This window comes from Canis lupus, chromosome 16, assembly GCF_003254725.2.
Source record: "Canis lupus dingo isolate Sandy chromosome 16, ASM325472v2, whole genome shotgun sequence".
NCBI classification, from domain to species: domain Eukaryota; kingdom Metazoa; phylum Chordata; class Mammalia; order Carnivora; family Canidae; genus Canis; species Canis lupus.
The window spans coordinates 17373295-17441748 of record NC_064258.1 but is presented as its reverse complement, the minus strand read 5'-3'; the positions used below and the strand labels follow the sequence as shown (position 1 = coordinate 17441748).

Below are 68454 nucleotides of genomic sequence, written 5' to 3'. Positions count from 1 at the left end.
TGTGCCTGCATTGGCTACGCATTCAATAAATAGCAATAACCCCTCTGCCCGCCACCCCTACTCTGGTGGCACAAGTCTCAGCTCAGCAGTAAGGACCAAGGATTCTGCCAGAATTGTCAAGTCAGATAATGCCTTCTTGTTCTTCTCTCCATTCTTAGGAAGTTTATCATGACAGGTTACCTAGAATTTCCCCACAAGCAGCACGCAGGCAGACAGGTCACCAGAAGCATTTACACCCCGCCAACAGCAGTAGCCTTCTTCACAATAATTCAGTTGCATCTGCAGCCTTCACTGGGATTACCCACAGTTGGCAAAAGGCAAACACAGTCCATGTTCTCAGGCTAAATCGGTTGGGTCAGAGAAATGAGTTGCTAGGTGGAAAAACAGCTACCCCTTGTATTTGGCTTTGCTATTTGTCTGGGGAATAGAAGGTACAGGACTATAAAGGCAAAAATATAAAAGAGTATGAAATGTTCTAGAAACTGGTATTCAGTCTTACGAAGAATAGAGATTTCTGCAGGTGCCCAAACCAGCTGGCAAAGCTGGGTTTCCAGGCCCCACTCTGCCCCCCTGGCAAACTTTTTGGCTGTAAAATGTGACCTGTTTTTAAGCCTTTATCCTACTTAGTGTAAAAAAATACATGTTCTGCTGCAGAAATATTAGCGTAAATGATTACCGGGTCTGCTCCAGACCCTGCTGCTGTTACATAATGGCCAATATGTGCACCATTTTTATGTCCAAACAGTTCTGAATTCTGAGATACAGCTCCTATGACAGGGTATGGATAAAGGATTGTAGAAAGTTATTAGATATTTTCTCTTTGCAGTGTTTGAAATAAAGGATTAAGAAGGGACAGATAGCATTTATGAATGGAACTAAATTTGCAGAAGTAGTTAACATAGACTATCTTTTCATTTTGTAGAATTAAGGGATTTCTTTGAGCAGGATTGCCTCTTCTAACCCCTTCACTCTGCAAATGAGGAAGCTGAGACCTAAGGAGGCTATGTGCTTTGCTTAACATCTCATATTTTGAAACTGATAAAGGACATTCAAAATTATTTTCTCTTGACTTATTATTATTAGCTTTGTCCAAGTGAAGAACTGAACGTCTCATCAATAGCTTTGTCCAAGTGCAGAATTGAATGTCTGTGACCATTAAATTTGGTCCTGCCTAATCCCTAAATTCATGAGAAAAAAACTAAAAACTATTAGAGTTCCATTCATCCCAGGTGGGTGGGTGAGGAATTTGTTCACTTGCCCTCCCTCCTGGGACCTGGTGCACATTGCATTATGGCTTGGGGCTTGGCAGCCTGCCGAACTACCATCATCATGCTGGGTTACAAAGCCCGAAGCTTGGTGCATGGACCAGCTTGGTGCATGGACCCTTTACAACCTATTGAGTGTTTGACCACCTCCCTTTTACTGGAGCATTGGTCTGATTGTCCCTATTTTTATATAAACAGAAACAAACACAATTTTGCTAATATCTAATAGCTTGGTGGATACAGGCCGATGCCTTAGCTGGCCGTGTGTCCCGGATAGAAAGTGGAAGAAGAGTGGGCATTCGCAGGAGCTGACAGCAGCCCTTGTGAAGTCCCCTGTTTGCATTCATGGGGTCTATGGATGGCACTATTTTAAATTGTGTGATTTGCCACAGAAGTTTTGTGATGAGATGCAGAACGGCCCTGAAAATATTTTGTACTGCACATAGGCCCAGTGGATATTTCATTGTAGAGTACTTCAAAGAATCTTTGAGCTTAAAGACAAGCCATTCATTTCTCCATTTTTGTGAAAAATATCTTTTTCAGCAATGCAGGCAAGTTTCAGTAATGAAAACAAGCACAGAAGGAAACCAAATTTGATGCCAGACTTTGAATAATTAGCATAGTGTTAAATAAAGATCTTGTGAAATAGTGAAGCATAATCGATCACAAAGTAAAATGCTTTTTGTTCATTAATAGATGAATGTAAATAGATGAAAATAAATATGAATTATTTAAAGATATTATTTCAGGGGTACCTGGGTGACTCAGTCAGTTAAGCATCTGCCTTCAGCTCAGGTCATGATCTCAGGGTCCTGGAATCAAGCCCCACATCCGGCTCCCTGCTCCGAGGGGAATCTGCTTCTCCCTCTGCCTCTGCCTGCCACTCCCCCTGCTTGTGTTCTATCTCTCTGTCAAATAAATAAATAAAATATTTTTAAAAATTATTTCATTCTTTTATATTTCTGTTTTTTGTGAATGTTTTACAATAATATTAACACAGTAGCATATATGTGCATGTGTGTATAGGGCAATATATGTGTGTATAGGGCATATACACAAAATAAATCTATAGTACAAGTTCAAAAAATTATTTTTATTTAAATTCAAGTTAGTTAACACATATAATGTACTATTAGTTTCAGGAGTAGAATTTAGTGATTCATCACTTACATGTAACACCCAGTCTCATCCAAATAACTGCCCTCTTTAATGCCCATCTCCTGTTTAACACATCCCCCACCCTCATTCCCTCCAGCAACCCTCAGTTTGTTCTCTAGAGTTAAGTCTCTTATGATTTGCCTCCCTCTCTGTTTTTATCTTATTTTTCCTTCCCTCCATGTTCATCTGTTTTGTTTCTTAAATTCTACATATAAGTGAAATCATATGACATTTGTCTTTCTCTGACAGACTTGTTTCACTTGGCATAATACCATAATAGTTCCATCCACATTGTTGCAATAGCAAGATTTCATTCCTTTTGATGGCTGAGTAACATTCCATTGTCTATATACACCACCTCTTCTTCCTCTATTCATTAATCGGACACTTGGGTTCTTTCTGTAATTTGTCTATTGTTTATAATGCTGCTATAAACACTGGAGCAGGCACCCCTTCAAATCAGCATTTCTGTATCCTTTAGGTAACTAGTAGTGCAATTGCTGGGTCATAGGGTAGTTCTATTTTTAACTTTTTGTTGAACCTCCATACTGTTTCTAGAGTGGCTGCATCAGTTTCCAGTCGCACCAACAGTGCAAAAGGGTTTCCCCTCTCTCCTCATGCTCACCAACACTTATTGTTTCTCAACATTTGAGATTTTTGCAAGTGGCTTTCTGAACATTTTTGGAATTGCAATTCAGTGGACTGGACTGGAATCTGTAATTGTATTCTTTATCCTCACTTTCTAAATCCAGGCGCTGAATTTGTCTATCAGCACCAACTCTTCCTGCTTTGGACTCCTAATAACTGACACCGAGTTAAACCAGAGCTGCCACAGACACTTGCCATATCAATAGCAAGTATGGGCATCTCACTCCAAAGGAATAAAAACAGTCTGGAAAAAATGTGGACAAAGATATTCAAGAAACATCCTATTCTCTTCTCCTGAAGGAAACCTTCCCGTAGTTTCTGATTTCATTACTACCTGTAAACAGTAGACAAGAAATTGCAAGTCTTTGCTCAAATATTCCCTTTTACTCAGAACATGTTCATGTGTATTACAGTTTGCTTTCCATTGTTGACATGAAATGGGGGAGAAACATGTATTTTCACTGACTATTATAACCATCTGTTCTCAGAAATACTAAAAAGCAGCAATGTTAATTTTCGGTTACTTTTATTATCTATTCTCAGCCCACCTTCAAGTGGAAATCCTAATAACTTTAAACTCTCATCCCACTGGCTCTTAAGAGGAAGAGAAACAAGAAGCCTGAATTAGTCTCAAAATCAAGACATGTAACTAGCAAGAAACCATTTGCTCCTCTTACTTTATGACTTACTATCATATCTAGAACAATAGCATGGATCCAAAGGCATTTAAATTTAATATCTGTTTTTTTAATTTATAGTTGCTACTGTGTTATTCAAAATATGGAACTTAAATGCTCCATCAAAATCAAATATTGTGTATCTTTTGCTCATGATACCTAGCAATCAAAACAGTCACTCCATTGGAGAAGAGAATTAAAATCCACTGACAAGCCTTGTTCTCATAATTGTGCTTTATAATTGATTGATTGCTGTCAGCCATTGATATCATTCTACTGTCGGTCAATGTCTTTGATGGATAAATTGAAAATTAGAACATTGAATTAGTTCATATGATTACTTACAAGGAGATAAGTAAAATTCAAGTGAAATAGTACAATATTTCCTTAATCACAAGGTACACCCTCAATTTACAAGAGCTTTTTGTGGGGGAAAAACTGGTTTAAATAACATTTAGAAAATTTATTTTTTTAAATTTTTATTTATTTATGATAGAGAGAGAGAGAGAGAGAGAGAGGCAGAGACACAGGCAGAGGGAGAAGCAGGCTCCATGCACCGGAAGCCCGACGTGGGATTCGATCCCGGGTCTCCAGGATCGCGCCCTGGGCCAAAGGCAGGCGCCAAACCGCTGAGCCACCCAGGGATCCCACATTTAGAAAATTTAATGAGTGAAGAAAAAAACCCTTATAACTGAAGAAAAATTTACAATGCATATTCCTGCAAAGTGCCAAGCACTTACGCTAGAGCCTTATCCTAGAGTACTGAGAAGTAAAGCCTGAGCCAGAGTGCATAGCCCTGGATAAACCCTGGGTGAGCTCTCACACCTTTATGCCTTTGAAAGGACATGCCACTCACTTTTGGATGCTATTTTCAAGTTTTGGATAATTTTTAAATTTTTTAAAAGATTTTTATTTATTTATTCATGAGAGAGAGAGAGAGAGAGGCAGAGACACAGGCAGAGGGAGAAGCAGGATCCATGTGGGGAGCCCGATGTGGGACTCAGTCCAGGGTCTCCAGGATCACGCCCTGGGCTGAAGGCAGGGCCAAACCGCTGAGCCACCGGGGCTGCCCAATTTTTAATTTTTTTAAAATATTTATTTATTTATTTACTTATTTGAGAGAGATAGAGCGTGTAAGCAGGTGGAGGAGGGGCAGAGGGAGAGCAAGAACCTCCAGCAGACTCCCGACTGAGGGTAGAGCCCACTGAGGTCGGGTCCTGAGATCATGACCTGAGCCGAAACCAAGAGTGACACTGAGCCACCCACGCACCCCAGAAAAAATTTTAAATAGTCTCCTCCCCCCTGACAAATAATACTGGCAGATTAGTGTTCTGTTATTTATTTTGGTGACAAGAAAAGGCTGGTCTCCTTATGTTTAGTCTGATTATTACACAGTTGCAGCAGAGGGTTATATTAATCTGTCAAGTGCAACTCCCCAAATATCCATAGGTAGAAAGTAATTATTCTGCTGTTTAAGTTGATTTTAAAATTACTTGGAAGATTCTCCCAGTTATACGAAGCTTGAGGAGCACTCTATTCCAGGGCAGGAAAAATTTCCAATTAGTGCTTGCTTTGTCCTGCCTCTGTGTGCTGCTCATCATGCTCAGTCACTTGTTTAGAGCTTCCAAGTCCAAAATTGCCACTGCCTCACCCCTACTTCTTTCCTCTCCTGTCTGGGTGTCCCAAGGGCAGCTCCAGTTCAAGCACATCCAGAGAGATAAATGATTATCTTTGCCAACAACTCAGTCTTCCCTCTGTGGGAAATTACTACTGTCCGGCTTGCCACTGGAGTCAGAAACCCAAAGTCATGCATCTAGTTCAACTAGTGAACAATTTTCAAAAAAATAAAATCACAACTTGCATGTAACTGTAAAAGGAATCCTTGTCAAACATTTCATTCAACTCACTACCACACATCAACATAAATGACTCTCACAGACACGCTGAGCAAAAGAAGCCAATCATAAAAAAGTACGGTTCCATTCATATGAAGATTAAGAATAGGCAAAGTGATGGTTATAGAATTCTGAACAGCTCCTAACTACAGCTAGAGGAGGTGGGTATGGACTGGGAAGGAACATGAGACAACATTCTCAAGTGCTGGAAATAGTCTAGATCTTGTTCTGGAGGGTGATTACATCACAGTACATATGAACAAATTCACTGAACTGTGTATACTGAATGGATGTCATATCCCAGTAATATAGGATAGATTTAAAAGTGATAAATTTAAACACCACATTTCCAATCCTTAGTTACCATGCTAAGGTACTCTTACTCATTTCTCTTTTAAAAAATTTTTAATTTAAAAAATTTAAAAATTTTTAATTTTTTTCAAGATTTTATTTTTAAGTAAAAATACACCTCTACACCTACAGGGGGTTTGAACTCGCAACCCCAGTATCAAGAGTCACATGCTCCAACTGAGCCAGTCAGATGCCCCTACTCATTTTTTTATTAGCATTTCATATTTACCCTACAAACTTGTCTACAAATTGGGTTAAAGTTTGGTTGCAATTTGTCTTATCTTTCACTCTAAACAAGTCTGTAGCTTCTTCCCTACCTTAAAGAGTCCATGATTAACAAATCAAAACAAAAACAAAAATCACCTTTCACAGTGACACACCCAGACAATGGAAGTCAGTAAAAATAGTCACATCCTGGCATATCTTCATCATTAACTGGCAAATGGAGACATTAGCCAAGTCCCTTCATTCACATGCCGAAAAGAATAATACCTATGATGTCGGCCTATGTCAGTGGTTATGCAATGAAGTTAGAAATAATTATGAACAAGCTTTAGAAATGAGTGATGCACTTGCCACATGTAAGCTTTTACTACTGGTGCCACTAAATAAATGTTCATTGAACAGTTGAATGACTGATCATTATTCACCAGCCAGCCAGGCTGCTTCAGAAATCCCCAAAAAGATGCATATTCAGCATAAATCTTTTTTTTTTTTTAAGTAGTTTCCACAACCAATGTGGGGCTTGAACTCACAACCCTGAGATCAAGAGTTGCATGCTCTACCAACTGAGCCAGCCAGGCACCCCCAGTGCAAGTTATTTTAAAACACATGATTAATGGGCAGCCTGGCAGCTCAGCGGTTTAGCACTGCCTTCGGCCCAGGGCATGATCCTGGAGACCTGGGATCGAGTCCCATGTCCAGCTCCCTGCATGGAGCCTGCTTCTCCCTCTGCCTGTGTCTCTGCCTCTCTGTCTCTGTTTCTCATGAGTAAATAAATAAAATCTTTAAAAAACAAAAACATGTGATTGTCAACACCAATGCCAAATTGTCAATCTTGCTAGGTTTCCAACTCAACCTTACAGTTTTTACGTGAGAGTAACTGGGTAATGGGCCAGCATGGGCAGGGGGAAGTCAGAGGAATAACGAACAGCTATGTGTGGGTGCTCACCACCCGACAGCCAGTTGATAACCTGGAGAAGGAGATGGGAGCCACTGGGGGTACTGCAGTGTGTTCTGCTGGGGCCTTACAGAGTAGAACCCCTCTTCTTCCTTAAAGTCAGCTGGACTCTGGCTGCTGCACAGAAATACTCTCTCCCCATGTTGCATGCTTTTTTCTCATTGAGCTCACAGTTCTTAATTTTTAAAATATCCCCACCATTTAAACTCTAGCTGTTCTCTATGGTAATATTTAAAAAATTCAGAAATTGAGGGGTACCTGCTGGCTCAGTTGGTAGAGCATGCAACATTTGATCTTAGGGTTGTGAGTTCGAGCCCCATGTTGGATGCAGCAATTATACAAGTCTCAAAAAAAAAATAAAGTTAAAAAAATCTAGAACTTTACTGTAACAAGAGGAGGTTGTGAATTTGAAACCACTGATGCTCATTAATTTTGTAAAGCTAATATATTTCTCCACAGGTTTGCACAGTTAAGATTTGATGTCCGTTGACATTCTCCCACGTTACTCTCTCTCCTTCCCTCATCTGTCCTCCTCTTATCTCTTCTAATTTCTGAGGTCACCAGTCCACTGAAAAAAGTTTTAAGGTGTTACTTTATTAATAATTAGAAAAACTTAGTATCCATTTCTTTCTTACATGGACCATAAGACTGAAATTTCTGCCATTACTAGCTAATTGACCCTGGTCAACTCACTCATCCTTGCTGTCAACAAGGGTAGCTAATGATGCCTTCCCCATATACCAGAAAGGACTATGGGAAGGTCAGGTGAGATAATAAATGTGAAAGTGCTCTGATGAATCGAGAAGAGTGATACAAATGTCAGGTGTTATTATTAATAATTCATAAACTGAAATGCTGACTTACACTCCCTAACCAGAGGAAATTGGTTCTTGGAGTTTTTTTTATTCCATTTACTCTTATGGGACCATAGTTTTTACTAAAACTGGATGAGTAAGGGTGGCTCATTCTCAACAAGTTGTTTGTACGTAAGACACCATAAATTAAAGACTTGATATGTCAACAGAGACAATTAACTCAATGCTAAAGCCTATTATACAACATCCAAAAAAAAAAGAGTTGGAGAAGCAGGCTTTTAAGAATCTTCTCCAATAAAGCTTTTGGGAAGGTGCTGATTGCCGTGGGGAAGCAGTAACAGTCATTTAGCGGGATTATATGACATCAGGCTGAGTCATGCTAGTATGTAAAACTAGTATGAGGTCATTTTAAGCTAATCAAATGGGTGGCTGGAGAAAGGTGCCATTCACTCTTTATTACCTCAACCAGAAACAAAAGGACTGGATTCAGTTAATGGAAACCAAGGGCTTAATGAATCAGAGGAAACAAGGAGGGTGGTGGTAATTGTGTCATTAAGGCCTTAATACTGAGAATCTGTCTACTTCTTATATTGGCCCTAGGGCAACTTTTCCAAAGGTGGTTCTTTGGTCATTAAAAAAGCTTTCTGCTTTCAACGAGTAGAGCTTTTCTTTTTGAAAGTCACTGAAAAGTGGTTTCTGGGTTACTGAGAGTTTGTTCTGGGTCATTGGGAATGTTCGTTATTGGTCTGCAAAAATGTTGGTAATGCCCATCAAGTTCTCTTCCAATAGCAGATGTCTAATCAGTCAGTTGATGTGACTAAAAGAAAAAAAAAAAAGCACTAAAGCTGATTATATTGAATGGCTTCTGGAAACCAGTCTCATTTTCTTACTGTGCCATCACATCAGACAGGGACACAAATTATTACGATTCAAAGAAGAGGCCATAAAAGGAGCATAAAGAGCCGGGGGTGGGGGGAGGGGAAGACCAAAGGTCTGACATTTTTTATATCTAATTGGTGGGCTCAGCTCTTTAGAAAGATGACTCTTACAGCCATTCACAGAACAGAGGGGCAGAGGTAGAGGCCTGGAAGTGGTGAGAATCTGCGAGAACTGGGTTAGAGCCAGAAGAGCAGGAGTGGATGAAAGAGAGCTTCTGCACAGCAAAGGGTCTCAGACAACTTTGGCTTCCAGTCTGAGTACACAGGAAAGACTGGAAACAATTCACCCAAACGAAGAAGGGGAACGGCATGGTTGAGGTAGGAAAGGATGATTTGGGTTTGGGATGTGCCAACCTGGAGCAGCACAGATTCTTAGGTAGAGAGAAGACCAGAAGGCAGGGACCTGGAGCCAGGTCAATCCTCCCTCTGTGTGGACACCTGCTGATGGAGCAGGAGGAAAGAGGCCATGATTCAAGGAGGGACCACAAGATGGCCCAAAATCTGGATCACCAGCTCGAGGATGGAGAGAGAGGGGAAGGCAGACTGAGAGGGGGTGCATTGTGGTGTAGGACAGCAGGTCCCACCGGCCTGCGTGAGCACGTCCCCTAAGGACTCTGCCTCAGAGTCCCTGATTCAGCAGGTTTGGACAGGGAGCCTAGAATTCGCATTTCTAATCAGTTCTGACGTGCTGGCCTGCGTCCCATCCTTTGTAAACTGCTGGTGTACAGAAAGCAGTACAGATGGGCTTTGGATTCAGAAAAACATGATGTCAGGTTCCAGCTCGGTTGCCTCACCTAGCTTCTCTGGAAGCTTCCATTTTCTCAGGTGGAAAATGAAGAAATAACCTATTTACCTCAAAGAGTAAAGGGTATGAGTATATAGAGCCTCCTAGGAGAGCCTGGCATATAGTTGGAGCTCCGAGTGTGATCCTCAAGTTGGGTAGGCAGGAAGAGGACAGGATGGCGGGTAGGTAAGATGACAGGTGGCTGGATAGACAGTCACAGAGGCAGACACAAACCCACTAGTCGTGGGCAGGGAGACAAGAGATGACAAGAAGCACAAGGAAATCTGTGATGTAAAGAAGATGGAGCATAATAGCTCCCTGGTCCAAAGAGCAATCAGCCTAAGGTGCTTTTGTACCTGGCAACTGGCTTTGCCAGCAGAGTAACTGTTTAAAGACGTAGCTGGGGAGGGGCACCTGGGTGGCTAAGTGGGTTAAGGGTCTGACTCTTGATTTCAGCTCAGGTCATGGTCTCAGGGCCCTGGGATCAATCCCTGCATCTGGCTCTGTGCTCCGCGCGGAGTGTGCTTGAGATTGTCTCTCTCTCTCCTTCTCCTTCTGCCCGTCCTCCTGCTCATACATGGGCTCTCTCTGTCTCTCAAATAAAATATTTAAAAAAAAAAATACAGCTGGGGAGCAAGAATAAACCTGGTTACTACACAGGATACAGTAAGTGGTGATAAATAAGACAAAGCACGATAATGCTTGAGCCTTGCCACCCAGGTTGTGGGTTGGTGCAATGATGACCACTGGAGACTCTTCTCAAGAGAAGACCCACACTCTTAGTCTCGATGCTGGGGCCTCACATGGCTCCAAGAATACAGAATTGGCCAGGAAATGGGGGGAAGAGGAAAGGCAGGACCAGCTACATAGTTTTCAGATCTCAGTGCAAAATGAAAACATGGGGCCCTGGTTCAAAAAGTATTAGGAATGTCAAGCACATGTCAGTAGTGTCTTACCAAGGCCAGGCCCGTCCTCAGAGTGGAGCCCCGTGTGCACAGGTCATGCGCCAGTGAGACCCACCCAGGTATCACCCATCGTGCCCTGGTACACACACACTGGCCTATATTTGCAAACTCTGTAGCTCAGTTCACAGCTCTGGCAAATCTCTTAGAATAAAAAGGAAAAAATATTCTCTTCTCTCCCATTTAGAATCCTTTCAATGCAAACTGATGCAGCCCTTGGAGGTGTTTTGGGGGCTCCTACAACATTCTAAAACTCAAGGAAAGAGGATGCCTTTATAAGGGATATGCCTTTGCTCCTGTGATCCAACAACAACCTGCCAGGGTCATGGAGGCATATGAGTTTGTGGACCTGGTTTTAATCCTGATCATGAAAAGTCAAAAGTCCCTTGTTTTGGGATCCATTTTTGATGAAGCACTTACCTCCATAGTGTTTATGTTGGCCGGTAAATCCACACTCAGTCCTGCTGGGAAACCTTCCTCTCCAAACTGACCGAGGCCGCCTGTCCACACATCCAGCAGTGCCTGTATTCGACACTAGGAGGCAGTGTTGTCTAGTTGTCTGTAGGCTGCACTATGAGGATTTTTTTTCCCCTTAGTTCCATTTGCTAAAGGACTTTGAATCTTTATCTTAAAGAAGTGAGGGGACTGTCTTAATTGTCTACCTCACAGCAGTGGAAATGTATGAGCTTTATGCAGGAACCCGCAAAAGAAAAATGTAAAGGTAATTTTGGCTGCAGGGTGCCCGGGTTAACTGGAACATAAATCATTCAACCTAACACTACAGGGTCAAATTCTAGTTTCAAGGATTTGAAAGAGATTCTCCTGTGAATAACTGTCCTGGAACTGAAGGAGAGCTTAGATTTTTTTTTTTTTTCTAAACTAAATTTGCTTTGCAATGATGCTCACGACACTGGCTTTGACCAGAGGAATTTCCTGTTTGATTCCTATGCCCCGAGGCTTACCAGCTTTCCTTTGTTGGCAAGACAAAATAGAATTGATACCGACAGAAGATAGCAATACTCACCAGAGCTCCCAGCAGGCCTCCTGGGCCATCCCACCCTCTCCAGGGCCACAGATCCCTCCAATCCTCCTTCCAGAAAAAGCCCACAATCCAAGTCCTCTGGAAATAGTCATTGAGTTCCCAGAATGGGCTTAGAAAGAGCTATATGTTAGCTTCTATCTTCTTACAGGATCTTAAAGAAGGTAGTTCATATGCACAAGTAATTATAGGTGATAGTGTGTTTAAAGAGATGATATGAACAGTACCACCCACAACCAAGGGTTTCCAGGTAGAGTAGGGAGAGATCCCTTCACACAGGAATAATCCAACTTCACGAAAGGATGGCACTTCACAGAGGCCTTTCTCAGAGGAAACAGAACAAAAGTAGGAAAGCACAAGTCGGGTTCAGGTCCAGCGGGTAGTTAAGCTCTGCAGGATAAGTGATGAGTCATTGGTAAGCAAATACGGAGTTTAACAGGTGCCTGTTAAAGAGCCAGTCCAGATTTTTAGAAAAGAGCTTTAAAATGTCTTATGGGAAGATCTATAGAAGAGAATGAATGAAATATGAGCAAAGAAGCACTTAAAAAAAAGTCACCCCAGGGATCCCTGGGTGGCGCAGTGGTTTGGCGCCTGCCTTTGGCCCAGGGCACGATCCTGAAGACCTGGGATCGAATCCCACATCGGGCTCCTGGTGCATGGAGCCTGCTTCTCCCTCTGCCTGTGTCTCTGCCTCTCTCTCTTTCTCTGTGTGTGACTATCATAAATAAATAAAAATTAAAAAAAAAAAAGATTTAAAAAAAGTCACCCCAAAATACAGCTGAGTCAGGTGAGAAGGCCTCAGGCTGTTTGCCCGTGAATTCTCACTCCCTGGCATTGAGCTGTGTGACCTTGGGCAAGCTAGTCAACCCTTCTGAGCCTGTGTCTCATCTGTAACACGGGGTTAATGAGAGCATGAGCCTCATAGGGTTAATATACATATCACATAAATCAGCTACAGAAGGCACCTGTACAGTGGCAGCACTGTGTACTCGTCACTCATGAAGATGATGGCACTCTGAGGAAATTGTGGCTCAACTAGATCAACAACTACCCAGAGGTAAATCTGAACAAACTGTAGTCTTACGACTCTGATCCAGGGTCCTTCTTCCTTACACGTACAAAAAAAATCCAAAGTCCTTCCGTCCTTCCCCCAAATATCTCCTGCAATCTTGTATTTTCACCTTTATGTTAAAGCACCAATAGTTTCAGATATATAGTAGTCTCAGTAGTAGCTCCATTTTCATGACTCTGAGGAAGAAAGCCTAATTTGTGACTACAGTTAATTGATTTCCAATTAATAAAGATTTTATTTAGCTGGGGATTTCAATGCCTTTCCGTCGAATCCATTGTTTTCATTTCAATAAGTAAATTTGATAGTATCTATAAACATGCTATACAATAAAATGTATTTAAACTTTTTTCTGGGCAGCCCGGGTGGCTCAGCGGTTTAGTGCTGCCATCAGGCCAGGGCGTGATCCTGGAGTCCCGGGATTGAGTCCCACGTCAGGCTCCCTGCATGGAGCCTGCTTCTCCCTCTGCCTGTGTCTCTGCCTCTCTCTCTGTGTGTCTCTCATAAATAAATAAAATCTTTAAAAAATAAATATAAATAAATAAATTTTTTTCTACTTTAGGAGACATAGTGTATACATTTTTATTTGTATTATTTTCTTTAAAGATTTATTCATTTATTTTAGGGTAAAACAGAGAGAGAATGAGGACAAGCCAGGGAGGGGCAAAGGGAGAGGGAGAGAAAGAATCTTAAGCAGACTCCCTGCTGAGTGTGGCACCCAACAGGGCGCTAGATCCCAGACCCTGAGATTATGACCTGAGCCAAAATCAAGAGTCAGCTGCTTCATCGACTAAGCCACCCAGCCACCCCGTCTATACATTTTTTTTTTTTTTTAATTATCTTGGGGATGCCTGAGTGGCTCAGCGGTTGAGCAGCTGCCTTTAGCTCAAGGCATGATCCCAGATCTTGGGATTGAGTCCTGCATCGGACCCCCACAGGGAGTCTGCTTCTCCCTCTGCCTAGGTCTCTGCCTCTCTCTCTGTGTCTCTCATGAATAAATAGAATCTTTAAAAAAAAAGTTATCCTGATTTTTAAAGTCTACTTTTGTAGGTGCAAAAAAAACCCAAGTCATAAAATGTCTTATTTAGGCAAGTAAAATTAAGATAATTGAGATGCATAAAGTCTTCGGGACATAACCACATATAACCAAATGCTATAACAGCAATAATGATGCCATATAATGGCATAATAATGCTATAAGAACAGGAACAAACCAATCATCCTTTCACCAGAAGTGATTAACTGGTTTTATTTAACCCAAAGCAAGCTTACTATTCTGGATGTTTTTACTGGCAAGGAATAAGTAAAATTATTTTTAATTCTACGATGCCATAGGAGAAATAAAGATACTCAAAATACTTTGGCGGGTGCTGGGAGAGAGAAGAGCACTGTCTTGAAGCCCTTGCAGAACCATCACTGCATCGAAGAGTTCCACTCATTCCGTGAAGTTCTAGAAACCAAGACAAGGACTAAACAATTTGAAATGATATAAGTTCCAGTTCAATTTAGGCACAACTTTCTGTCCATTAGAGTGCTCAAAATGGAACTTAACATGAAATTATGTTCTTATTCAGATTACATAAAAAGTATATGTGTGGTGCTGTCTGAAGGAAGGGTACAACAATCATATAAATATGTGTACAAAACCCTCCAGGTACAATGGTTGCCACAGTGAGGGGCACTGAACAGACGGAGAATTATCCTCTCAGCATACTCTTTTGTTCTGCATGTGTTTTCATGTGTAATAAAATGAGAATAAAAGGAATGCCTCAGTAATTTTTCTAATTCTGATGGTGGTTGGGCACAATCTTGTCGACCAGTTGATAGGATTGCTTTGAAAAGAATTCTTGCTTTGGGTGAGGACCTGTTCATGACAAAATTCCAAGTTCCATTCCAATTTAGAGATCTATGAACAGGTTAGAGTGGTGGAGGTAGATGAGGCAGGTGAGCCAGAGACAGTGGGGAGGACTTCATGCACTACATTTCTTTCCAGTTTCCATGAAAGAAGGGGTGTTAGCTTTCCAGGTGTGCACCAATGCAGAATCAGTGATGGTTACCAGAAGCAGAGGGATGCTTGCAACATAGTCTTGATTTTTCTCCTTATACTTTTCTGCTTGTATATTTAATCTCTTAGCTTCACATCAGCACAGTGGCAGATAGTATCAACAACTATTATCTCTGCCCTGAGGTAGTTATCAACCTGGGAGAGAAACAGGATCAACTCTGGGGAAATACCACCTGGGCTTTGCTCCTAGAGGCTGTAATTGCCTCTGTCAGGAGAGGTATAAAATTCCACTTCCCTCTGCCACAGAAACCAGAGTGAAATTCTCTTCCCTTGCATTCCTCTGGGCTCCATTGAGAATAAGGCTGGCTCTGGACAAGAAGGAAATGAAAGCAGATTGTCCCAGTTACAATGTCTCACTGGATCCTTCCAGCTGCCACTGCCCTAGCCAGTTCTGCTGACCTCCCTCGGGCACTGTGGCCGGTTGACTGCCAACACCATCTTGCTTCCTCTGCTCGTGTTCACTCTGGCCCAACCTGGCCCAGGCTTTGACATATTTAGTATTGATCACTGACTTAGCTATAACCTTTCTTAAGAGGTCACCTCCTCGCTTGCACCTTTAACCCAGTGTCCCCTACACCCCTGGTATGACATATGGTGTGCACAACCCCAGGTCATTGAGGAAGGAAAAATAAGTTCGGTCCTCTTTGATGAAATACCTGATTGCTTTATGCTTTGCATAAAGAGAAGTTTGCTTCAGGTAACACATAACACATGAAAGCTGAGAATGGGATTGCCTTTTTAAAGGGAGAATGTCTGCTCAACCTAATTTGGGGAATGTTTCTCTTATCTCCATTGTTCAGGCTAACTATACAATTTGGGAACCAACCAGATCTTTTCCTTTTTTTTTTTTTTTTTTTTTAGATCTTTTCCTTTATCTTGTTTAGTCACCTGTCTTGCCTCTCAGTTATTTAGAAAGTGCTTAATAGCATCTTCACTAATGAGTAAAGAAACAGTAAATGACATTTTAAAAAAAATAAAAGCTTTTGTTTTGTTTTTACTATTAACTTATCTGGTAAGGATAAAATTTTAATAAGGATTGAATTCGATACCTTCTGCAAATGGTAGACTGGATAATGAGGAATAACTCCTCCACTGAGAACAATTAGAAAAGCTGCTCAAAATATAGAAATAATTTGTTTGAAGGCATTAGGGGAATTAACAACACAGTAAAAAAATTACAGGGTTGGCATCTAGAGAAGAATTAAACCCAAGGAGTGACATCCAGCATTAGGTCTACTATTCCCCCAAGGCACCTGCCTTACTAAAAAAAGTAACTGAAAGATTGAAAAGCTCAGCAGATATTTTAATAGCTTTGTGAGGGAGATCTCTGAGGGGGAGTGCTAGAGAAACACACACACACACACACACACACACACACACACCACTGTGGGTTGGGAAATTCAAGGAGCAGATCCCAGAAATCAGGATGAACTGAAGCTCAGCTTCCAATTATCTTAAGGCCTCTATTGAATTAATCTGATCTGGAATTCCTGGTATCCCTAGCCACCTGCCAAAAGCAAATACAAATCTTCTCTAGCAAAAGATAACATTATATCAGATTTAAATTATTTCTGTAATAATTGATATACAATGTTCTTGTACACAACAAAAAAGAAATAGGTTTATGAGGAGTCAAGTCAGCTGAAACCTAGAGAAACAAAAAACAATAGAATATACCCATAAGGATCAAAATAGTGGAGTTCTTCTTACTCAGAGGTGTTAAAATAACTATGCTGATTATGTTCCAAGAGACGAAAAACAACTCAAAAGAGCATTGGAAACTATAAGGCAGAACTAAATGAAAGTTATAGAATTAAAAAAGTAATAACTTTGGTTATTATTATAAGAATTCAGTATATGCATTTAACCTCATATTAGACACAGCTAACAAGGGAATAAATTAGGAAGAGGTCAGGAAAAAAAATATCTAGCATGAGCCTTGAGAGACAAAAGGTAAGAAACCATAGAAGAGGAAGTAAGAGGGATCCCTGGGTGGCGCAGCGGTTTAGCGCCTGCCTTTGGCCCAGGGCGTGATCCTGGAGACCCGGGATCGAATCCCACGTTGGGCTCCGGGTGCATGGAGCCTGCTTCTCCCTCTGCCTATGTCTCTGCCTCTCTCTCTCTCTCTCTCTCTCTCTCTCTCTGTGACTATCATAAATAAATAAAAATTAAAAAAAAAAGAAGAGGAAGTAAGAGGAAGAGGCAGAAGGGATTAAAATATGTCTAAATAGAGTACCAAGAGAGAAAAGAGAATGGGGATGAAGCAATATTTGAAGAGATAATGGTAAAGAATGTTCCAAAATTGATGAAAGATATGAAGCTACAGATACCATCATCCCAATGAGCCGCAAGCAAGATAAATACAAAGAAAAATTTCCATGTAGATATATCACAGTAGAACTTCTTGGAAACCAAAAACAAAGAGGAAAATACACAAGTGCAGCCAGAGGAAAAGAAGCTTTCAAAAGAATAACACTAAGACTGGTGGCAGAATTCTCAATAGAAACAACAGAATCCAGAAGATAAGAAATATCTTTGAAGTGGTTAAAAAAAAAAAAAAAAGATTTAGAAACTACTTGATAAAAAGCAACCTTACTAATTCATTCAATCAGTACATATCGTGCATCCATTGTGTGCCAGGGACTCTGTTAGACAATGGGCGTATAGCAATTAAAAGGCACATTGCTTAATTCAAGAAGCTCAATAATGGTACTCAACCCTTTGCTCAACAGCTTTCCACACTTGAGCTACATAACATATTTCCAGCATTAATGGGGGGGGGGGGGTCCTCACAGAGCAACTTGAAGAAGGTGGGGATTCAAGGGTACACATCAGAACTTGAAGGTGTGTGTCATTTTAAAAGCATCTCCCAAATGATATAATACTCTCCCTTACTCCCCTGCAGGACGTTAGATGTATTGAGAGAGAAGGTGTAAATATTTGCACTGTAATAAAGTAAAGCCATGATCAGTTACCTAACCCAATCATTTAACATTGTGCTATGAGTACAATGATAAATAAATCCTATTTCCTGACTTCAAGATGCTTACAGGTCAATGGGAGAGACAGCCAAGAGAAATCACTAATTACAACACAGGGTTTATTATTCAATATTCATTGTGAAACAGAATGGTACGAGCATGATCTCTCTCCGTTTCGCTATGTTCTTATAAAGATTAAGTGAGCATATGCAAAACATTTAGTACCATACAGCCCTTGGAATTTTAAGTAACTGTTAGTAAATATTGGCTATTTGATTAAAAGTGCCAGAATTCAACTTTATGTCGAATAAGCAAAAAAGGTGGGATTTTTCTAAAGACACAGGCATATACCAAGAAACTTAAGGACAACAGGGCCACAGGAAAGGATCCAAATGAAATGAAGAAAATTAGTAGAAATGGGCAAAGTACCATCTCTCCTCTTTCTTCTCTACTTTCTGCATTCATTTGGCTACCCTTCTGAAGCCTGGACTTCTCTTTTCCAGTAAAAAGGCCAACTGTGGCCACTCCCTAACTCCTGAATTTATGGTCTGTGGTCCAGCCGTATACAGGGACTGCTGACAGTTTTACAGATGCCAATTCTAAAACTCCCGATTATGACAGACACTCACTTATGATACAATTAGTTTGGGGGGAGAGGTGAGGCCAGTGATACAAACATGATTGGAGGGACGCTCGGGTGGCTCAGCGATTGAGCATCTGCCTTCAGCCCAGGGTGTGATCCTGGAGTCCCCGGATCGAGTCCCACATCGGGCTGCTTCTCCCTCTGCCTGTGCCTCTGCCTTTCTCTATGTCTCTCATGAATAAATAAATTAAATATTTTTAAAAAGAAACATAATTGGATAAAAAATAAATAATATAGCCCTTTTCATATTCTTTTCTATGCCTTCAATTAAATACTACATATGGTAAGCTAAGTATATTCTTAATAATTGATGAATGCAGCTCAGTGATGTGAGCTAGTCAAGCTTCCCTTCTTCCAGCATATCTAGAAAGTAAGACTTTGCTTTAGAAGTATGTAACAGATCCTTGGTAACTAGAATTTATAATGGATGGTCATGTGCAAGATTCTTCCAGACGCCCTATAGGCATGAGATGATATGAACAGCGGTCTTGGTCTGTGAAGCTAGGAGGGGGATATGGTATGGCGTGCATGGATGCCTGGACAGAATGGGTGAAATGAGATAAAGAGAGAAGATGGCTAGGCCTATGTTCCCAGTTGCTATTGACTGAGGGGTAAGGTCTCAACGTGGAAGAAACATATTTCCAAAAGGCTCTGGCTGGTAGAAGTCTGGATGACAGCTGCATGGCTCTGAGTTCCAGCTGAGAGACTACAACACAAGACTGGTGGGAAGTCTATCCACCATAGTCTGTACATTTGCCCTCTGAGGGTTCAGTGTAAACACCTGCAGAGGACAGCTGGGTCCAGTCAAATCATTGTTCAACCAGGGCACCAGTAGCAAGCCAGGATAAGATCCTCAACAAGAAAACTGCACAGAAGAACCTAACTGGGACCCATTTCTTTTTTTTTAAGACTTTATTTATTTATTCATAGACACACACACAGAGAGAGAGAGAGAGAGAGAGAGAGGCAGAGACACAGGCAGAGGGAGAAGCGGGCTCCATGCAGGGAGCCCAACATAGGACTCGATCCCGGGTCTCCAGGATCATGCCTTGGGCCACAGGCAGTGCTAAACCGCTGCGCCACTGGGGCTGCCCCTGGGACCCATTTCTCAGGATATGACACAAATCGAATGGATCCCAGAAATGCCTTGGGGTGTAGAAGGAAGGGATAAAAGAGGTTAAGCTATTTTCTGAGCATGTGAAAACTGAGGCTCATCCTGGGTTTATGGTATTCACGGTGTTCCTCAGTTACACCCTGAGCTGGGCCTGAGATCTTTGACACTAAATAAAAAGAAACAATTTTATGTATGAAACATTTGCAGACAGAGGTTACCCTTTTATATATGTAAAGTAAATCAAGTTTTAAAAAATCATCCTTTTTAAATTGGGTTATTAACTTTTTTGCTCTTGAGTTTTATGAGTTTTATTTTATTTATTTATTTTTTTTAAGGATTTTTAATTTATTTTTTCATAGAGAGAGGCAGAGACACAGGCAGAGAGAGAGAGAAGCAGGCTCCATGCAGGGAGCCTGACGTGGGCCTTGATCCTGGGTCTCCAGGATTACACCTCGGGCTGCAGGCAGCACTAAACCGCTATGCCACCGGGGCTGCCCAAGTTTTATGAATTTTTTGGAAATTTACCAATTTACCTACTACTTGATGGTATAGATATTTTCTTCCATCTTTAGGTTAACCTTCCATTTCATTGCTTGTTTTCTTTGTGGGGTGGAAAATTTTTAGTTTAATATAATCCTACTTGTCTATTTTTGTTTTTGTTGCCTGTGTTTTTGGTGTCATATCCAAAAATCACTGCCAAGACCAATGTCATGAAGCTTTTAAAAAATGGGCTAAATACTTGAATAGACATTTCTTCAAAGAAGATATACAAAAGGCCAATAGATTCATGAAAAGATGTTCAACATCATTCATCATCAGGGAAATGCATATCAACATCACAATGAGATACCACCTCATACCTGTCAGAATGGCTGTTATCAAAAACTCCAAAGGATGATAAATGTTGGCAGGGATGTGGAGAAAGGGAACTCTTCTACTCTGCTGGTGGGAATGCAAAATAGTGCTGCCACCCTGGAAAACAATATGGAGAGTCCTCAAAAAATGAAAAATGGAACTACCATCTAATCTAGCAATCCCACTCCCAGGTATTTATACAAAGAATTTAAATCAGGATTTCAAAGAGTTATTAGCCCTCCAATGCTCACAGTAGTATTATTCACAGTAGTCAAGATGTAGAAATAATCTCAATGCCTGTTGGTAGATGAGTAAAGAAAACATGGCATGTACATACAATGGAATTTTTTAAAGATTTTATTTAAGAAAAAAAAAGATTTTATTTTTAGGGGCACCTGGGTGGCTCAGTTAAGCATCTGACTCTTGGTTTCAGCTCAGGTCATGATTTCAGAGTCAAGAAATCAAGCTCTACTTCAGTTTAGCACTCAGTGGGGAGTCTGCTTGAGATTCTCTTTCCCTCTTCCTCTGTGCCTCCCCTTACTCCTTCTATAAAATAAGATAAATTAAATTAAATTAAATTAAATTAAATAAATAAAATAAAATAAAATAAAATAAAATAAAATAAAAAACTCAGAGTCAGAGAGTAGAACATTGGTTTCTAGCGGCTACAGGGATTGGGAAATGGGCAGCTTTTAATCAAGGGCCTAAAGTGTCAGTTATGCAAGATGGATAGATTCCTGAGCTCTGCTGTACAACATCATACACGTAAACATTTGTCGAGAGTAGATCTCATGTTGTGTTATAATAAATTTAAAAATGTATATATGATACTTTTTCTTCAATGCATTTTGAAGTTTCTGTTTTCAACAGATTTTGTTAAAATTGGAAGGGAAGATTCTACCCTCAAAGAGGTTATAGTTTTACTGGAGAGACACCGAGGGGAATTTTTTTATGTAGCCAAGTACACTGTTTAAGGAGCAGTGAAACTGACGTCAACTATTCCTCTGGTTGCACTTCACATTTCATGACTCTAATCCATACTGTCACTGAACTTCCCAGTTTCAACTGACATCTTTGTGATGCACATTTTGGGTGAGGCCTAAGGACATTTAGAAATAGCTTAGTGCTGAGCATAAGCTGAATATAGTCCCAGAATTCCTGTGCTAATCAATTATTTATCCCTTACAAATGCTGAGATCAAAAATGAAGAAAAGTTATATATTCGAGCTTGACAGGAGGCTTTGGGAGAGCAGCAGGAACAAAATAGTTTTGAGTCTACAGTGGGTAAAAATGAGCTTCTCAGTTTAGCTTTACTTTATCTAAAACAAGGCAAAGAATTCTCCTTTGCTACCAGGAGTTAAAAATCAATTTATAAATTATAAGCAATATGTAATTTATATGAAACGTTGCAGTCTTTTACCATGACTTACCGGGATTTTCTAATGTAACTATAAATATATTGTGTTATTTCTCACACTTTACCCCTCATTTTTGTTAGTATGGAGGTGATAAGATATACTAAATTGCTACTTCAAAAAGCATCTTTTCATCTATAAAATTCTCATCCTTGTACACATACATTTTTAACTAGGCTTTAGTTTTACTGTTACATTTATAGGAAAATTGATAAGATAGAACAAAATGTACCTGGACCCATGTACCCAGGTACCTGACACCCTGTTTCAGCAATGATTACCATCTGTGGTATATTTGTTACACGTGATAAGCCAATATTAACACTTGTCTCCTGTTTCTTTTGTCTTTGGTTTTCTTCCAGCCTCTCTGTCTTCAGTGGTGCTGGGCTCTCCCCTTGTGCTCACAGCCTCTGACCACACCCAGCTCTGCCTCTTGCTTTTCACCCCAACAGTATTATGCTCCCAATCTTTTCTGTTTCCATATATACAGCTCCCTTCTTCTCTGAGTGCTATGAAATAATCCCTGATGTGAAATACCATAATTATTAAATCAATCACCTATTTATAGACATTGGTATGACTTTACAAGCAAAGCTTCAGCACTTACCTGGCACATATTTCTTTATGTACTTGGGCTCATATTTCCAAGGGATGGCTTCTTGGAGGGGAATTGATAGGTAAGAGGGTATCGGCTGTACTCTTCTAAACCTTTTAGAAATAGAGGTTTCACAGTAGTGAACATTCTATCTGTCCGCTTTTACTTTTCTATGTTATTAATAAACTATTAAATGCTTGATTTAATCAAAATATATCAGGGGTGCCTGGGTGGCTCAGTCAATTAAGCATCTGTCTTTGGCTTAGGTCATGATCCCAGGGTCCTGGGATCAAGCTCCACATCAGGCTACCTGCTGGGGGGAGGGCTACCTGCTGCTTCTCACTCTGCCCCTCCCCCTACTCATGCTACCTCACTTGTGTGCTCTCTTTTAAATAAATAAAAAAAAATAAAAATAAATAAATAAATAAATAAATAAATATATATATATATATTAATGATAATTCCACTCTATAAGAGACTGACTCATTTTTAGAGCCATCTTCCTTTGGCCCTATTCACTTTTCCATTGTCTACCCACAGGTTATAGCTTTTTTTCCCCCCCCTCCACTGGAATTCTACTATTCTTAAGTCTGGGACCTATCTGACTAGACCCATGTTTCCTCTAAAATACAGTCACTTTCCATTGCTGCCTTTCCATGTGGTCAGAGTTAAGTTCTATATAGAGGTTCCTGTCATCTAACATTTAAATCTGAACACTTTAATCTCCAACAAAGGAGGGAAAGGATGTATCTGAGGCTCTGCTTTCAACAGAATGAGGCTTCTATCAGTGAGCAGACGGTTCAATCCTCTTTCTTTTTCTTGTGCTGGTTTTGCATTTCATTTTAGGAAAACATGACTCATTTTTTCTGTGTGGTCTGGTGGTTTGTGGTCTCCTTGCCCTCCGACCAACCTCCAGCACCCTTCCTCCGTCCCTACTTTCCCGAATGCTTCCCGCCATCTTCCCCACTGGTGCGTGTGTCTCCACAGTAGAGGGACATGTTCTGAAGACAGCGCCAGTTCACCTCTGTGTTTTAATATATGTGGTTCTTTAATATATGTGAAAACAGAGTGTAGCCTCTTATTTCCTGGCTCATACCCTAAGTTTTATTTCCCTGATTTTCAGTGGTGTTTATAAGATCATTTTCCAGATCCATCTATTCAAAGTTCATTTTGTTTGGTACCCAGGCTCTGTACGTGGCCATACCAACTGTTGCAGCAATATGGGTTTGTTTAGACCTGTTGTATCATCACCCCCAGAATTACTGAGACCAGTACTACCTCAGTTCTTGCTCCTGTATTACTGACTCTGGCCTGGACTTAAACCTGTTCCCCTCCTGCCTTCTCTCACTTCCTCACACAAAGCTTCACAACCATTAGTGACACATTCTAGCTTCCTTCTGGGCTTTTCAGCAATCGTGATTACCGAAAAATATACCTAAAGTTGAGTAGAAGGGCAATGGGCTCTGCATTTAAAGTCATCAACTGTAAGACTATCATGTCATTGTGAGGGATTTCCTTTTTCTGTTAGCCACTCCTCTTCTGTAATTAAAATGGCTTTTTTTAAAAAAAGATTTTATTTATTTATTTTAGAGGCATGGGGAGAGAGAGAGAGAGAGCAGAAGGAGGAGCAGAGGGAAAGGGACAAGCTCAGAGCCTGACATGGAGCTCAAGCCCACAGCCCTGAGATCATGACCAGAGCTGAAGTCAAGAGTTGGATGCTTTACCAACTGAACCATCCAGGTGACCCTGGTTTCTATATTTTCATAGAACAAAAGTAAATGTTTAGTTGTGAGGCACGTGCTTTGTTACATAATTTTTGTACATATTCCTAGGCATCTGTGCACATATTTTGAAATGTAATTATTAAATAATGATTCTGTTAAAATGAAATGGGAAACCTAGTCAAAGCAACCATTATAAGGAATTTTAGCCCTAAACCAGTGGTCAGTGTGCTATGATCTGAGGCTCCTGCAATCGCCGGACATTTCAGGGGTTCATGAGATCAACACTGTGTTCATAAAAATACTAAGATGTTATCTTCCTTTCTCTTTGTGTTGGCATTTGCACTGTGCCGACATCACAACAGACTGAATTCAGAAGCAGATAGGAGATTCTAGCTGTCATCTGATTAACCATTAAAGAGATTTGCAAAAAATGCAAAATGATGCTATTCTTTTCTCCAATTTTTTATTTAATTTAATTTTTAAAGATTTTATTTTTGTTAAATAATCTCAACACCCAGCATGGGGCTCAAACTCACAACCAGTCCCAGGACCTGGGTTGCATGCTCTACCAACTGAGCTAGCTGGGTGCCTCTCACTAATTTTTGATTTAACAAAATACTTTTTTAAATAAAATGTGTTGGGGACACCTGGGTGGCTCAATGGTTGAGCATTTGCCTTCGGCTGAGGGCATGATCCCAGGTCCTGGGACTGAGTCCCACATTGGGCTTCCTGCATGGAGCCTGCTTCTCCCTCTGCCTGTGACTCTGCCTCTCTCTGTGTTTCTCATGAATAAATAAATAAAATCTTAAAAATGTATATATTACATAAAATATATTGACATGTAACAGGTTAAATAAATAAATATATATATTTAATTTTCTCAACTTATAGTACAGCAATTACCATTAGATATATCCCATATAAATAGAAGTTTTTTTGGGATCCTTAATAATTTTTAAGAGTACAAAGTGTTCCTGAGCCCCAAAATTCTGAGAGCTGCGGCCCAAAAATGATTATTCTAATTCAGTCTGGATAGTTTTCTTGAATTTCCTTTGACTTTTTTTTTTTACCTAAAAAGATGAGAGAATTCTATCTACTATTTCCATCTTCACCTACATAACAGATTTTTATTATAACAACTCTTTTAATATATATCTATATAAATATAGATTCTATAATTTCTATATAATATTTCATTCTATAAATGAAAAGGAAAATAAGAGAGGGCATTGGAAATCCTATTCTCTAAGACCCAAAAGAGATATACAGATGGGTAAAAAAGCAGTCTCTGAGAAATAAAAATTTCTTCTGGAATGAACTGAGGTCTGTGTAATTAATTGTCTGTAAAAATAATAAAACATTGGGGGACCTGGGTGGCTCAGTGGTTGAGTTGGCTTGGGTCCTGATCCCAGGGTCTTGAGATCAAGTCCCATATCAGGCTCACTGTTGGGAGCCTGCTTCTCCCTCTGCCTATGTCTCTGCCTCTCTGTGTGTCTCTCATAAATAAATAAATAAAATCTTTAAAATAGTAAGTTTGTAAATAAAGAAGATAATGTTGTCCTAGTCCATTCCCAACATCCACTTCTCTAAAAGTCTTATCTCATAGTCTTTTTCAACAGCTTTCCTGAAAAACTCACATGCATACAGTTTACCTATTAAAGTGTATAGTTGAGTGGCTCTTAGCTTATTCAATAGTTGTGCCTTCATTATACCATCAATTTTAGAACATTTTCATTATTTCAAAAAGAAACCCAGTACTCATTAGCCATTATTCACCAACACTCCCCCACACCCTCCAACACTAGGCAACCAATAACCTGATTTTTTTATTTTATTTTATTTATTCATGAGAGACACACGGAGAGAGAGGCAGAGACACGGGCAGAGGGAGAAGCAGGCTCCATGCAGGGAGCCCGATGCGGGACTCGATCCAGGGACTCCAGGATCACACCCTGGGCCGAAGGCAGGCGCTCAACCACTGAGCCACCCAGGTGCTCCATCTAAAGCTAATTTTTACACCTACACCCTCCATCTTCTCTAGGGCCTGACTCCATCAAGTAGTCTTCCTCTTTCTTTAACCAGTAGGTTTCCTAGTTCTTTCCTGCCAGCATTTAAAATGCCCCAGGCTTTGCCTTCTTAAAAGACTCTTCCTTGATTTTTCTTGTTACTAAGTTATCTCCTTCCCTCACAACCATGTTTCTTTGAAGAACTGTTTGTATTCATGCTCTTTCCTATTTCTCATTAATGCGCTGATTCACTACACTATGGTCATCAGAGTAACGTGCACCACGGTTGTGCCTCGGTTTCCTCATCTGTAAAATGGGGATAATAGTATCTACTTCATAGGACTGTGGGATTAAGTTAATTATTATATGCAAAGCACTAAGGACACATACTAACCACTCTTAGTGTTAACTGTAATTACTATTATTATAATACTTATTTCTTAATTACATAGATTCTTGCAAACTTACTGTGATTCCTGGTTTTCAGAATTAACCATGAATCCCATGTACAGCCAGCCACAGACTTTTAACCCACAACTGGACAAAAAACCCTACGTGCTCAGTAACTGCTTTGTTTATAATTAAAAAAAAAAAAAGGTACATAATGCTAGTCTTGCCTAATAAAAACGAATTGTAGTTTATGAGAGAAGACAAAAAAAATCACCAGCGGTCTCCGGGTCTCCTAGGAGACGGGGTCTGACGTCACCTGAGCGAGGGACGCCCGTCAGCCCTGCTGCGCATGCCCGCTGCCTCCCTGGCTGAGGAAGGGCGCAGTGCGCATGCTCCCTTCCGGGTCAGCGGGTCAGCGAGTCTGTCACGGTAAATGGCGCTGGTGGCGGGAAAGTTGAGTGCTTGGTGCGCCCAGCCTTCGGGGCGATGTGTAGTGACTTCCACAGGGCCGAGTCTGGGACGGAGGTGAGAGCTGCCGGGACGGACGCGAGGGAGATGGGAACGGGGCGGTGGGCGGGCGTGGGACCCGGGAGGGCGGGGGAAGGGGGGCGGGGCGCCCTGGCCTGGAGCGCGCGGCGCCCTCGGCGGAGGGAAGGCGAGCGGGGCGGGACTCTTAGCCTCCCCTCCGGCCGCCCGCTCCCGCCTTTGCCCCCCGGGGCGGGCTCCCAAGACCGGAAGTCCCCTGAGGTGGGAGGGCTGACGAGCGCGCTCCGAGGCGGAGATGGGCACTCCAGCTGCGCGCACGGATAGGTGTGCCATTCCTGATCTCTCGCTGCGCGCACGGATAGGTGTGCAGTTCCTCATCTCCCATCCCACTGCGCACACGGATAGGTGTGCCATTCCTCATATCCCATCCCACTGCACGAATGGATAGGTGTGCCATTCCTGATCTCTCGTTGCACGCACGGATAGGTAGGTGTGCAGTTCCTCGTCTCCCATGCCACTGCGCGCATGGATAGGCGTGCCATTCCTGATCTCCCGCTGTGCGCACGAATAGACGTGCTATTCCTGATCTGCTGCGCGAACGGATAGGTGTGCCATTCCTCCTCTTCCATCCCACTGCGCGCACGGATAGGTGTACCATTCCTCATCTCCCGCTGCGCACACGGATAGGTGTGCCATTCCTCATCTCTGCTTGCAAGGTGCACGATCCAGAGCTGTCACATGTTAACTGCTTTAGAAATAGTAAACCCGCAACAGAACCGAGGAAAAGGGGGGATTGCCAGTTGGAGAATTTATAGCCGTCATCCAGGACAGGAGGTACTTGAGTAGGTTGCCTCCCCTTCGCCCTCTAGTTCCTATGTCTCTGCTTATGGCATCTGGGTTTAACCTGGCTGGCCTGGTTTGCATTTCCAGCTTAAGTTCCTCCCAAACCATGCCAGTTCTTTGACGTCCTGCAAGAATTTATTCAGGAATTGAACCAAGAAGTGTCAAGTGCTTATTACTATGTGTCAACCACTGGTTAAGGAACTTGGGAGTAAGAAGCAAAAGCAACAATTTCTGCCATCAAACTAGGAAGGGAGGGTGACTTTAAAGAAATGCAGCCTGTGTGGTAGAGCATGCTGTCTAGTAGAAGGGCAGGTATCACAAGCTAGTTAGGAGGAGGCAATGACTGAAGTCTTAAGAACCTTGTGAAATATGTTAGGTAAGGAGGGGGTGGCAGTCAAAGCAGAGAGTAGCATTTAATGTGGGTTCTGCCTCAAGAGCAGAGGACTTATTTAGGGGAACTGTAGGTAGATCTGTAGTTGGAACAAAGCTAGTGAGGGAGAGTGGGGTTGGGCAGGGAGACCTGAGAAATAGGTAGAGGTGGATTAGGAAGGATCTCTTATCCAGGTTGGGGAGAGAAGCAGTATTCTTAAGAGGAGTGAACAGACTCTTCCTGTGAAGGGCCAGAGGGTATTTAGGCCTTGCAGGCTAAGGTGTTTCTGTCAGAACTACTCAGTCCTGCAGTGCTAATGTGAAGGCATCCATAGGGAGGTGAGCAAGTTAGTATGGCTGTGTTCAATAAAATTTACTTTTAAACTTTTGGATTTGACCTGCTGGCCATAGTTTAGAGCCACTGCAGTTAAAACTTTACTTATTTAAATGATTATTTGAAACCAAGGTTAAACCCAGATGACTTTTGCAGTCAAAACAAGCCTAGTATCAGGGATCCCTGGGTGGCTCAGCGGTTTGGCGCCTGCCTTCGTCCCAGGGCGTGATCCTGGAGTCCTGGGATTGAGTCCCACATTGGACTTCCTGCGTGGAGCCTGCTGCTCCCTCTGCCTGTGTCTCTGCCTCTCTCATGAATAAATAAATCTTTAAAACAAACAAACAAGCCTAGTATCTTAAAAATGGGAGCCCAGCACAGCCCAGTCATTGAACAAAGAATTTAGCGACACATCCTTGACCTGCCAGGTCTGCATGGAGACTCTAAGCCGATTGCCTGGCTCATATTACCAGGACAGAGGGGTGAAGGGGAGGATAAGGCGCTGGGCCATAGGTGCTACTTTATTCTTTTTCCTTTTTGTTAAGAAAACCAGCTAAGTGAATCTCTCTTCCTTTAAGAGTTCTTGGATACTTGATGGCTAGCACTTAATTCGTTTGGACACAGTTATCTTCCTTTGCACATTACTGCAGTACCTTATGGGTTCTACTTTGAGGCATCATGTTGAGGAAGATACTTGAAGTCACAAGCTAGCCCAAGAAACTGAAGTAAACTACTTTAAAATTTTAATTCACTAGAATTACAACTTTAAAAAACAGTAAATAATTCCCACATTTTGTGAGTATTAGGGAAAAGACATTGTATACAGGGTCTTCTAAGAAATTAAAGTTGCAAAAAAATATTTTAACAGATTCTAGAGATGGAATTATGGTAGAGCAGGTAGCGAGTGGAAAACTTAATAATCCCTTGATTTAAAGATCTGCATTTGACTACAATTTATAATAAAATAACCAATTTTTTACCTTTTCTACTGTTAATCTTTATTTTTTACCCTGTTTATTTTTTTATTTTATTTATTTATTTATTTATTTATTTATTTATTTATTTATTTATTTATGATAGAGAGAGAGGGGGGCAGAGACACAGGCAGAGGGAGAAACAGGCTCCATGTCGGGAGCCTGACGCGGGACTCGATCCCGGGACTCCAGGATCGTGCCCTGGGCCAATGGCAGGCGCGAAACCGCTGAGCCACCCAGGGATCCCCTACCCTGTTTATTCTTCTTAACACTTAGCACACCTGACATTTTATGTTGATTTAAGGGTCATAGAGCAGACTTTTCGCTGTCTGTTGAGTTTACTCCTTTACTCCCAGTGTTTAGAACAATATTTAGCCCATAGTAGGCATTCAGTAATTGTTTATTTAGTGGATAAATTTCGTATCTTTCTCTTCCCTCTCCCCTTGTTCTACCTTGCTTCATGTGTCATATAGAAAACAAAAAATTTCACAGAAACTCCCTTAATTTTTCCTGTCTTTCTGTTACTGATTTGTAGTCTGTGCCCATCATTGTTAAAAACATACTTTATATGATTTCAGTTCTTTTAAATTTGTTGAGGTTTGTTTTATGGCATAGAATGTGATCTGTCTTCTTAGAAGCAACTTCAGAGTACTTTGAGGTGCCTGAGTGGATCGGTTGGTTAAGCATCTGACTCTTGGTTTTGGCTCACGTCATAATGTCAGGGTCCTAAGAATGAACTGCCCCCACACCCCCCACCCTCACCAGTCTCCATGCACAACTGGGAATCTGCTTGAGATTCTTTCCCCTTCCCTCTCCTGCTCCTCCCTATAGCATGCAGCATGTGTGCCTCAGTGCACACACAGTCTCCTTCTCAAATAAATCTTTTATTTATTTATTTATTCACAAGCGACAGAGAGAGAGGCAGAGACAGGCAGAGGGAGAAGCAGGCTCCATGCAGGGAGCCCAATGCAGGACTCGATCCTGGGACTCCCTGATCAGGCCCTGAGCTGAAGGCATATGCCCAACCACTGAGCCACCCAGGCGTCTGAAATAATATCTTTTAAAAAAGAAAGTGCAACTTCTCCACTTAAATAGGATTTCTTCCATTCCATTCCTCCTTAAGGATCTTACTACTACAGGTGTTCCCACTCCTCTGGTCATTTTTCTGTCTTTTGTACTTTTAATCTTCTTTTCCACCAATCATTTCCATTGGTATCCTAACATAAAATAACTCCTTAGATGTCTATGCCCCATCCAGCCCCATTCTTTTACTCGGCACAGCAAAGTGTTTGTACTTTGTGTCTGCACATCTTTATCTCCCAGTCACTCTTTAACCCATGGTGATCAGGATTCTGTCTCCCACTGTACCACTAAAAATTCTCTTGTCAAGGTTATCAGCCAACTTTATGTTGCCAGATGCTCATTTCTGAGTGAGCATTTCTCATTTCTTTTAGACTCAAATATAGGAACACAACAGAATGTGTACTTCCTGTAGGCAAGCCGTTAGGAGGGAGGGAGGGAAGGAGGGAAGGGATGATCCATGCATGTCTAGTACCTGCTCTTGAAATAACACATTAGAAAATCTTCCCTGAGGAAGAGAATGAGAGAATAGGAGAATATGCCAAGAGTGTTTCTCCAGCAGAGTTCCTCACATGCAAAGTGAGAATAAGTGTTCAGCCAACATTAAGCTCCTATAATTTTGATTTTGTGCTTTACTGTTTTTTTCTGGGACTGCATATATTTGATTTTTTTTTATCTAAATGAAAATTTGAAGCAGTTTGGTATAAATTCTTGATGAAATCTGAAGAATGCATTTAATGGGATTATTAATTTGTGGGATAGCATATATTTAAAATTTAATCCTTACAAATTCTGCTAGAAATTATAATGCTTCTTACACACCTTCAGAATGGCTAAAATCAACAACACAAGAAACAATGGTTGTTGGCCAGTATGTGGAGAAAAAGAAATACTCGTGCACTGTGGTTGGGAATGCAACTGGTGCAGCCACTGTGGAGAACAGTATGGAGGGTCATCAAAAGTTAAAAAAAGAACTATTGATGATCCAGCAATCGAACTTCTGAGTATTTACCCAAGGAATACAAGAACACTAATTCAAAGGGATACTGTACCCCAGTGTTTATAGCAGCATTATTTACGGTAGCCAAAATATGTAAGCAACCAAGATGTCCATCAATTGATGAATAGATAAAGAAGTGGTACAGGGATGCCTGGGTGGCTCAGCGTTTGGGCATCTGCCTTCAACTCAGGTTGTGATCCCAGAATTTGCTTCTCCCTCTGCCTGTGTCTCTGCCTTTGTCTCTCTCATGAATAAATAAATCTTAAAAAAAAAAAAAAAAGAGGAAGTGGTTATATACATACACTAGAATATTAATTCAGCCACAAAACAATGAAATCTTACCATTTGCAGCGACATGGATGGAGCTAGAGAATATTATGCTAAGTGAAATAAGTCAGAGAAAGATGAATACCATGTGATTTCATTCATTTAAGAATTGAAGAAATAAATGGGCATCTGGGTGGCTCTGTTGATTAAGTGGCTACTTTTGGCTCAGATTGTGATCCCAGGTGTCCTGGGATCCAGCCCTGCATCAGGCTCCTTGCTCAGCAGGGAGTCTGCTTCTCCCTCCCTCCAGCTCCTGCTCTCTCTTTCAAATAAATAAAATCTTGGAAAAGAAAAGAAGCAAGCAAAGGAAAAAGACAAACCAATACACAGACTCCTAATTATAGGGAACAAACTGATGCTTACCAGAGGGGAGGACAGTGAGGGGATGGGTGAAACAGGTGATGGGGATTAAGGAGTGTGCTTGTCCTGATGAGCACAGGATGATGTATGGAAGTGTTGCATTACTATATTGTACACCTGATTGTACACCTGAAACTATATGTTAGTTAACTGGAGTTAAAAACTTAAAAAAAAAATTTGTGTTGCTTAAATTATCAAGTGTATATTTAGTAGTTTTTGCTTTATATGTATTTGTTTTTTCTTCTTATAGGATGATTGCTTTTATTTTTTTTAATTTTTATTTATTTATGATAGTCACACACACAGAGAGAGAGAGAGAGGCAGAGACATAGGCAGAGGGAGAAGCAGGCTCCATGCACCGGGAGCCCGACGTGGGATTCGATCCCGGGTCTCCAGGATTGCGCCCTGGGCCAAAGGCAGGCGCTAAACCACTGCGCCACCCAGGGATCCCAGATGATTGCTTTTAAATATTATTTATAAAAGCATTAGCTCTTCATGGAATGTACTTAGAAATGATGGGATTTAACCATATAGTATGTTATTCAACAATTGTCTTTTCCAAATAATTTTATTTATTTATTTTAGTTTATTTTTTTTTATTTTATTTATCTATTCACGAGAGACACAGGCAGAGGCAGAGAAACAGGCAAAAGCAGAGGGAGAAGCAGGCTCCATGCAGGGAGTCCAATGTGGGACTTGATCTTGGGACCACGGGATCACGACCTGAGCTGAAGGCAGATGCTCAACCACTGAGCCACCCAAGTGTCCCTTTTCCAAATAATTTAGACAAAAGCTTGATTGAAGAGCCAGGCCTAGTACTCTGCCCTGAAGGACAGTTGAGTTTTCAAAGCGGCAAAGGAGCCTGATTTCCCATGTGAAGAGGAATTGGTCCTCTAATTTATGGAACTACCATAAGAGCCAGATTTTGCATCAGTCACCTAAATACTGAGCTGCTGCTTTGCTTCACTTCCTTACTTCAGCTCCTTTCTTACATTCCCTGTGTTATAGCTATTTTTGCCTGAATTTCCTCTACATATGAATTGTTTTAATTTTCTAGGTGAAAACCTAGGCCTGTTAGGGGGCAGGAGTGGAAATATTTAGTTTAGAATGTTGGATTTAGGTAGCCTTTTATACTTCACTGGTTTGTAACGGCTGCTGCTGGGTGGGGTCTGTCTGCAAATATTTAATTAGAAAGGTCAGGGGATGGGACGCCTGGGTGGCTCAGCGGTTTGGCGCCACCTTTCGCCCAGGGCGTGATCCTGGAGTCCCTCGTCGGGCTCCCTGCATTGAGCCTGCTTCTCCCTCTGCCTGTGTCTCTGCCTCTCTCTCTGTCTCTCTCTCTCTCATGAATAAATAAATAAAATCTTAAAAAAAAAAAAAAAAAAGAAAGAAAGAAAGGTCAGGGGAAATGAGCCTTTATCCAAATGAGTCTTATATAGACATTTGCCTTAATGCCATTTGTTTCTGGTTAGTTTGATCTTTAAGTTCTTCCTTCTGCTCTTGTGTAAGCTTTTCTGCAACCAAATGCTCTTTAAAGAGACCTATATGGTAGGTATTCTACTTACTAGGTGTTGAAGGTATAGGATTGCACCAGAAAGGCCTTGTGTTAGTATGAAGAACTTAGATGATATACTCATGGACACGAATATTCAAGGACTTTTGTTTGGTAGAAGTTTGCAGACTATCCAAACATAAAAATCAAGATAGGGGCAGCCCCTGTGGCCCAGCAGTTTAAGCGCTGCCTTCAGCCCAGCGTGTGATCCTGGAGACCCAGGAGTCTCACATCAGGCTCCCAGCATGGAGCCTGCTTCTCCCTCTGTCTGTGTCTCTGCCTCTCTCTCTTTCTTTGTCTCTCATGAATAAATAAAATATTTAAAAAGAAAATCAAGATAGTTTGAGGTTCTTTACGCTCTCCACCCTTCCCAAGCTTGCCTACATGTGCTCTGTTTACCTTTAACAGGCAGCTGAGTTTCTGCCAAACAAAGCATTTCTCCATGGTAAGCCAAAATAGATTCTTTTCCTTTTGAGTTTTTACATCCAGGTGAGGGAGACAGGTTGGTGTAATGTGTTAAGTACAGTAACAGCTTCATGGAAAGAGGTGGCCTTGAGAGATGTGTATTATCATCATTTGTTCAAAAGTCTTGACCTTAGGGGCACCTGGGTGGCTCAATGGTTGAGCATCTGCCATTGGCTCAGGTCATGATCTCAGGGTCCTGGGATCAAGTCCTGCATCAGACTCCCTGCAGGAAACCTGCTTCTCCCTCTGCCTGTGTCTCAGCCTCTCTCTGTGTCTCTCATGAGTAAATAAAATCTTAAGAAAAAGTCTTGATCTTAGAAATTTAAATGAGAGAATAGGCAATGGATTCCACATAGAAAAAAAGCATTTCTCTATCAATGCACATTTTGTGTTTAAAAGAACTATATGCTAAATTTCTCATTCAAAATTGAAGGTGCTTTCCACAAATTAAAACTGCCCGCAAGACTGAAGAAAAAAGCCGACAAGCCCACCTTGTTATGAAATGGCTTGTTAAGGACTTTACTCACTGAGCTGTCTCTAGCAAGATGAGTAAACCTTAGCAACCCCACCTCCCTGAAGACCATTTCTAGCCCTGGGGGTTGGGAGTGCTTCAGGGGCCACCCAAAAAGAGACTGTTTAATGGATGTGTGTCCTAGGTCTCCAGGGCAGGTCAAGGATGTTGTGCCTTAAGGGTGTACTTAAGGGTGTGGTTAAACAAAAGGAAATTCCCAAGAATGTTGGGAGGGAGCAACATGCTCCTGGAGGTCCCAGGTCATTGGCTGGTCCTTGGGATGATTTGTCCAGGATGGCATTAGTCAGGGTCACACACCTTTGCAGCACCTGCCTCTATTTCTCTTGTAGCATCTACAGTACTTTACTGCAGTTTTGTAACCTGCTGACTGTCCCCTATTAAATTCTTTGAAGATGGAAACTGCTACATCTGTGTATCCCTAGCACCTCCCTCAGTTCCTGGGACACTGTTGACTTGGCTGAAATGTTTAGCAGTGGATATCTATACAATTAAGTATTATCCCCATTGCAGACCATATACTTGTTACAGTAATAGTGCTGCCGTTGAAGACATTTAGGGCTCCTTGTTGCTGTTAGAGGGAGTACTAACAGAGATGGTTGAAAGAGGCCAGGTGATTACGTAGACAGGATCTCAGACAGATTTTGGATCTTGGTAGGTCCAAAAACCATTTCATCTCTGTACTCAAATTTTATTAGACTCGCCACTACTGACTGTGAGACATTGTAGCACAGTAGAAGAACCCCAGCCTTTGGGAGCCAGAATAGATCTCCTAAATCTTGACTCTGGTATCTACTAGTTTTCTCATCTGAAAAATAGAATGGTAATAAATACAAACCAAATGTCAAATCTATTAATTAACAATATTAGTGAAACTGCCAAATAGACTAAAATTGTTGTGTCCACTGTGCATTCTTTCCTAAATAGGAAATTTGGCCTCAGAAAGATTGTTGAGAGAATCAAGAGAAATCCATCACCAAGCTAATTGCCCAATGTGTTAATCTTCCCTAAAAGGATTAAACTGTCTTGTCTGGCAGAACTTATTCGGGTTTCCTTTATCCTGGACACTTAATAAACTCTTTTTTGCCCTTCAGAAGCTCCCGATTGATTATACCTGGCTTCTTTCAATAATTCCTTAAATCTAGACATCATTAATTTTAATTTCTATAATAGGTTTGTGTCAGGCCTTAAGGTGTTTTTTTTTTTTTTTAAGATTTTATTTATTTTTTTGAGAGAGACAGAGAGAGAAAGAGATACAGCCAGAATACAAGTAGGCGGAAGGAGAGGGATAAGCAGACTCTACACTGAGCATGGAGCACAATTTAGGTTCAGTCCTATGACACTGAGATCATGACCTGAGCCAAAACCAAGAGTCAGATGCTTAACTGACTGAGCCACCCAAGTGCCCCTAGGGTCTGCTTTCTGCTTTCTGCTTAGGTTTGGAAGATATCTCATCCCATAAAATGGCTTTTATAAACTGTTACTATTATTTGTATCGTAATTTGTAAGGGTAAATCTAGGTTCTGGGATGCAATTTTACTGCCTCTGTACTCTGTATACTCTGCTTTGTCATTGCAAAACATTATTTTGAATATTCTCTTTCTTTTAAAAATTTTATATATTCATGAGAGGCACAGAGAGAAGCAGAAACATATAGGCAGAGGGAGAAGCAGGCTCCTCACAGGGAGCCGGATGCAGGACTGGATCCCAGGACCCTGGGATCACAACCTGAGGCAAAGGTAGATCCTCAACTGCTGAGCCACCTAAGTGCCCCTTGAATATTCTCAGTAGTGGGAAGTTTTCACCCTTTGAAAATGAATTTGATTTTTTAATTGGTGGCGATTCAGATGCAAACTGGCTAACAGCCAATTTAGTGAAGGGAGTAATACATTTTTGTCCAAGTGTCATGTCAGTGTAACACCTCCTTGAACACTTTCTTACAAGGACTTCTCACAGGGGAGAATTCTAAAATATTTTGAGGGATCCCTGGGTGGCGCAGCGGTTTGGCGCCTGCCTTTGGCCCAGGGCGCGATCCTGGAGACCCGGGATCGAATCCCACGTCGGGCTCCCGGTGCATGGAGCCTGTTTCTCCCTCTGCCTATGTCTCTGCCTCTCTCTCTCTCTCTCTCTCTCTCTCTCTATGTGACTATCATAAATAAATTAAAAAAATAAAATAAAATAAAATATTTTGAGCAGTGACAATAAGAATAAACAATTGGAGTAACTTCCTAAGTTAATCATTCTGATGAAGAGGTTAGCCATGTGTATACATGCTTTTTCAAACATTTTGAAGTCCTTTAATTGAGTTCCATCTTGTCCATGAAAGTTTCTGTCTTGTCCTTCAAGCTGGACTGTGCATCTTCTAACTCAGTGGTTCTCATACTTTTTAGCTTTAGGGAGTGCATTAAAAATTATTGAGAATTTGAAAGAGATTTTGTGCATTTTTTGGTGGGGGTTGGTGGTACAATAGATATATAAGTTTCAGGTATATACCATAATGATTTAATATTTGTTTATGTTGCAAAATGATCACCACAGTAAGTATGATGATCTGTGATCAGTAAGTGGTGATCTGTCACCAAAAGAGCTTTTAAAAAAATATTTTAGGGATCCCTGGATGGCGCAGCGGTTTGGCGCCTGCCTTTGGCCCAGGGCGCGATCCTGGAGACCCGGGATCGAATCCCACGTCGGGCTCCCAGTGCATGGAGCCTGCTTCTCCCTCTGCCTGTGTCTTTGCCTCTCTCTCTCTGTGACTATCATAAATAAATAAATAAATAAATAAATACCTTTAAAATTTTTAAAAAAACAATGTTTTATAAAAAATATTTTATTTATTTATTCATGAGAGACACAGAGAGGCAGGCTCCATGCAGGGAGCCCCATGTGGGACTCAATCCCAGGACTCTAGGATCACAACCTGAGCCAAAGGCAGACGCTCAACCACTTAATTACCCAGGTGTCCCACCAAAAGAGCTTTTGTTTTTGTGGGTTATATCTGTCAGTGAAATTGGGAAAATTAATTTTTAAAGTTATTAAATAGCAGAAACAAGAAAGTTTATTAAAGTGAAAAGTATACTCCAGATATCTCTAGAGAGGCAAGCTCTAGAAAGAGAGCTGCACTGAGAAACTTAAAATTTTTAAAATTTACATCCATATACAAGTGACAATAATAATCCCTTTGAATATTATAATAAATATTTTAATGAAAGATAGCTATATTCCCCTAAACAAAAAAATGTGAGGACTGAAACTGTTTTACATATTTTCAAATCTCTTTAATGTCTGGCTGAATTTAACTGGGTTCTCATCTCTTCTGCATCCAGTCTATTACTGTACGTTGTTCTGGTTAAAGTACATGAGGACTATCTAGCCTTTCACAGATAGATACGGGAGTTGGAAAAAGAGGGGGGGATTTGAAGATCTTGTCAGCTAATTGTGGATTTTCTTCTTTGGTTCTATACCAAAACTTGACAAATAGTAGTTTCCTAAAAGTTAATTGCAACGTAGATATAAAATTTTAGCAGTGAATTTTTCATACATTAAAGCCAATTGATTGGTCTGAACACTGGGAGTGAATCTTTTACCCAGGAATATTTTAACATCATGCATTGGTCTTTGGAAATATTGGTTCACTGAATTACACGGATCTTTGAGGTAGTGATGTGTTTTGTTAGATGATTATTTTTAAAAATCACATTCATTAAAACACTGGTGATTCACCAAAAGGACCTTAAATATTGGGAAGCTGTCAGGGTCACAGTACTGGATGAGTTTTCCAAAATTCAAATGTTATCATTGGCAACAAGTACTGTCAGTTTTCTTGAAATGACCAGCGTACTTTCTGTGTTTTCGATAAAATGTCTGCCAAATACCAAAGTCTGTATAATCAAAGTTTGTCTTTTAGTCGTTCTTTTAAATAAAAGGGTAGGCTATGAAAAAAGCATTCTACTGAAATAATCAACTCAAGTGCTTTTCCTAGAGAAAAAAAAAACCCGATTGTATTTCATTTTGGAGCAGAAACCCTTAATTGTGTGTGAAGTTGGGGAAGGCTCTAGGAGCAGCCTTTACTCCAGACAGAATGCAGAGTTCCAGATCCCCAAGACTACACTCAGCTCTGATATTAATTGCAAGTTGAGGGGTCCCTGAGACTGCCTTTAGGTATAGCAATTCAGTAGAAGGACTCACAGAACTCATTGGAAACTGTTAATTCGTGGTTATGGTTCACTACAGGAAATGGATGCAGGTTTGAAAGCAGCTAGAAGAGGATGAAAGTCCGGGAGAATTGCAAATGTAGACCTTCCAGTTGTCCTCTCCTGGTGGAGTTGTGGATGGTACTTGGTTCTCTCAGCAGCAGTATGTGACTGTCTGCCAATCATGGAAGCTCACCTGGACTTTGGTGTCCAGAGTCTTCATTGGGCTCACTCATGGAGACACAGTCAACTGCCCAAACAGCTGACATCACTCTACAGCCCCTCTGATACCTGAGATCAAGTTGACCCAAAGCCCCAACCCTAAGTCACTCTGTTAGACTCTCTGGTGTGGCTGAAGGCCCCCTGGTAAACAAAGACACTTTTATCAGGCAGGATATTCCAAGAGAGTTGGAGATGACCTCTTAGGATCCAAGGGCAAAGGCCAGACCTCTGCAGTCAAGGTTAAATTCTTTACTGCTAGTATGTGGCCTGTGTTATCATAACTTTAAAAAGTAGTCAGGGGTCATGATTTAATACAACTAATACTTTTAACTGCATCATCAAAGGCATTCTTATGAAAAACTAGTTTTGCTTGTTTGAGTTTTTTTTTAAGTGGTGAAGAATGCTGTGTCTGCAGGGACATAGTTTGATGCCACTGCCTTGTTTCTGTCAGCATTTTCATCCACCACTGCTGTTACACTATCAGTGCAAGCGTCAATTTAGGGAGAAAGACAGATTATGTCTTCATCATAGTACCCATGAAACGAGCCTTAACTTCAGATACACCTTCAGAATCTGCTCTAACTCACTGTAGAGAGCACTGTATCTCTTGTGTATTGAGCAGTCTTTACTTTGTTTTGTAATAAAATGTCATTTAGAGGACGGACACAGCAAGTTCTTTGAGGGTCGGTTGTCATCTTCATCTTTGTAGTCTGCATTTTACCTGCCATGGTGCATTGTATGTAACAAAAACTCAATAAACATTTGCTAAATTAATGTATAGAACCCTTTCATCACTTCAGGAAATCTTTTCAGAACTTTTGCTTCAGTTTAAAAAAAATCTAAAGTGACTGCTTTGTTCCCATTTGTGATATGCTCTTTTTTTTCTTTTGTTGTATGGAAGAGTTGTCAAATCTGTGCTGATTTCTTATAAACTTGAGAATCAGCTGTGATAGCTTTGATTACATGTCCTTCATTGACATTTAAATCAGTCATGCAATTCTGTTTGCTGTCATCCTAACTACTTTTGTTTTGGGGGAGGGGCACTCCTCTCCAGATTAGTGTGACAGACTCCATCCTTGTTCCCTTTTAGCCACCGGGATAATCTATTTAAAATGCAGCCGATGATAGCTTGTGTTCTACTTACATTGTGCTTACTTTATGCAAAGCACTTTTTTAAAATACTCTGAATCGTCAATAACTTTGGGAGGGGAGATACTGTTTATCACTTTAATGATAAGATACCTGAGGCCCAGAGAAGGGAGTTAGCAGATCTAGTTCTGAATTCCCAGCTGTCTACTTTAAACTATTTGAGACTGCTTCTCAGAGACTGCTTCTTACACTGTTGCTTACAATCCCTTCTCTTGTCTACAAACCAGAGAACAAGCTCCTAAATATGGCATCTAAGATCTTCTGTGATGTGACTTCCGCTCTTTTAGGACTTAACTCCTGCCTATTTCATACTACGAGCTCTAGCAGTTCAAGTTTACCTACATGCAGAGTGCTCCTTTCAGCCTCTGCACCCTGGCTGATATCACATCTGCCTGTACCCTGATTCAAATACTGTGTATTTGACCTAACAGGTAAGGATCTTGATTTGAATTCAAGTCTCAGGTTTGCCCCTTCCTGTGTGACCTTACGAAGTCACTTATTTAGGCAACTAGAGCCTCATTTTCTTCATCATGAGGATTAAATAAGAATGCAAGCAAGGTGCTTGCACCCAGGGCATAGGGAACAGCAAGCCTTCAAACCTCAGAAGTTCTTGGTGGCGTCATCATTATTCCTAAAATTACCTTTTGCATAGCAGATCTTGCCAATCCTGGTATGCCTTTATGTTGTGATTTATAATGAGAAATATGTATTTGGTCTTTATCCCCATTTCTGGCACAGAGCTCCTAAAAATCCTTGGAATTTCCTATGTGTTCAGACTGACAAACATGTCATTTGTTATGTTAATGAGGTGACTTTTGGACCCCACCTATGGATAGGGACTGGTCATCAGGAGAAGGAGCCATGTGATTAGAAGGTTGGAATCTTCAGTCCCACTCTCTGACCACCAACCTTCTGGGAGGGCAAAGGAGCTGGAGACTGAGTTCAACCACCAAAGGCCAGTCTTGCATCAACCAAGTCTATGTAGTGAAATCTCCATAACACACCCCCCACCCAAAGACAGGGTTGGAAGAGATTCCAGGTTGGTGAACATATAAATAGAGGTGCTGAGAGAGTGATGCTTCCAGAGAATGAAAGCTCCTCCCTTTTTCCCCAAGCCTTCCCTGTGCATCTACTCCTTTGAGCTCTTCCTGAGTTGTATCCTTTTATAATGAATGGGTAATCTAGTAATAAAATGTTTCTCTGAGTTCCATGAGCTGCTCTGGTAAATTAATGGAACCTGAGGATCCTAACAGATGGAGGTGGGAGCTCCTTGAGGATGGCTTTTCTCTACCTTTTTCCTTTGCCCCCTCTCACTACTAGATAAAGAATTTACAATATACAGGGCAGACAGATAAAAAGCTGATATCTGTATAACAAGTGTGGTAAGTAAAGTGAGAAAGAAAAATTGTGACACATAAGAAAGATAAATACTTTGCAGTTAGTAGTTTGGTCCTATATCCCAAACTATATAATCAGCTCTTTTGAGGGCAGGGACTCATTTTATACCTCAGTATTTGATACATAAACAAAAGAATGACGTATTTCCTGAATAAATGAACAGATTTTTCTCCTAAATTTTATTTCCTATTTCATAATTTCTTCCAAATCCTCAAAACTTATTGAGTTTTTAAAATAGACTTTAGGAAAATTGTGTAAATATAGATTTGTAAGATTTTGTATTTTTAGGTAATGAGTTTTTCCTTCTCTTTTTCCTTTTCTTTTCTTTTGCAAGCTCCTTGCCCGACTTGAAGGTAGAAGTTCCTTGAAAGAAATAGAACCATATCTGTTCACTGATGAAGTTTCATCTGTACATGGTAAAAACAATTTCAAATCAAAATACAGTGTCATACATTAAGTCTTATAAAACGTGTTCTTTTCCAACATATATTCATTTATATGTACATACTTGTAGCAAATGGCTATATGGATTAACCTGTAAAATTAAAAAGTGAGAATAGATCATGACAGGACACTTTATCTGTGTCGAGAGAAAGTTTGGCTCATTTGCAGTAAATTTCAGAATAAATACTGACCTCTGTTATCTTGACACGTTATTTGTGGGAGTTTTGTTATAATTTATTTTTTAATTCCTTAGAAGTTTGAGAATCACAGGAAAGTCCTTAGGTACCCTGTTGTTAATATTTCTATAGAAGGGAAAAGACATACCTGCTTGTTCCACTAACACTTCTACACTAGGGAAAACTTACAGAAAGGTACTGTGCTTGCATTGTTTTCTTCTTTAGTGTAAGAAGAGCTCTGTAGAGATATAATTTATCCGTTTAAGTGTGCAGCTTCATGGTTTGTAGTATTCACATTTCTTTACCTGTCACCACAGTTGATTTTAGGACATTTTCATCACTCCAGAAAGAAAGCTGTACCTGTTAGCAGTCACTCCCCATTTCCTCCCACATCCCTCAGCCCTAGGTGGTCACTAATCTACTTGACTCTCTAGACTAGCCTTGTCTGCATATTTCATATAATTGAATTACACAGTATGTGGTCTTCTATGACTGGCTTCTGTTACTTTGCATAATCTTTTCAAGTCTTATCACATTGTGGCATGTATCTGTAGTTCTGTTTATTGTTAAGTAATACTCTGTTGTATGGGTATACCACATTTTGTTTATCCATGCATCAGTTGATGGACATTTGGGTTTCTTTTTGCTGTTATGGATAATGCTGCTGTGGTTATCTGTGTACAAGTTTTTCTCTGGATGTATATTTTCATTTCTCATGAGTAATACCTACGAGAGGGACTTTTAGGTTCCTGTGGCAACTATGTTTAACCTTTTTTGGAACTACCAGACTATTTTCCATAGCAGCTGCACATTTTACTTGTCACTGGGGATGAAGCATAGAAAGGTTCCAATTTTCCCACATCCTGCAAACAAATGTCATTGTCTTTGTTTTTTATTATCCCTTCCTGGTGAGTATGAAATGATACCTCATTGTGGTTTTGATTTACATTCCCTTATGGCTAATGATATTAAGCATCTTTTCATGTGCTTATTGGCAATTTGTATGTGTGATTTGGAGAAATGTCATATCTTCTCATTTAAAAAAAATAGGTTGTGTTTTTATTATTGGGTTGTAAAAGTCCTTTATATATTGTAGATACAAGTCCCTTATCAAATATGATTTATAAATAGCCTTTCCCACTCTTTTTGTTGTCTTTTCATGATCTCGGTGGTGTCCATTGAAGCACAAGGCTATTAAATTTTTTTTAAGGCTTTTCATTTTTATGAAGTCCAATTTATTTATTTATCTTTTTGCTCATACTTTTGGTATAGCTAGGAGGCTATTGGCTAATCCAGGGTCAGGAAGATTTATGGTTTTGTTGTTACTGATTTCTATTTTCATTCTTTTCTGTCAGAGAACATACTTCTGTGATTCATTCTTTTTAATTGGTTGAGATTTGTTTTATTGCTGAACATATGGTCTATCTTGAATGTTCCATGTGCACTTGAGAAGAATGTGTATTCTGCTATTGTTGGATTGAGTGTTTTCTTGATGTTTTGTATTTCTGGTTGGTTTCTAGCATTCAAGTCTCCTGTTTCTGTGTTGATCTTCTACCTAATTGTTCTATATGGTATTGAAAGTGAATATTGAAGTTACCAACAATTACTGTTAAATTGCTTATTTCTCCCTTTAGTTCTTAGTTTTGCTTCATATATTTTGGGGCTTCATGCACTGTTGGGCATTTACAAGAGTATTATTATACCTTATTGATGGATTGATTCTTTTATCATTATAAAATGTCCTTTGTCACCTCACACCCACTATGATAGTTACAGTAAAAAATAACGAGTGTTGGGTGAGGATGTAGAGAAATTGGAACCCTTGTGCACTGTTGATGTGACTGTAAAATGGTGCAACTACTGTGAAAAACAGTATGGAAGTTCCTCAAAAATTTTAAAAAAGAACTGTCATATGGTTGACACATCTCAGTGGCTCAGTCAGTTAAGTGTCTGACTCTTGATTTCCACTCATGTCATGATCTCAGGGTTGTGAGATGGAGCCCTGCAGGTTGCGTCTGGGTTCGGTGCAGAGTCTGCTTAAGGTTCTTTCTCTCCTTTTCCCTCTGTCCCTCCCCACCCCCCCACTACCCCCGCTTGTGTGCCTCTCTCTCAAAATAAATAAATGAAATCTTTTTTTTTTTTTTAAATAAATAAAATCTTTTAAGAAAAAAGGAAGTGCCATATGATCCAACAACTCCACGTCTGGGTGTATCTCCAGAAGAATAGAAAGCAGAGTATTGAAGAGATAATTTGCATACTTACGTTCATAGAAGCACTATTCATAGTAGCTAAGAGATGGAAACAATCCAAATGTTCATTGACAGATGAATGCATAGACAAAATGTGGTATATGCAAACAAGGGAATATTATTCAGCCTTAAAAGGGAAATCCTGTCATGCTACTATGTGGATAAACTGGGAGGACATGCTAAGGGAAATAAACTAGTCACAAAATGAAAAATACTGTGACTTCACTTATATGAGGTATCTAAAGCAGTCAGATTCATAGGAACAGAAAGTAAAATGATAGTTACCAGGAGTTGGGGGAAAAAGGAGACAAGGGGACTTGTTCAGTGGGTTCAGAGTTTCAGTTTTGCAGGATGGAAAAGCTCTGGAGATGTTTTACAAGAGTGTGAATGTAATTTAACACTACTGAACTATACTTAAAAATGGTTAAGATGGGGATCCCTGGGTGGCGCAGCGGTTTGGCGCCTGCCTTTGGCCCAGGGCGCGATCCTGGAGACCCGGGATCGAATCCCACATCGGGCTCCCTGTGCGTGGAGCCTGCTTCTCCCTCTGCCTCTGTCTCTGGCCCCCCCCCCCCCTGTATGACTATCATAAATAAATAAAAAAATTAAAAAAAATGGTTAAGATGTAAATTATGCTGTCTTTAGCAAAATGGAAAACAAAAATATACTTCTTTTTCGTCTCTAATAACAGTTGTCTTAAAGTATATTTTGTCTGATAATAGTATAGCCACATCAGCTCTCTTTTGGTTACTGTTTGCATGGCATATCTATTTCTATCCTTTTGTTATCAATCTATTGTGACTTAGTGATGTGAAGTATTCTTATGGTAGATAGCCTACAATTGCATCAGGTGTTTTTATTCCATTCTGCCAATCTCTGCCTTTTGTTTGGACTATTTAATACATTTATAGTTAATGAATTACTGATAAGATAGGGTTTACGATTACCATTTTGCTCTTTTAGGTAGTATTATATCTTTTTTGTTTGTCTTTTCCTCCATTACTGTCTTCTTTAATGTTAAGTAAATATTTTCTAGTGTACCATTTTATTTAGTGGGGAGAGGCAGAAGAAGAGGGAGAGAGAATCTTTTTTGGGGGGAGCAGGGGGAGAGAGTCTTAAGCAAACTCCATACTCAGTGTGGAGCCCACCATGGGCTCCATCTCACAACCCTGAGATCATGACCTGAGGTGAAATCAAGAAGCAGGAGTTAAGACACTTAACCAACTGAGCCACCCAGGTGCCCCTAGTGTACCATTTTTATTCCTGGTCCTTTTACTTTATTCCTTTTACTTTATTTTTTTGTGTTATTTTCCTAATGGTTGCTCCAAGGATTACAATTAATATCTTAATTTAAAGCAATTTAATTTAGATACATATCTTAATTTCAATATTTCATAAATACTTTGCTACTAGGTAGCTCTATTTCCTCCCCCTTCCTTTGTGTTGTTAATAAATTACATATTTATATGTTGTATGTCCATAAACACTTCTAAAATTATTACTTAAAATTATTCCTTAATGCAAGAAATTAAAAAGCCAGTACAGCAGAGAAATTAAAATGTATTATAACAGAAATAAAAAAATTACTTAATTCATTTGTTTCTTAAGTCAGATAAATGGGAAAAGGTGACAAATATAAAATATGTACTGTCTTTCATACTTACTTAGGTAGGTTGTATTTACCGGTGGTTGTTATTAACTCATTTGGATTCAGGTAACTCTCTACTGTCCTTTCATTCAACCTAGAAGATTCCCTTTCATTCAACCTAGAAGATTCCCTTTACTATTTTTTATAGAACAGGTCTGTTAGTAAACAATATTCTAAACTATCAGTAAAAGACAAATTTTGACTAACCATGTTAGACAAAAGATTGAACTTTGTATTCTATCAGAAAGGATGTTATTAAGTTGGACCTTATGAAACTGACACTAAAGCATGAGTTGGCAGCACCACTTATACATTTGAATATTACATTTGTAGAAACTTTAAAAACACCATCATGTTCAGTCAGTAACAAAAAAGTTTATCTAATTTGGATTAACACCATCTTAATTTCAATATTTTATAAATAGACATTTTAGCTGTAAAACTAGTTAAATGAATACTAATTGGAGCAATAGCAGACTTAAGACTGGTATTATAAGCATTATTTATCAACAGTAGTTTATCAGAAACCATATAAGGAAGGTCAAAGTGAAGCAATAAGAGAGTTAGGGATTATAAGAAACTCTAATGCCATTCTAAACATTTCTATATGCTTTTTGTAGTAGTTACTCTGTACTATATACCAATTACCTCTTCCATACCATAATGATTGTAATCTGCAAATACAACATATTTGTCATACAATTAGTAGATTGGTACCAAGATGATGTATTTTTTTGGCTTCTCTTTTTTATCCTTATTTTGAAGGATCTTCAGATTCATAAACTCACTCTGACAATCTGTTACCCAGATCCCTTACAGCATTCTATTTGTGAGAGCAACTATCAAGGCCAAACCATCCAGATTTTCTGATTTAGTTTAATTTGTCAAGTGCCAAACTGTAGAGGTGTTTTTTTGGGTGTGTGTGTGTGTGTGTGTGTGTGTGTGTGTGTGTGTGTGTTTGGGGGTGGGGGTAGGGGTGGTTTTTTTTTACTGCAAGTTGTCATACTCAATACTTTTGAATGGACAAGGGTACAATTTCTGTTGTAGCAGCTCTCAGAAACATTTGAGACAGTGACTTCAAATACAGCTAAAAGGACGGTGCCCCTCTGTAGAACATCACGTTTGAAAAAGATTTTTGTTGTGAGGATTAGACAGTAAATGTTTCTAAAATCAGCAAAACTGACTTCAATTCATCATTAAACATACTTGTAGGGAATCTAGGACCTTAATGATAATATTTATGTGTAATTTGCAAGTTGCATATTTTATTTCCCCACTTGTTACAAATGACCCTTTTACTGCCTTGCTGTTAATCTGTAAAAGAAGAAGAGTGTTTTTATATACCATTTAATAATTTCCTAACCAAGGATTTCACCTTAATCTTTGCCTCATCTCAATCATGCCAAACCAAGGATCTGCAGAACTCATATACTACATCATCTATTTCTTAGTAATGTGTGGATTTAGCAAACCTTGTTAAACCGTGTAAGCAAGTGTTCTTAAAGGCATAACTCTTTTGAGTTATCCAAAAGATGTTAATGAGCACCACCTCCTCTCCAAGAAAATATCTGGCAAGGTTTTAATTTTTTTCCTATTCTGAGAATTCCAAAAACATCCAGAGAGAGCTCTCACAGTTACCCTCTGGCCAGCGTCACGTATTTCTGTCTTCCTGTAGAGTCTCTTCTCTTTTACTTCAGAATATGTTGCCTTTCTCTTACCTTCGTTTGACTTCATTTGACTCCCCAGCGTCATGAACCTGCTACTGAATATTTTTACTTTTTTTTTTTAAGATTTTATTTATTTATGCATAAGAGACAGAGAGAGAGAGAGAGAGAGGCAGAGACACAGGCAGAGGGAGAAGCAGGCTCCATGCAAGGAGCCTGACATGGGATTCGATCCCTGTCTCCAGGATCCCACTCTGGGCTGAAGGCAGCACTAAATCGCTGAGCCACCAGTGCTGCCCATATTTTTACTTTTTAAATGAATGTAAGCCATCATATTTTTTCCCTTATTCCTCATGTGCCCTCTGCCTTCCCTTCAGCCTGGTTCTTGGAAGAACACTGAGTGCTCCCTGGAGTGCCCTTCCATCTCTTTTCTGAATATCTGATTTTGAAGTTTGTTTCATAAAATAATATTTGTATTAAATGTGGTTTTGCAAACTACACATTTTTTGCTATAAGGTACTATCCAGGACCAGTTCAGTGATCTGTTCCCAAACTGCAATTTTTTTACTTTTAGAAATTTTGTGCTATTGAATGTTATTTAGTACAGTTTCATTTTCTTGAAATGTTTTGTAGTCTGTTTCCTCCTAATTTTTTTTAAGATTTTTTATTTTATTAATTCATGGAGACACAGAGAGAGAGAGAGGCAGAGGCAGAGACACAAGCAGAGGGAGAAGCAGGCTCCATGCAGGGAGCCCGATGTGGGACTCGATCCTGGGTCTCCAGGATCACTCCCTGGGCTGCAGGTGGTGCTAAACTGCTGCACCACCGGGGCTGCCCTCCTCCTAATTTTTAAATTTTTTTTTTTTTTTTTTTTTTTTATTTATGATAGTCACAGAGAGAGGGAGAGAAAGAGAGACAGGCAGAGGGAGAAGCAGGCTGCATGCACCGGGAGCCCGATGTGGGATTCGATCCCGGGTCTCCAGGATCGCGCCCTGGGCCAAAGGCAGGCGCCAAACCGCTGCGCCACCCAGGGATCCCCTCCTAATTTTTATATTAAATTTCTGTTTTGTATGTCTTCATGCTGACTCCTCTAACGTAGATGTATCCTAAAAATTGAGTTTTTGACCTCTATTCTTAATTTTTTGTTCATTCTCACCCACGAAATTGAGCTGTTTTCGGTTTCTGTGTAGCTTACTCTCTGATCATTGTGGCTACATATTGATCATACATAATAAAACATTATTATTGTTTTGAATCTTAAATTCTAGTGGTTATAAAACATTTTTCTTCTATGACACCCTAGCTAACATAGCCTTTTGAAAGCTAAATTCTTGTTAGGATATTTATGTGATTATGTGACTTTAAAATCCCTGCTTTCCTTATGTATTTGATTTGTATGGGTACTTCCAACCCTGTCTCTGAGAAGAACCTTTCCATCGGTACGTTAGCTTTACCCTTAACCTTCTGAATAAGTGATGGGGGCTGAAAACCTGACACAAACTAGTGTCAGCACGTCTTGAGGGCCAGGTCTTATTCTTGCTTGCGTCCTCTGCTGGTCTCTTGTTTCACACCTGCTGGACTCTGGGAAGCAATGCCACACCTCTATCTCTGTCCCCTACCCGACTTGCTTCCTTTCAAAATGTCATGTTCCAAAGTCCACTGTGGACCTTTACTCCTTACCAGATCAGGACTTATATTTTCATTTTTTAGATGTCTCTCAAGAAGTTCTCAAAAAAAAAGGTAATCTGATGAAGTGCATCCAAAAGATACTGTGTTTTGTGCTGGAGATGGAATAGTGAGGTTCCAACTTAAAGTAGCATACAGGAAATATAATGAAATAGGCAAAATCACACAGCATGAGGGATGCCAGCTGGCTCTGTCAGTGAAGTGTGCGGCTCTTGATCTTAGGGTTGTGAGTTGGGTGTAGAGATTTTTTTCCCCGAGATTTTAAATTTTTAATTAATCTCTCTTTAAAAAAAATTATAGAGCACAATAACTGTGATGATGGAAGGTGATAAAGTTTGCTTTCTTTACCTCAAAGTATTGTTATTAGGACCAAATGAGGTATCATGAAGTTGTCCCTTTTCATCTGTAAAGTACGATGAAAAAGTTAGTTACTATTGATTGGCCTCTTCTGCCATTTCTGGGGAAAGAAGAGAAGGTTTGGTGCAGTCTAATTGGCTTCCCCATGTGTTTCTCTGTGGTTCACTGTGTCCTCCAAACCCTTTTTAAGATTAATCTTGCTAAACTTCAGCTTTCCTTCACTACCATTAATATCTGTTCTATGTTAATGTTTCATCTAATGCATGTAGTTCTCTTTCTATCATATAGTGCAGTGAAAGACTTAAGGGAAAGATAACAGCTTAGCTCCTCAGTCATTATAGTAGGAGAGTAAACTGAATATCTGGCTTAAATAGTTTTTATCACTACGTTAACTTTCAGTAAGAGCATCAGTGAACAATTGTTATTGTGAAAATAGTTTTACTCCTTGAGCTGGGATCTTTTGGGGGAAGGGTGAGGAAGAATCCTCTTTATTTAAATTTTGAATTGCAAATTACATGTGAGGTTATGGTAGAAACTGATTGAAGTTTGATACTACCTTAAATATTGTACAGTGGTAACATGCTAGATTTTTTTTTTACACAATGTGAATGTTCCAATCTATAATGGTTTATTAGTAATAACAGGAAATAAAGTAACTGGACTCTCAGTAGACTGTAATTTGCTTGGGGCCCAAGAATCTGCATTTTTAACACAGTGTTTCCAATTATGTGATTCAGCCATAAATTAAATGGAAACAAACCAACAAGAATTGGAAGGCCGCTGTTCAGAGTGGATTTTGAGGAGCTCTGGAGGCAGGAAAACTTCCCCAGGTGTTTAATTTGTGTTGTCTTCATTGGAAGAGTTACTGGAACCTATATAGTAAAGATTTGGAGTCTTTGAAGTTCAGGGTAGTTTACTTAAATTTATAATGCTAGGAAAATACTTTACAGTGCAGATGTCATTCCAGCTGGGCACAATTTCAAGAAATTCATGTAGCAGAGAATAACTGATAGCATTTTAGAAATGTGGACGGATGTTCTCAGCTGAGGGACGCTATTGGCATTTAGGCCTAAGAGCTGTGGACTCTTATGGCTCTGTATGTGTGAAACTGCACAGTCAAGAATTGTTCTGCACATAATGCCAGTAACACTGAGAAACCCTAGTTAGGGATTGTTTCAGTGTGTAATGAAGTCCAGCCTAGTGGCTTACCTGAACCAGGCTTATTTTCCTCATCTCACAGTGGTTTAGAGGCAGGCCCTGCATAGCTGGGTAGGGTTCTGTATTGTCATCAATGTCCTGGGCACCTCTTGTCTTCCTGTTCCACCATTCTTAGGGCCCACCCTATTTAGGGTGTCCCTTTTATACTCACCGCTTCAGCGTGGCTGCTTCCCCTACAGAGTCAGGGGTGGCAGAGCAGAAGTGGGGTCTGTATCAGGAGAGCAAAACTTAGAAACTCCCAACAGAAATCTAATTGTGTCTCATTGGCTACAACTGTGATATCTCTGACCCTTTTCTGCAAGGGATACTGAGAAAAATGGTTTTACAATTGGGCGCATTGCCTTCCCTCGTACCCTCAAATTGAGGTTTAATACTTAAGGAAAAAGAGAGAATGTATATTGGGTAATCAAGCGCCAGAAATGGTGTGTACCATAGTAATCAGTAGATTTTTGAAAGACCATAGGTCTGGCACTTTAGTAACATCACCAGTTTCAAGTGTGAGTGCATGTGGACCCCTCCCCAGGAGATTTCCTTGGGTGCCCTTCAACCCTGTCATTCTGTTTTTCACATTTTCTTGATGCTAATTAGTAGCCAGCTCCTTTCCCAGAGGTGAAATTTAATGATTCAGTTTCCTTATGTATTTGAATTTGCTTATATGGACCCATTTTGGCAAATAGATTTAGATTTTCTTTCGCATTCCAGTAAATGTCTTTTCAAACATTGTTGCAGACTTTTCATTCTGTAGCCTACTGTTACCGTGCTGCTGCATTTTGACTGACATTTTTAAATTTTACACAGGTGATATTCTTGAATTTCATGGTCCAGAGGGAACAGGAAAAACAGAAATGCTTTATCATTTAACAGCACGATGTATACTTCCAAAATCGGAAGGTGGACTGGAAGTAGAAGTCTTATTTATTGATACAGATTATCACTTTGATATGCTTCGGCTTGTTACAATTCTCGAGCATAGACTATCCCAAAGTTCAGAAGAAATGGTAAAACACTGCCTCGGAAGGTTGTTCTTGGTGAACTGCAATAGCAGCACCCAGCTGCTCCTCACACTGTACTCACTAGAAACTGTGGTTTGTAGCCACCCGTCCCTCTGCCTTTTGATCTTGGACAGCCTGTCAGCTTTTTACTGGATAGACCGTGTCAATGGAGGAGAAAGTGTTAATTTACAGGAGGCTACTCTGAAGAAATGTGCTCAGTTCTTAGAGAAACTTGTAAATGAGTATCGCTTAGTACTTTTTGCAACAACACAAAGTATAATGCAGAAAACCTCAAACTGGACAGAAGGACCTTCTTCTGCCTTTAACCATCCGAAGGAGGCAGATGCAGACTATAGACCCTATCTCTGTAAGGAGTGGCAACAAGTAGTAAAGCACAGAATATTTTTCTCCAAACAAGAGGATTTTAAAACCAACCAATTTTCTTTAGTTTCACGTCATTTAAAAAGCAACAGTTTAAAAAAGCATACTTTTGTTATTGGAGAAAATGGCATTGAGTTTTGTTGATATGTATCATAAAATAGTGTTTTTCAGGATATTCAAAATTTTTAAAGTCTTTACTGAAATAAAATGATCCAATTATAAGGCTTTTTTTTTTTTAAGATTTTTATTTAGTTATTCATGAGAGACACAGAGAGAGAGAGAGAGAGGCAGAGACACAGGCAGAGGGAGAAGCAGGCTCCATGCGGGGAGCCCGACGTGGGACTCGATCCCAGGTCTCCAGGATCACACCCTGGGCTGAAGGCGGCGCTAAACCACTGAGCCACTGGGGCTGCCCCCCCCCTTTTTTTTAAAGATTTTTATTTCAATTATAAGGCTTTAAACTCTGGGAAAATTAAATAATATAAGTGTCTCTACACAGAATGGATTTTTTTTTTTCTTTCCAGAATGGATTTCTAAACTAGTACAGTAAAACTGTAGACTATTCTGTTCTTAAGTTGTTGAAGCTAAATCAAAGTGCTGGTAAAAAGTAAACTGTATATTAAGCCTGTTTTAAAACTAAATAAATAATCTACACGTTGCAGCCTAAATAAAATGAACTTTTATAACTTTGTGTCACATTTCTGGAATTTTGTTAAGTACTTGTTTAGGAAAGTTTCAATGCATTTCTGATTTCTCATATGTAACTCCTTTAGGAAGCTGTGACTTTGGAAAATGTTTCTGCAGAGCTGTTATTTCTGCAAAGGGAATGAAAACAAGGAGCCTGCCCATCTGCCTTTCGCACCAAAGACTGGAAAGTCAGGGCATTTTGATCTGATTTAGAGTGACTCCAAGATGGAGTTGCATTCTGCTTGGATTTCTTCATAATTTTTTAAACACAGGGAGATAATATTCCCATTCAAGGAATTCTGTGAAGATAGTTTTGAAATTTTCGTCTCCTCCTCCTCAAGTGAAAGACAAATGCTGAAACTGCATTATAATTCTATGTTACTAGTGTGTTCTTACCCATTTGGAATAGTCCAGCCATACCATGAAATGATCAAATTATTCCCAGCTGAGAGCTAGATAACCTTCTGTACTTTGGTCAAGGGATGACCAGAATGGGAAGCATGCACCTCTGGCAATGTATTGTGGAGAGGAAGAAAAATCTCAGAACTTCTCTTTATACATCTTGATCTAAGAAAAGGTAAAATTGTATCAATGTTTGATATTCAGATTGACTGGTGCACCCACCGACCTGTGTCAGGTTGTCCTCTGTCACATACATACCTAAAGAATCTTATGGGGAAGTAGAAAGAATTGACAGTGATATTTTTGTAGGTATGTTCATTTATATCTTACCAATTTAGTTAACATTCACTGTAAATTGACCTACCTAACAGATTGTTTTTAAGGGGTTAGAAAGAATTCTGCAAAGAAATTAAGATTAAAGATCATACTCTTTTTTTTTTTTTATTTTAAGATTTTATGTATTCATGAGAGATGCAGAGAGAGAGGCAGAGACACAGGCAGAGGGAGAAGCAGGCTCCCTGCAGGGATCCCGATGCACGACCCGATCCCAGGACCCCAGGGTCACAACCCCAGCCAAAGGCAGAAGCTCAACTGCCGAGCCACCTGGACATCCCTGAAGATCATATTCTTCATAATGCAGCATAGCATATGCTGTCTGCCCTGTTCATGTACCCCGCCTCCTCTAGCATACCTGCACTCTCCAAAACCCACGGGCTTCTGGAGGTGTCCTGTGGCTGCGAGGCCAGGAGCCCTTAATCAGTAAAGGTGTGTAAGTGCTGCAGCTTTCTTACCCCTCAGCTTAGAGGACACTGAGGTTTTCTCAGACTGGCCCCAATAGGATTGATTCCCATTGCTTATGGCAGCAATCCGTCTATCCTTCCCTCTCACTGCAGCCTCATGGGGCATCCTGGGGTTGTCTCCCCAGTGAACAACTAAGTTTTGGTCCAGGAGCTACTTCTATTGTGGGTCAGGGGGATCCAAACCGACAGTAGACAATAAAAGGTGGTCAGACAGGCCTTCTAGGCCCAGGGTTTGTTCTTCAGCCACACTGTGAAATTTTAAACAATGGTGACCCAAATAGCAATCAAGTCAAGTCACATGGGATCACATTCCTGTCATTCACATTCCCACACCCACCCATATGCCTTCAATAAATTTTGTTTTCTCACTAATAAACTTTTTTTTTTAAGATTTTATTTATTTATTCATGAGAGACACACAGAGAGAGAGAGAGAGAGAGAGAGAGGCAGAGACACAGGCAGAGGGAGAAACAGGCTCCATGCAGAGAGCCTGATGTGGGACTTGATCCCAGGTCTCCAGGATCACACCCCGGGCTGAGGGCGGCACTAAACTGAGCCACCAGGGCTGCCCTGATAAACTTTAAAATATTTAAGAATATGACCTATTTTATCCCTAGTTCATCCATTTTCACTTTGTATTTTTTTTTATTACATGTAAGTAATTTATAAATATTTGCATGTTGGAGGAATATGCTAATATCCCCATATGTGTGTGATGAACCAGATTGAGACTCTTGGGGCACCTGGGTGGATCAGTTGGTTGAGCCTTCAGCTCGCATCATGATCCTGGGGTTCTGGAGTCGCCCACCTGTGCTGCTCAGCGGGGGGCCTGCTCCTCCGTCTCCCCTGCCTCCCACCTCCCACCCACCACTCACCCCCACCCCCCCACCCCCTGTTGCTCATGTGCACCTGCAGCACACACTTACTCTCAAATAAATAAAATCTTTTAAAAATAGTAAGATTGAAAATCTCTTGGTCTACTCTAGGTTATGTCTCTTTTCAGCTGTTGGAAAAATGAAAATTCCACCACCTTCCCTGCCTAGCTTGTGTGTTACATGCATATAGGAGAAACTTACTAACTCTTAGCAGAATTCTATCCTTGTTTCCATTTCTCCTCTATATAAATGAAGTATTAACTTAATGGACTGTTATTCACAGATTTATAACTTATTCTTCAGGAACATGATTAAAAAATAATGAACTTTTATATTAACTTAAATTATCAATTACATATTAATGTGTCAGACCAAAGACTTAGTTATCTTAAAAAGATTTGTTATCTGACATGTTGGAAGGAATTAAGAGTCCTGGTTAATAAAAAATTCTTTTAAACTAAAAGTTATACCAATGGGATTTCTTGAACACTACAGAAAATTTAATACTTATAAAAAAGAATGAAGCTTACAGGGAAAGAAAAGTAGCAAGCACATCTTAGGTTATACGGAAAGCATATATGGGGGTGCTGGTTAGAACCAGAAGAATAATGAAGTGAGGGGTTACACATTCTAGAGTGTTCCATTTACCTGTAAAGGAGTGGGGAGGGGTGAGCTGCTTTTCGATCCTCCTGAGAACCTAGTGAAAGAAAATTGCATATGAAGGATATTCCAGATATTCATATGGTAAATGCAATACAAAATTAAGATAGCACTTACCTACTGCTTCCTTTATATAGAGTTTTCAGCCTTCAACTATCAAATACTGTGTTATTTATACCATTCCAAGCAATTTTGATGTAGATACTCTGCTTTATGGATTATCTAAGAATGAGGGTGAAAGACATTTTTAGATGAACAAAAACTTAGAATTTACCACCAAAATTGCCTCACTAAAGGAACTTCTAAAAGATAAACTTGAAAGAGGAGGAATATTATCACAGAAGGGTGTAAGGAGTAGCAGTGAGTAAAGAAAATAATAAGTACTTGAATAAATCTAAAGAACTATTGATAGTGTAAACAATGTCAAATTTGTAGGAAAAGACGATATAAAGTAAAAAGTCTAGGTATTCTGTTGTTTTTTAAGCCTAATGCATATGAAGTAGATAATTGAAATTATCAATTTCAATATCTTGTATTATTATTTTTTTTAAAGATTTTATTTATTTATCCATGAGAGAGAGAGAGAGGCAGAGACACAGGCAGAGGGAGAAGCAGGCCCCATGCAGGGTGCCTGATCTGGGACTTATCCAGGGTCTCCAGGATCACACCCTGGGCCAAAGGTGGTGCTAAACCGCTGAGCCACCTGGCCTGCCCCTCTTGTATTATTTTGAAGGAAAGTAAAGATGTGGACCTACTTTAGACTTAGGTATAAACTTGACAAAGTGAAGAGCTGCCCCTGGAAGAAACAAATCAATACATGCTCCACTGGTATCTGTTGAGGAGGCAAAGGAAGGTGAGAAAAACAAGAAGCAAACAAAATACACACAGGAGGAAAAGTGGATAGGACAAATAAGTGCCAAATAATTGGTAGGGATAAATCCAATGGTAAATGGAATGAGCACTTCTTCAAGAAATCTTGGTCATTAGTTTTTTAAGTCTGCAATGTGCTTTTAAAAGAAATGCATCTAGGGCAGTTCCGGTGGCCCAGCAGTTTAGTGCCAGTTTCGGCCCAGGGCGTGATCCTGAAGACCCGGGATCAAATCCCACATCAGGCTTCCTGCACGGAGCCTGCTTCTCCCTCTGTCTGTGTCTCTGCCTCTCTCTCTCTCTCTCTCTCGTAAATAAATAAAAAATCTTAAAAAAAATAAAAGAAATGCATCTAAAACAAAGATACTGAAATGCTGAGAGCCAAAAGATTAAAAAAAAAAAAAAAAGACCAAAGAAAGATAAAAGAAAGCTCTGTAGCTGTATAAATAGACTCTAACTATGGTAACATTTTGTTTTAATGACGATCACTACATAAAGACAGAAGGTTTGATTTATCCCTTAAGTTTATATGTCTTCAGTAAGATAACTTCCACTATATAGCAAAGAGAAATTGTCAAAGTCACCGTCATGGTAGATGTTTTAATATACCTAGGAGATCAAGCAATTAAAAAAATCAGTTGAAGGGGCACCTAGGTGGTTCATTCAGTTAAGCATCTGCCTTTAGCTCAGATCATGATCTCAGGGTCCTGGGATTGAGCCCCACGTTGGGCTCCCTCTGCCATACCCCTCTGCTTGTGCTCTCTCCTTGCTCTCAAATAAATAAAATCTTTTTTAAAAAATTGGTTGAAGATAGAATATGGACACAAAATCAAACCTGATATAGTGGACATATGTAGAACTCTGCATACTAAATCATATGTACTTTAAACAAAAAAGAGAAATTTATGTAAAGTGATCTTGTGCTATGAAAAGATATTAAATTTCAAAGAATCCATATCATGGAGATCATTTTTCTTGATTATAATGGAACTGTCAGAAGTCAGCAACAAAAGAATGATTGGAAGTCTCCAAATAGAAGGAAAAATGTTCAAATTTCTAAATCTCTAGGTCAAATACTATAATCATTACAAGACCTGGACTCTCCCAGTCAGTGTTACTTCCAGTAATAGCAGAATGTGTCAAAGCTAAACAAAACTGGATAAAATACACATTTATATTTAAGGTATCAAAGAGCTAACCAGTTAATGAGGAATTATCAGATGAAGATTCAGAAGAGGAAGGACCAGGACCCTGTAGCCCTAGGATTAAGGGTGAAATTGAGGTAGACCAGCCTTGCACAGACCACATCTTGGCCTCTCATCATCTGGATGGCTCAAAAAAATCACAAGCCTTAAAAAATCATTTTTCAAAATATATTTTACAAATTTGAAGTAGGGGGTGTAACAGAAACAAGAATGGCACAATGTTCATGACTTAAATCTGGGTGAAGGGTGGTAAGGTGGTTTCAGACTTTTGGTGCACCCATGTCCCTATCAAAACACAAGTTCTCTCTGGAGAAGGATATCATCCTGGGCTTCAAATTATTTCTAAAAGTGAATTCTCAAGAGCACTGTTCAAGACAGGCAAGCACACATACATAACTCATACAGACCTAGATGCTTAGGAAGAGCAACACGAGGTGTGGGAGTAGGGGTCAGTTGAGTTGGTGTTCAGTCAGACTGTAAGAAGGAAAGGGATCAGTTAACATGCAGCGATAAAGAGGATGCATCTTATGATTTCTAGAATAACCACTCAGTAGAAAAAGGGAATAGTGTTAAAATGAATAGAGCACAAATGATGATTTTTAAAATCTAAAGAGAAAAGGAACAATACAGGAGGACAAATTGAAAAGACATAAGATAATACATCTAAATCCATGTGTAGCAATAATTATATTTAAATGGACTAAGTAGTTTGGTTTAACATGCATTTTCAGACTGGATTTTAAAAATACATGTTTGCTGTTTTAAAGAGACCTCTAGACATAAGAATTCAGGAAACTTGATATTAAGGGAATAGAAAAAAGATCCTCTATTAAACACAAGTCAAAGGAAGACTGATCTATGTATATTGATGTCAGACAAAAAATATTAAGCTGGAAGGTGTCTTTACTAAAGGTAAAGATTAATAACAAAATTGATAAAACTCTTGGTTCACCAGGATAATATGAAGTTTATAGAAGTGTAAAGGAATCCATTCAGAATCATGGATAGAGATTTTAACGCCTGAGTGGTGCAAGGAGCAAACAAAATCAGAAAACATACTGAAACCTGAACACCACAGTCAATAAACTCGCCAAGTGCAGAATACGTTATTTTCTAGCATGCTTATAACATTTTTTTAGTGACTCTATACTGGGCCATAAATCTGTCAACAGAATTCACAGGATTGAAATCACAGAGTAAGTTCTCCAGTGACAATATTTAGGGGGAAATTTACAGCCTTAAACTCTTATATTAGAAAGTCTTTAAAAAAGTGAGCTAAATAAGCATTTACTTGAAGGAAATGAGCAAATTAAATCCCCTTCCCTGTGTAGAAGAAATGTAATAATAAAAGCAGGAATTAATAAAATGGGGAGGGGGAATGTAATAAAGGATCAACAAAGCCAATTGTTATTTGTTTGAAAAGGCTAATAAAATTGATAACCCCCTGGCTAGGCACAAATAACCAATATCAGAAATGAAAAAGGGGACACCCCTGCAGATTCTACTGACCTTCAAAAGATGAGTTATTAGTAATTATTTCATGTTCAAGATTTTTGATAAGTGGTAAGATGAGCAAATTAATAGAAAAATACAGCTTAGTAGAGTCTGCACAGACGACATTTTAAAAGTCTGTATAGTCTATAACTATTAAATTGGATCTGAAATTTAAGACCTAAGGAAACTCCAGGCTTTTGTGGTTTCTCCACTGAGTTTTATCAAGCATTTGAAGGGAGAATGTTATCAATTTTATGTGAACTCTTTCAGAGAAAAGAAAAAGAGGGTCAGGGTCAGATTCCAATTAATTTGTTTTTTGAAGACTTTATTTATTTGACAGAGAGAGAGAGTGCACAAGCAGGAGGAGTGACAGGGAGAGGGGGAAGCAGACTCCCTGCTTGGGAGCCTGATGTGGGGCCTGACCCCAGGTCCTTGGGGTGATGACTTGAGCCAAAGGCAGGCACTTAACCGACTGAACCACCCAGGCGCCCCAGATTCCAATTCATTTAATCAGGCTCCCAACACTGATGCCAAAACTGGACAGAGACATGAGGAAATTATAAGCCCTTCTTTCTGAAGGGCATATATGCAATAATACTGAACACAATCAACAAACAATTAACTACATCATGACCAAGTTGGATTTATCCCAGGAACACAGATTGGTTTAGCATTTGAAAATCAATCAATATAATGTACGACATAAACTGGATTAAAGGGAAAAACAATATCTGAAACAATGTAGAACAAGTATTTGATAGGACTCAGGATCTTCATGATAATACAATGTAGGGCACCTGAGTGGCTTAGTCAGTTGAGTAACTCTTAGTTTTAGCTCAGCTCATGATCTTAAGGTTATGAGATCAAGCCCCATGTGGGGCTCAACACTGAGCAAGGATCCTGCTCAGGATTTTTTCTCCCTTTCCTCCTACCCCCTGCCATTGAGCTTGCACACTCTCAAAAACAAACAAACAACAACAACAACAAAAAACAACCTGAGTTCTAGCAGCAGAATTAGAAAAAGTTTTAAAATATATAGTTTCAGCCATAACTAGAAATATGAGATCCCTAGAAATCTCGCAAAAATTAGCAAGACCCTGGGAAAATTAAAATGCCGTGTTGAAAGAAGTTTTAAAGAAAACCTAAATAAGTGGAGAGAGATACCATGTTCATAGATAGATTCCTTATTTTGAAGATGTCAGTTCTGCAGTGGATAAATCCAGTGTGATTCCTATAAAATCGCATCAAAGTATTTTTGTTTTTGTGTTCATTTTGGAAACCAGAAATCTGATTCTTAAATTTAATAGAGCAAGGCACCAAAAATCACCAAAAGGCACCCTTGTATCATTTCGGGTCTTCCAAGAGACAGTGGTCAAAATGTGGTTACAAGTGTAAAATGTGAAAGATAAAGAGGAAAGAGCAGGATTAGGCAGGGAAAGCCTTCAGGCTGAGATGCAGGTCTGATTCTGATGGGCAGATGGAGGAAGGAAGAAGGATTGGCAGGAGGAACCTCAGACTGGCCACACAGCTCTGAGAAAATCTTGGCTTGATCAACAGGGAGCTCCAGCACAGAGATTGTAGAGGAGCCCCACATCGTGCAGAAATGCCAGGCTTTAGTTGTCTGGGAAGAACATTAGTTCAGTTCAGATGCTGCAGCAGATCCAGAAGGTGCTTCAGATGGAGGCTGTCAACTAACTCCAGTGGTTGCATATCCCTTCTCAGGGAGGTCTGAGCAGTGCACTTCGAAGGCTACTCTGTAGACTGAGGTAGGGAGGCTTACCCTATTATATGGAAATAGAAGTTATGTTTTTGGTACAGGAGTAAATAAGTAGACCAGAAAGAGCTCCAGAACAAACCCACCCATGAATGGAGCTTGATATACTTCAAAAGGAGCAAATCATTGTGGAAAAGATGGGCTATTCAAATTGTAACAAGAAGATAAGATACATATGGGGGGCAAAAAAAGAAACTGGATCCTTATAATATTTTTAAAAATCTATTTCAGTAGTTAAAGACATAAATGTAAAGGCAGAAGATTAAAAACCACAGGAGACAGAATATATTTGTAATACTCTAGGGAAGTAGTTCAGACAGACGCAAACAAAAGAGTTGTTAATGGAAAAGAAGTAAATTTGACATGAACACTTTTTTTATCCATCAGAGGGTAAAATAAAGTAACATGCTACAAACTGAAAGTATTTGCAATCCATGTGAACATAGTATCCAAAATAAATTGTTAGATATGTATCATATGACTATAAACATATGCACTGTATATATTTTTTCTATTAACTTTTTTTAAAGATTTTATTTATTCATGAGAGACACAGAGAGAGAGGCAGAGACACAGGCAGAAGGAGAAGCAGGCTCCCTGCGGGAGAGCCCGATGTGGGACTCGATCCTGGACCCCGGGATCACGCTCTGAGCCAAAGGCAGACACTCAACAACTGAGCCACCCAGGCATTCCTATCCATTAACTTTTCTAATTTGTTTTATATGTATATGATACTGTATTAACATACAGTATACACACACAATGATAAGGAAAAATTAATGAAGAGAAAAATGGGCAAAACCTATCTGAAGGCATTTCACAGAAGAAATGGGAATGATCAAAAAACATAAAATGAGGTTCAGTCTCATTGGTCATTTGGAGTACAAATTAAGATCTCAGTAAGATGCCATTGCATCCACAATTGGAGGACAGAAGCTTAAGGGCCAACAGTACTCAGCAGTGAAGGTGTGTAAACGGAGGGTAGTGCTGGTGGGAACGTAGAACCGTGACAGTGCAGCACACAAAGAAACTAATTTGTCATTATTCTATCCTGTTAAACACTTACAGTCTTTACTCTGGTATATGTACTTGAGAAGTTCTTGTTTATATGCATCAGGAAAGGTGTATAAATATCTTAGCATTGTTTTTAAGAGCAAAAGCTGAAATCCACTAAAATATCCCTTCACTATAGTATGGGTATTCATACCATGAAGCACTCAGCAGCGTTAAAATTGAAAGCACTACAGTGTAGTGCATAAACATTAGGGTAAACCTTCATTTTTTTCATAAGATTTATTTTGGTGAGACACACACATACACACACACTCTGCCACATGTGAGTGGGAGGAGGGGCTAGGGGAGAGAGACTTTAAGTAGACTCCCCGCTGAATATTGAGCCCAATGGAGGGCTCAATCCCTCGACCATGAGATGACAACCTGAGCTGAAACCAAGAGTTGGCCACTCAGTGGACTGAGCCACCCAGCCACCCCTACATAAAAATCTTTAAACATACTGTTGAATTTTCTTAAAATACTGCCAAAGAACACATTCAATATAATACCTATTTTTGATAGCTTTATTGAAATATGCTTCACGTACCATGAAGTTCACCCATTTAAAGAATACACTTTGGTGGTTTTTGCATATTCAGAGTTGCACAGCTATTTAATTTTAGACAATTTTCATCACCCCCCCCAAAAAAAACCGCCATACCCCTCTCTCCTCAGCCCCTAGCAACCACTAATCTTACTGTCTCTATGCTTTTCCCTATACTGAGCATCTCATATAAATAGAATCGCACAATACGTGGTCTTTTGTGAGGCTTCTTTCACTAAGCATCATGTTTTCAAGATTCATCCATGTTACAGCATCTTTGTTACTTTGTATCACTGTGTAATATTCCATTGTGCAAATATACCACTTTTAAAAAATCCATTTATCAGTTAGACATGTGGGTTGCTTCCAATTTGGGGAAATTATGATTGATGCTGCTGTGAACACTCCTAAGTTTTAATGTGGACATTCTTTTTAAAATAAGGTTCAAAGACCAGCACAACTAAACAGTATATGCTACAATTAGGAAAGGAAGGAAACAGATTGAGATTTGTCAATGTTCTAGTAAGTTCATTAAGGTTCATTTTCAATATGCCTTAGCTCGTTATCATACATTATAGTAATCATAACATGTACTCAAAAATGCATTTGGAGTGGGCACTCTGTCCTGCACGTTTTGTGAAAGTAGTGGTCCAATTCTTTCCTTCACAAAAATAAAGAGATACTGCTTGGTTAAAGGATGTTTACTTTTTTGAGTTCTTAGTATATTAACATGTACTGCTGAAGGGTGTGGAAAACACTAAAGCCAATAATAAAGGTGACGCTTTGGCAGTGTCATCTGGCTTCTTGCATTATTCAGTTCTTGGACTTCTAACTTGTGTGAACTAATGAATTTACATTTTGCCTAGTATGGCAAGATTTGTTATGACATTTCAAACTCTTGCTAAGCTAAAGAGGAAGGCACTCAACCATACCTATATTAGTATTTAAGTAACGCAGTTCAGATCTCAACTCCGATGAGGATAGCAAAATGCTGTGCTTCTTGTGAGTGCTAACAAATGACTCAAAATTAAAAAGTTTGTATCTGTTTTGTATAGATATGTCTAAATTAAGAGTATGGGTTAATATTTAGAGTATTCTTAGCCTAATACATTGTATTACATTACATCTAAAGTCTTGAATTGATATGAATTAACCTACACATCTTTAAATATTTGCAAAATTATATTTGATATGAGCCTGTAATAAATGACCATATTACAGTTCAGAAGCTGGAAAGTGTAGTGAGAGTTACCATGGGAACCTTAATGTGATAGCCCCTTGCTTCCATTTAAATTTCATTTTTAATATTGCATTAACATTTTTGCATTTAATGGATAGATATTTGAATTAATATTGAAGTGCTCACTAATATAAATAAAATATAAGAAATGAAAATGTGATTTTTCTTCCAATGAACAAATGAACGTATAATCCAAGATCTTGTAGAAATAACAGCACTTGAGTTTTAAATTATTAGATTCCATTAATTTATTTTGAAGTTTCTTAAAGGATCTCTTTTTAAAGATTAAGAAATATTTATGAATAGTCACATAATTCATGTCTTTACATTTCAAATATGGCCCAGAATTTCCTGAAGTCTGTTTGGGGGCAGTTTTCACTGTGATTTAGTGTATTCTTTTGTCTTTTTCTGACCACTTGACCTCTGAGGTCTCTCCTACTTCTGTGAGTCCATATTAGTGTACTAATTAATTATAGGATGATATGACTCATCTCACTTAAAATTCTAACTACATTACCAAATACAAGTTTGTTCAAGTTCATTGTATAAAAAATCTAACATCCCAGGGGATCCCTGGGTGGCTCAGCGGTTTGGCGCCTGCCTTTGGCCCATGGCACAATCCTGGAGTCCCGGGATCAAGTCCTGCATCGGGCTCCCAGCATGGAGCCTGCTTCTTCCTCCTCCTGTGTCTCTGCATCTCTCTCTCTCTACGTCTATCACGAATAAATAAATAAATAAATAAATCTTTAAAAAACAAAAAAATCTAACATCCCAGAGATACAGGTATTTTTTCTTAGAGAGGATTCCTGACTATACAAGAATATTCATACCTAGGATTACATGTGAATAGTGTGTTTAGACAGTAGAATCTGTGATTGGAAGTAGCCCTTAGGTGTCAGGAGTCTTAGAATCTTTCTGATGCCCCACAGTCATGTAGATCTGTGACTGTGTGCAAATCATTTAATCTCTTATATATAAAACAGAAAGACCAAATTAGGATCACTGGGCTTCTTTGCTACTCATGTACTCCCTACATGTAATTTGGGGATTTTTGTATCACCTTGCACCTTTCGAATTGACATTCAGAACTTTAATTCATAAGTTTAGATATCGACAAAAGATTTGATTTTTGACGTTAATATTTTAAAATAAAACATGAATTCTATCCAGTGAAATCTGTATCATAGCAATTTGATATTACCTATATTTTAGAATGCAAAAGTAAAGTTGATATCAATACTGTAGGATTCCACTTATGGGGGGCTGTGTATCATAGTCAAATTTGCAAAGACGGAAAGTAGGAATTGCCTGGGCTGGAGGGAGGGAAGGATGGGGAGCTGCTGAGTGGGTACAGTTTCACTTTTAGAAGATGAAGATTTTTGTAGGTTAGTTGCACAGTAGTGTGAATGCACAACACTACTAAGCTGCACACTTCAAATGTAACTGTTGTCTTATATGTATTTTGCCATAATTTCTTAAAATTAAAGATAGATTTTAAAAGGTAAAACTTCTATTGAATAGTCAGAATCTTTACATTGTTAATAGTTTCCTGAATTTGTATTTTCATTCCCTTCCCTTACTGAATTTTAATCTCATCTCATCTGCTTTATATTTGAAAGTCCTTTACTGACATTGTTGGCCTGCTCACATGCATCTGCAACAAAAATATGAGTGTAAATTTAAGTTAGAAAGAATTTTCTCCTGTAACTTTGAAACTCTACATATTAAGTAATTGAGTAATTATTACAAAGTTATTAGAATATGATTGGTCAAAACAACCTAAGTATTTCAAATATTGGTAAATAACCCAAAGTAAAATGTGTTGGAGAACGATTTCTTAGTAAAATCTGTTAGTAAAGTCAAAATAAGTACATACTGGGACTGAATAAATGAACAGAATTAGTTGATCAATAATATCAGGAAGGAAACTTGTCCGTGTTGAAAAATAAGTATGGATTTTCAAACGCAACAAGTTAAAAATGAGTGAAACTATACCAGTTATATAAAACTGTCACTTACCTTGAATATAGTTTCTTTCATTTGAAGTGGTAAGGTTCATCGGGTCAGAAGTAAACATGAAAATTTCCATTCCTCTTCCTTGGAAATCATGCAAAATGCAACTGAGAAACATTGTGTGGCCATATTAACTATGTTTTTCCCCGTTATCTGAAAATGCAGAGAAAATGCATTTTGTAACAGATTGGCATTTCCCAAAATGATATTTACAAATCTTGAATATTTTAATTATTGGATGGATAGACAGGTAGATAAATTCACTAATCTGTGCCATTTTATTGCCCAAATGAAGTAAACTTCCACTGCCTTCCGTGTTTGTTTTTTTTTAATAAGTTTTTTTTTTTTTAATTTATTTATTCAGAGAGAGAGAGAGAGACTGAGAGGCAGAGACACAGGCAGAGGGAGAAGCGGGCTCCATGCAGGGAGCCTGACGCAGGACTTGATCCTGGGTCTCCAGGATCAGACCCCAGGCTGCAGGCGGCGCTAAACCGCTGCTCCATCAGGGGTGCCCTGCCTTCCGTGTTTTGAACTGATACTTCTTAACTCACATGATACTCTCCTTCAGAAGTGATGCATTCTTCCAAATAATCAGAGGTGTTAGGTTCCTAAGAGAACAGTCTTTTCTCCACTGACCCACTTTGTGAGATATCCCACCCTTAACAAATAAGAGAGGGGTAAACATGGAGCTTTAGGGTTCTTTGATTAAAGAAATCCTCACAGACACTAGGATTTATAATTGATCACCACCCCTTGCTCACACAATCTAGTTTTATGTGATTATAATTTTTAATGCCACATGATATTTCATAAGTCCGTAATTTGACCAATTTTCAATTGTTGGACGTTTCTTCCTTTGCTTTGTCCTTTTAAAGATGATTTCAGTGTGTTGAGGACATTCATATAAATGCAATCCTCTCTCTGCTATCTATTTTTATTTTCAGATGATAGGTTCTTCAGAATGGAAATTCATTTCTAAAGGAAATGTTCATTTGACTAGTAACAGTATATGAGAGCACTCGTTCTTCACGCACTTGCTGATGCAGAGTATTATCCTCTCTCTAATCTTTGCTATGCTGCTGTGTACAAAATGGCATCTCATTTACTTTGCATTCCTGTTATTAACAGGATAAAATAAAGTTTCGGATGTTCATTGGCCATTTGTTTGTTTTGTGAATTGTTCACAACATGGTTTTGATTTTCTTAATATTTTTTATTTCAATTTGTCACTTGCCTTTGTTTATAGTATCACATGTATTTTTCTACATATTTGGAGTAATTTTAAGAAAAAAACATTAGAGCAACCTTTCATCTATTCATAGTCATTCCTTTAGGGGATTTTCCAGTCAAATGAATGTTGAATCCCTCAAGGACCAGCTCAGATGTTGCCTTCTCCATGAACCCCTCCCTGACTTGCAGTGACTTAGGTCCTTTCCTGGGTGCTCCCACATGTTTGCAGAGATACCTTGCCCATTATAAGTTTTTTGAAAGCTGGAACAATATCTTATTCTGTTAACTCACCTCAGCCAAATAACATATCCTACACTTTGTGTATATTCAATACAAGAGGTTGAATTGATTTCTTCTCTTTAAATAGCAATGCTTTTACATTTAGGAATATTTTTCATAGAAGTATTTTTGAATAGTATATTTGCATACTTTCTTGAGCAGAGTTTATTAAAGAACAGTTTAAGATTTTTCATGATTGACATTTATATAAATATGATTTATTGGACTTTGCTATGAGACACTAATGCCTTCAGAGGTTCCTAGTTCTGTATTCTACAACTGAATGGCCCTATGTGCTTATAGATTATGTATTCCTCTCTGATGGTGTGTCTCTGCCGATGTATGACGGCACCCAGCATTTTCCAGATGAGCAAGAGTGTGTTAGAATTTAATTTAATATTAGACTTAAGTACCCTTTAAACTTGTACCCAGATGGCACTCATCTGGGCTCCAGATCATTGAAGCTACCATGTAGATGATCTCTGTGCTCATGGCTGTTCACTGGAACTTTTTTTGTGTGCCTAACTTCCCAGAGTTTTATTGTTACTTCACTCTTATTTCCTCAAACTGTGCAGAATGAATACCTACTCTTACCAGTGTTCTTTTATAATTGGTCCAATGTCATCTGCATTGTAAAGATCTGCGTACTCTTCTATTATGATGTTGGACCTT

General features: G+C 39.5%; 1 protein-coding gene and 1 long non-coding RNA gene across 3 annotated transcripts; one reads left to right on the top strand and one right to left on the bottom strand.

Moving 5' to 3' along the window:
- Positions 1 to 14004: 14004 nt before the first annotated feature.
- LOC125752623 (uncharacterized) lies at positions 14005 to 26900 on the bottom strand. Of its 2 annotated transcripts, none has more exons than XR_007402585.1 (4): positions 26648 to 26900; positions 22462 to 22562; positions 20445 to 20556; positions 14005 to 14231 (listed from the first exon to the last, which is right to left on the bottom strand). It is a non-coding gene; the product is annotated as an uncharacterized LOC125752623 (long non-coding RNA). The 2 variants fall into 2 exon arrangements; XR_007402586.1 differs by lacking the exon at positions 14005 to 14231 and adding an exon at positions 14988 to 15154.
- Positions 26901 to 26936: 36 nt separating this feature from the next.
- XRCC2 (X-ray repair cross complementing 2) lies at positions 26937 to 53345 on the top strand. The gene is made up of 3 exons (XM_025452085.3): positions 26937 to 27094; positions 42179 to 42260; positions 52085 to 53345. The coding sequence occupies exons 1-3, from the start codon at positions 27056 to 27058 to the stop codon at positions 52801 to 52803; spliced, it is 840 nt and encodes a 279-aa protein (XP_025307870.1). The 5' UTR covers positions 26937 to 27055; the 3' UTR covers positions 52804 to 53345.
- The last annotated feature ends 15109 nt before the right edge of the window (positions 53346 to 68454 follow it).

Coding starts and splice junctions, on each gene's coding strand:
- XRCC2 (XM_025452085.3), top strand. CDS start 27,056: ATGTGTAGTGACTTCCACAGGGCCGAGTCTGGGACGGAG. Junction 27,095..42,178: donor GGGCCGAGTCTGGGACGGAG/GTGAGAGCTGCC, acceptor TTCTTTTGCAAG/CTCCTTGCCCGACTTGAAGG. Junction 42,261..52,084: donor TGAAGTTTCATCTGTACATG/GTAAAAACAATT, acceptor AATTTTACACAG/GTGATATTCTTGAATTTCAT.